Genomic DNA, 72,089 nt, shown 5'->3' with positions numbered 1-72,089 from the left:
AAACAAAAAACAAACAACATATATTGATAATGTGCCAAGAAGCAGAAGCAAGAATTCAAAAGTGAGCAGGAGTACAAAAATAATTTGTGTTTTTTCTTATTTTTTTTTGTCTGCGCTGGCCTTGTAGCGTCTGCCAGATGGGAGACGTTTGAAAAGTGTGTTGCCTCTGATAATGTTCTGTGACCTATTTGTGGCACCCCAATAATAAGCTGTGTAGTAGTGCTAAGGCCACTCCACATATGTGTTGTGCAGTAGTAATAACACACTGGCGAGCCTTCCTCTCCTGTATGTTACGGTTTACGTAAGACTCCGCCTAACTGTTCATAAAAAAGTAAAAAACCTTGGGAAAATATTTTGTAAATCATTCCTCAAATGCAGACTATGTAGATTTATTAAAGCACATTATTTTAATGAACACACTATATGCTCTCGTATCTATCTACCTCTGTCCATGGTTCTGGTTCTGTGGTTTCGCGCTTAGACTCTTTGACAGTGGTACTGCAGATTCAGGCGCCTGGCTGTCCAATTAAACTCATTGGAAGCAGCAATTATTATGCAAATTAGCGTACTGTGACAGAGCTGTGAGCTGGATGTGCTCACCAATCCAGATACACAACTGTCTGTACTCAAGCAATTAAAGTCCATTTTCATAATATGCCCCTTGTTCTAAATTGCAGGGAGAAAAAAAAAAAACGCACTTTCAGCACGAAGCAAAAATTCTGTCAAATACTTTTAATGTGACCTATCAAAGCACTTTTCTGTTAGTAATCATCGAGCACTTAGATATTCCATATGGCCTAGTAAAAAGATAGAGAGGCGGAAGGATTCCCTGACTTGTGCTTTTGCTAGCTAATCACCCTTGTGCAACATTCTGGATATTAGTTGCAAGTTATTGGCTGCAAGTGACAGTGGCAGCTTGCTACTTTTCAAAGTTGCCTTAAGGTTGCTGTTTACTATGCTTGGACTCACTAATTACAGCCTTCTTACTCTAATGATGTGGCCTTCAGACTCGTATGAGCTGAGGAAGAGCACACATACACGCACACACTCAAAACCCAGACTGGCCCAACGTGAATGAATCTTAGGAGCTGCGAGCAAACCAGCGTGTTAGAGGAAATAGGAGATGTTGGCGCGTGGGTTGGCGGTGCATATGTGTCACCCCGCATGAAATCCATCAAGCTCTTTGCAGGCTCCGGTGAAAATATTAGTGAGGTGGGAACTTGCGTCGGAGGCACAATTGTGACTCGTAACATCAGTGAAATGCGCAGATATTGGAAGCGGGCGAAAAGAAAATGGATAATTTATGGAGCTTTTATGAACAAATACTGCTCATTTGCATGTTGCTCATGAAACACATTTTTATACAAATAGATGACTCTCATGAGGATTTATTTTTAATAGTGTCTATGGTAATTAGTCTTGAATTTTTATCCCACGCTGCTACTATTTCCAGACATTTGGAATAATCTAAAAAACAAAATATCATTACTTACCCTATGGTGACACAAGAACGGGGTGCCAGTAGGATTTTAAAAGTTTTAAATAAAAATGAAGGCCATTAAAAGGTATTTAATGACTTGTGAGTGTCTGGGTGTGAGCTGTGGCCGACAGCAGCTCCTGTGTGAGTTTGCTGAATGTGTTTAGTTGCTTTCACAGCATTCAATCGTACGATTGTGGCTCCTCCTTTCCACATGCGAGGGCATGACAGTAAATTACTGTGCATTATATAATCGCATGTAACCAATTATTTTTGTGATATTAGGAAACAGGGATTTCTGCGACGGAAAAATCCTGTAGATGTATTCCACATGATATAGTGAGGGAAGACACTTCAAATGTTCTTTTATTGATTTTTCATAATCTGGTGTTGATCAATCAATACATAAATAAAATAAAAATAAAAAGCAAAATAAATAAATAAATAAATAAAAATCAATCAAGTAAATAAATTAATTAATTAAAATAAATTAAAATAAATAAATAAACCCAAATTTTAACATGGCTCATCTGTGCACTGCTGTCGTTTGTATGCAACAACAACAAGCAACAGTTCAACATACCCGGAACAAATTTTTAACTGACCGGTTTTTATGATTTGTTGAGTGGAAAAGCTTGCCGCTTGAAAGGACACAAGACGGTGTCAAAAAAATTTGATGATTTTGTGCTTCAGATTTGAATAAAAAAACATTTTACCCCTTGGTCTTATTCAATTCAATCCAATCCAGCCTTATTTATGGAGCACTTTTAAACCAACACAGCGCTGTAGTGATGTTAAAAATGCGGAAAAAATAGGAAGAATGGGGAAAACAAACAAAAAAAAACACTTAGAAATATAAAATGATAAAAAAAGGGGGCGCTACCTCAAACAGTGTGAAAAGCCAAAGAGAAAAAAAATGTTTAGTACAGTACTAAGAGTACCGCAGAGTGGGTTCATTCATAATTTTCATGTAACCACAAAATATGGAATTTTAAAATCAACACAGAGGCAGTTCCCCAACTTTAAAACTGATATAAATTGATTTCATTTTTATTTTTTTTGTGCCAGCTGCAGTTGACATCTTCATGTTCTCCTCCCAAGATGCTCAGAATGATCCCAAGTGCAACCTGGTTAGTAGATCTACTTCCACATTTGTTTGCGTGAGCAATCAAATCACGAACTAATTGTCTTGTGTCTCTTTCGGATTAACTATTGACCACAAAAGGCTGCAGAAATGTCTGTTGCTCCAGAAGGATCCTGAGTACATTTTGGGGCGTGAATATGTATATTACATCCTGCCAACTCTTGGGATGTAATCAGCTTGCATAAATCTCTTTGATGATAGCCATTGAAACATCTGCCGGGCCAATGAAGCACATTCGGCGAGGCAATAAAATGTCTGGGCCAACATATGCTAATGGCCTTGCAAGTTGCTGGGAAAAAGTTTGCCGCAAAATAATAGTGACGGTGTGACAACGCCATTTATGGATTCCCAGGCTTGTATGGAATGGTGCCGAGCTGGTTTTCTTATTGCTCTTTCTAATGTGGGATGATTCTCCCTCGGAGTCTAATCAGGTCACCGAGATGAGCCCTATAAGGCTAATTTCTGCACAACTTTTACAGTGGTGTAAAATGTAATGGACAAAGTGTATCTCCTGAGCTTTTCCAACAGTTTATATTTATAGTTGATATACTGTATGTGTGACAATATTGAGGTGAATCCTGTCAGGGCCTGTGAAAGGCTCACATTACATCACCGCTCATTGCGGATAATGAATGCTGGGAAGTAACACCAAACTCTCCCCTCCTGTGCTGTATTAATGTCCATACTAGTTAGTGGCTGGTGGACATTCAAGCCAGGTGGTTGCCACGGTAACACACGTGTTTCCAATGGTAGTTTCTACTGACAAATGAAATTGCATTTTTGACATACATGATCTCTGCCGGCTGATGTTTGGCTTCTATCGATCGTTGCCTCTCTTCCTACCTTTTGGATGGGTTTCGATTTGATCGCTCCTTCAAGGAAGTTGGAATTTCAACCCATGTGCTGGAGGATACAGTGGACTGGGTTTTCTTTTTTTTTCCCCCTCATGCCACCATTAATAGTTCCATTGTAAAGAAGTAACATTTGATGAGAAAAGGATGTTACTCCAAAAAGCCATCCAAATAAAAACTCGTTTGCACACCTAAATTAATCGTACCTGTCGTTTGCTGTCAAAATCAAATTATGTTTTAAAAAGAGGTCCAGCAATACATACAGTAAATATTCTACAACGTGAATGAGTAAAATTAGAGACACATTCAAATTAAATTACATTGGAAAAACAAGTTTACTAGTATGACTAGAGCCTTTAGATATAAGCAAACTGTTTTGTAATTAGATCTAAAAAAAAACCTCTTCAATTGGGTCAATGCATAAGTAGGCAAGATTGCATCGGTGTTTGAACTTTATTGTGTCTAATTAAATGCAAACTGTGCGCCTATGTGTTAAGGGTTGCCAATGAAAACAATGGAGCGTTTGAAAAGTGATTTTATTTATTTATTTATTTATTTTTTTTCAGAAAAACTTGGGAGAGGGATGCAGTTAGATCAATTTATTGAGCGAGGAAGTGCTTCCCGAATGGTCCAGTGTTCTCGCCATGTGTCCCACTGAGTTAGGAGCCTGTGAGCGGTGTGGACTAGTGTGATAATTGATCCATTCTTTCGGTGTAAAGGCGCCCGCAGAGCACGGGGAAAATACAGCTTCAGAAAACTTCCACAATGCAGCAATCCGCCTGCTCACGGCCGTGGTGTTCCACAGAGCCGTGTCATTTCTTGTGTGTTATTTGTGGATGCAGACATCCTGCTGAGGTATAATATGGACTGTCTCGAAGGAATTGTTCGTGTATGTGCAAGAGCTGCCACCCAAAAATGACATCTACAGTTGATTACAAAAGAAGAAGCCATGTGCCGTATCTTTTTTTTCTTTAAATAATGGTATAATAGGAGAGAAAACACATAATCCAGTTTTACCGTAATAAATTGCCCGTTAATTATTTTGACCAAACAGATAAAAAAAAAATAAAAAAATCAGACAAAATTAGCAGAAGGTAAGTAAACGTAAAACTACTAAATGGGTCAATCGTGAAGCAAATATCAACGACACAGAACTATCTTCAGCCATGTCCGGTGTCAACCGTTATTAAGATCAGTTCCGCTTGAGTGCTGAGGAGATTGATTCGATTACCAGAAGTATGTCTTGTAGCAAAATTAAAATGATTGATTTCCTAATGGATGGGTGGAAGAGATATCTGTCCTCATTGATTGTTTGTCTCTTCCAATTTGTTGATTATTCCAATTGATTTGAACACGCGGTGAAAAGAGCTAAGAGGACATCCATCACGACGAAGAGGGTGCACACGTAAAATAATCATTGTATGAAAATACTCGTAGAATATTTTACGGCACTTCATAAAAGACTTCAAATGATATCCAAATAGAGAGCTGATTTAAGAATTCTCACAAAATGTCATAACGGTACCTGCAACAGCCTCTTGTTGCTCAATCTTGACATTCCATTGTAAGAATTACACTGTTGAACAGCAAATTGTAATCCCAGATGGCTTTAATTATCCCGAAAGACACATAAAACTTTTTTAAAAATGCCTTTATTTTTTTGAGCACGTCAGATTTTTTGTTTTATTTTCATTTTTACTTTTGAAATTTAGCCGATAAAAGCTTGCCCGTTATGGATTTGACCATGCATTTTATTTTATAGCTATGACATTTCAGAATAAAATTCCACCTGTTGCTGAACCTAATCCTCAATTGTTGAATATTGCCCAAAAATATATTACTATATTATGTATCATATTATTATTAATAATATTATTATTATGATTATTATAAAAACATCCTTATTTTTGTAATTTTTTTTCTAACCACGCAGGCAGTGTGCATGAGTAGGCCTATGCAAACGCGCACACACACCAGTTAAATTTAAGTTGGTCCGGGTCGCTGAAAAGCCTTCTACTCCCTGCGGTCCACTGCTGGCTAAGCCTCCGTTAATTCCACTAACCACCTTGGCCATCTTTTCTCCAGTCATCATTAATCATCTCTCTGCTCTCCTCCACCCTTCCCCCCCGTCCTCTCCTTCATTTTCTTCCTCGTCAGTACATTTGCTCATCTCTGCCGCCGCGCTGTTCCAGCATTCCTGGCAGATCCTGCAAGGAGGAGATAACACCAACATGCTTGATGGCCATAAAGTTGACAAAGAAGCCACCACAGAAGAATTATACAGAAACGTCAGCGGCTATATTTTTGTTCTCACTGTAAAACTACAAAGCACTACAAGTCATATATGTCACATTAAAGTTATTAACCTGATTCTTCTGTAAATGGTCTCACTTTTAAAAGCACACAAGGAGTTGTTCTCGTGAACATTTATGGTCAATTTAAGCTTTTTAGGCCGGAACCTCCTAACCTAATTGTTCCAAACTACCATTCAATCTATCCTGCTTATGCTCATAAGGATGTGCCGGAGCCCGACCCAGTCGACTTAAGTCGAGAGGCGCCAGCCAGTCGCGTAGAGAGAAACAACCATTCACACTCAAGACTCTAAAGATAATTTAAGGTTTTCAATTCATCTAATATGCTCTTTTGGGGAATGTGGAAGCAAACCAAAGTACCGGGAAGGCCCGAACCCAGATACGAACTTGTGACCTCTGACCTCTGTGAGGGGACAATGCCATCCGCATTTTGCTCTAATCAGCTATTATTTGCACTGAGTGAATATGTGGTACAGTGATGTGGAAAGGAAATTGAAGCATTCAGATAATAGTAAAAAAAATAGATGGTACACGGTGTTTATGGTATAAGGGGAAGGCAATATGTCAGGGGCCATCTGTGAGATGAATTATTTAATTAAGTGCCATATTGCAACACTTGGACTGGCTCGCGTTTCTGCTCTAAATCAATATGGCACGTTGTTCTTGTTCCGTGTTGTTTGATTTCAAATATTTGTAAACTTATAAGGAAATTCTGGGAAAATATGCCTTGGTTATTGCAAACAAACAAATGTAATGCTTTCTGACTTATTTTTGTTTTTGCTTAATATCAAAAATATAACATTTGGTAATCAAAGAATTAATGATTGAGGTGTAGCGTATACATGTGTGGAGGTTTGTATTTTTCTCAATTTACAATTTAAAATTTAGACCATATTTGGGAAATAATTTCATATTGGACATTTAACACTGAGAATTAACACGAACCTTAACAATTTTTTTTTCCCTTTGATGACATTGCAGCGGTTTTGTTGTAACTTAATTGTACATTTATTTTTGTGAGTTTAACTTTAATAAATTTACTTGTAACTTGACAGGGTTGAGAGTGAATATTTTTTCTCATGTTACATTTTACACTTTACAATTTTATCATTTTTAATATTATTGTTGCACTATTCTAACATTTGTCTTTCCCGTTTACGATTTCATGATTGCAAATTTTCATTTAGCCTTACTGTAAGTCATTTGTGCAGGCTTTCTTTTGATACTCCAGCTTCCTCTCTCAAATCCAAAAACTGCTAAGTTAGTTGAAGTCTCGATGTTATGTAAATGTGAGTTCGAATTGTCGACGGTTAGGGTTGGATCTCACGCGAGAAGTCAGTACCGTTAAAAGTCAACTGGACTACAAAGCCAACCTGTCATTTTACCTAATTTACTTTTTCCGGGCTTATTCAAAGCAAGACAATAAAAAGGAAATTCCACTCACGCTGTTTTAAAATGTTCTTTGCGACATTTTCATGCATGATGAAGAAGGCGGACCTCTTAAATTTGTTGGCTTCGCTTTCTCAGCTCTTGTCCAAACAAAACTGGGACTCAGTGGCAACTCCAATGCCCCATCAGCGATGTCGTGTCATTCCACAGTGACTGCTCGACCCACTGCCAAGTAGCTAATGAGGTCAAATCACCAATTACACAGTCAGTTTAACCCAAGAGTGTAGGACATGGATCAGAACACAGAGGTCACGCCATCCTAAATCCCAAAACACCCATGAAGTGACATATCACGTCCTCGGTCCATTCAGAGCAAGCTTGGAAATGTGAAAAATGTGGAACAACAGAGCAAAGCCCAGCAGACATGTCGGTTCACAGATAGGGCAGCCGGCCCTCCTGGGCTCCGATTAATTGCTGAGTGGATCAAGATGTGACTGACACACGAGATGTGGCACTAAGATGAATATGAAGCAAACAACATTTAGTCACCTTAAATTAAAGAAGCATCAACTTTTTTTACACGGGGTACAACTAGGAGTACTTTGAGTATTAAACGATAGCAAGTGCTGATACTTGATAATGCCATTATATCTCGGAATTGTGGGATTTTTTTTTTTATTCTGATCAAATCTTGCAATCAAACGCAGACTGACATAATTTGACAGCAGAGAATTGTACGTAATATTTTGCATGGATGTGCCAAAGCCTTTGAAGAAGAGAGAAACAGTGTTTTTTGATGTGCACAAGCAACACATTGATGTATAAATTTTAAGAAATTAAATTCTGACCTGAGAAATGTACCAAAGCAAATGAGAAATAGTTTAAAACCGGACTTAAGAACTGCATTTAAATTTCACTAAATAAATATTTTACAAATACAGTTCTTAAATGCAAATGTAGTATCCTTTACTTACATAAAATTAAACACTACAGTATTTTAAAAGTATAATGTTTATGAATAGTAAAAACAATAATCGTTAGCCGTGGCCATTTTTCAAATTAAAACTAATGGAAATAGAAATAACCTAATATCTCCTCATATTTGTATAATTTTCCAATATTCATCGATTACAGCATTCCACACCTTGAGAATCACTGCTTCAGAGGTATGCTTTCATTTTTTTCCCCCCTCACTCAGCCCAAATCTGAGGACACCTGAGCACAAGAGTTCAAATTGCTTCTCGCCCATTAGATCCAGGTGCAGAGCCAGGACAAAGCCTGCGTGCTGCCAAAATACTTTACCAGCTCATGTTGCATATCAAAAAACTCAGATTGCAATCGAGCCCATGGTCACATTGACCCCTTGTTGCAACAGTAATGATCTATAAAATACTGTGAATGAACCAACAGCTTTATACACGAGACTCATTGGACCTGCATCATGACTATTTACTGACAGTCGTAAAACTTACACGGAGGAAAAATAAACAAAAGTGAAAGGTGTAGTTTAGTGATTTTGTTTGAGCAATAAGTAACATCATCAGCCTTCTTACTTTTTTCTGTGTAAGTTGTATATATATATATATATATATATATATAATAAATAAAACTAAAAGTAAATAAATTAAATTAATAAATAATTAAATAAGTAAGTTAGTTAGCTGGTAGCTTGCTAGCTAGATAGCTAACTAGATAGATAAAAAGATATATAGAGATAGAGCGCCATCTTTACTATGGACGCTACTCATCATTAAATGTTTTTGTATTGTAAACTGGCAGATTCTTCATGAATGCAACCAAAAATTGGGCTCGGACATGCATTGCTGACTGTATAAATTTCAGAAGCTCCGTCCCATTGCAGTTAATTGCAAAGCTGAAAGGGGAGGGTTGCGGGTGGACTAAATCCCAAATCCATTAAATCAGTCTTTGCAAAAGATTAGCCAGAGCCTCATATATTAGTGGAAAATAGTTCTGAGATTTCCCACTCCCTCATGTGTTCTCAAAGCGACCATGGCACATGTGCAGTCTCCCGCAAGCCAGAAAATTGTGTGTGAGTTAACAGGTCAACCTCAGGGATGGCATGTAATTATGATAATGCTTTTAGAAAATAATAGGAGGTGTTCATTGACAGCAATGTTGTTATTGTAAAGTTAAAATTGTATGCTTTTTACTCCTTTTTGTGCCCAGCCAAACAAAAAAAAATAACATCTCTGAATCTTTTATATGTTACATGGAAGAGAGAGAGAGAGAGAGCGAATGAGAGAGAGAGAGAGAGAGAGAGCGAATGAGAGAGAGAGAGAGAGAGAGACCTCAGGTTTTTTTAAGCAGTCAGGTTTTCAAAGGAGGGCTTGACTTTCACGCAGGCTCCTGATTTTTAACAGTGGTTACAAAATTGAGTTAAAAATGGAACAGGCAGGATGTATGGCCTCTGGGTTTAAAACAGTCAGCGTTTCAAAGGAGAGTTTGACTTCCAAGTCAGATTTTTAATAGTGGTTACAGAATTTAGTTAAACACTACAGGTCTCTGAACAGGATTTGATCCCCACACCTGCAGGACCAAGTCAGGTCTGCAACCCACTGAGCCATGTAGACCGGAAGTATGCCCGATTTTTAACTGGTTAAAAAAAATGGTCACAATGTACGAACTCAAGTTTTAAAGCATTCAGTTTCCAAAAAGTGTTTGGATTTTTAACGATAGCTAGAAAAAATTGTTCAAAACTTGAGGTTCCCTTCAAAAGTATCAATTGACAGAATATATGAACCCTTGTTTTAAAAGCTTGTTTTCAAGCTTTCAAAGGAGATTATGGTCATTTTGGTATTCTGCCTTTTTTTTTAAATGACTTTCTTTGATTGGTTAAAAGTTTATAGTGGCACCTGTTGCCTTGGCATGCACTCCAGGGCCTAGAAATGTTGTTTTCACTGAGCTGATGTGCTGATAGGCGTGGACAGATTGCTTTTTGGTTGTTACTTCCTATTTATTTTCATTCCAAAAAGTGGAAAACATTTCTTTAAAAAAACATACATGTGCTTCTAGCTGGAGGCTATTTCATTTAATGGTGTTATTTTAAGCAAATAAAGTGCTCTGTGAATGCTAACCAGTAACATTAGCATACAGGAAGAGGGATGGAGATTGAGAGCAAGTCCCTGCAGTCCTTGTTAATATATCTGAAGATGGATATTGTCTGCTGGTTGCCAAGACTATTTTTGGAGCCCCTGACTCCCTCTGCCCCTCTGATAAGCTTTGTCATCTGGTGGGAGAGCCACTGCACTCAACTGCATAGTCAGGCAGACATCCCAAAATTAACACAATAAATACGGCGTGCCTGCTTGCTTTATTTTAACTCACTAAAGAAAGTGTCAACGGGAAGATTTGAGGCTACTGCCTTTGATGTGATCGATTAGTTGATGATGTGGATGGTCAAATGTCCAAAGGAACGCTTTGATATTTTCTAGGTAAATTTAAACAAGATGCCTTACTGGGGAGATATGTTGTCGTGGATACGGAAACATCATGTTCATTACAACATTGACTTTAAAGTAATGTTAATTTTCTTGAATTTTCCATTATACATACTCCAGGTGTGGGCAAACTAAGGCACAGGGGCCACATGCGGCCCGTTAAATGTTTTAATCCGGCCCGCCAAACTTGAAAAAAATTAAATGAATAAACCTCGTTGATGTTTTATTTTCTAAATATTGTGGTTTTTCAAAGACATGTATTTTGTTGTAATGCTTTTGTTCACTTTCATTTAAAATTAAATGTATTTTTTTTTTGTCCGATGAGGTGAGGTTACCAAAACACTCCATCCATCTGCTCTTGGTCCGGCCCCTCTGTTAAATTTTAGATCGACTGATTGTACAAAATTAAGTTGTTAATTGTGGATGTAACTATAATTCCTCCAGTTGAATTCACGTTGCCAACTTCTTTAAACTACAAAGTCGATGAAAAAGGCAATGGTACACTGTGTTGTTTTAAGTCTTTAAGCATTATTTCTTGTCATAATTTGAGGATTACGTAAAATGAGTAAATATACGTCACATGAGCGTTCGGCTTCAAATCAGAGCTCCGGACTTCCAGTGTGAAGCTTGCATCTTTGCTCAATGTGTGCGTCCTCCCATATTCCAAAACGTACATCTTAATTTTATTTGAAACTGGTGTGAATGTTAATGCTGATGGCTTGTCGATAAAATATGTGCCCTGCGATTGCTTGCAACCACCCAGATGGGGGCAGAGCAGCGTGAAAGAAATCAAATTTCTGACACATTCTAATAAAAAACAATACAAGAATATCAATAGTTATGATTTTACAAATACATTGAGCATTGCTATTGATGAGTAAAAAATGTGTAAAACTGCGCTCAGGACTGTTTCTTGTATTTTGGATTGTTTATTTCCATAATGGGTAAAATAAAATGAACATTATATTGGTCCAAGCATATTTTATGTCATATTTTAAATTTGCAAGTGTACCCAAAGGTATATCTTGTCTAAAGTTAATTTATTCTTTCTGTTAGAGCCACCTGATAAGCTTTCATAGTTTTGCTTTTTTTTTTTTTTTTTTTTTGCTTGTTTATTCACTTTCTTCCATCGCCTTGGGTCATTTTCTGCTTACCTCTTCATTCTGCGACTTCTGCAGTTTACACGGATATACGCACACACGCACGCGCAAGCCCACCTACCTCAGCTCTTCACGTGCACAATCGTGTTTAACGTATACGATTTGTTTCGCGGTTTGCAATTTCTTTTTTTTTTTTTTTTTTTTTTTTGCTGCGCGTGTGTGAGGATTGTGGCGCATTGGCTGTGAATGAACGCACGCTGGAGGAGGAGGAATTAGAATATGGGAAGGAGGGAGGGGTGCGGGGTTGGAGGGGTCTACGAGAACTCCGCTTGGCTGCGGAGACTCACACTTGACACAGTGCACAGCAGCAGACTGATGCCCACACTGAAAATCGTCGGATTTTCTGCAGCAGCACCAAATCCACCAAGAAAAAAACAACTTGTTTCCCCCCCTGCAGGATCTTTACGCACAGCGGCGCCGACATGCTGAGGATGCGGAGATGAGCCTTGCGCGGTTCTCCATGCTGCTGAAGCCTCTCCTCCTCCTCTTCCTCCTCCTCTCTTCCTCCTGATGAGGGGAGCAAAGAGGACGAAAACAAGGCTGACTCATGTGTTGTTTTCCAAAAAGAAGATCGCAAAGGTGGAGCGATTAGAGCTGGGCTCATGACGGAACTATTAATCCTTTCGGTGCACCAAAGAGGTTTGGAAACGTTTGGATGGAATTTGGGCGAGTGTCTGCGACTAGAACAGTTGTTGGTCTTGTATGAAACCGGCGATTAGTTGTTGCCACGCATTCTTCCTTAATGACTGCAATAAGGAGATTTTTTTTTAATTATTTTTCAAAGGATGAGTGGCTTCTCTACGTGAATTTCCTCTAAAACTCACCTCTTGTTTTCTCTCCTAAAGTACTCCACATCTAAATGGAATTAGTTGAGCCTGCAGCCGTTTGTGAAAGGAACAGACATGGTACATGGACACAGATTCCATTACGGTGAGCAAACCTCTTTCCTTTCTTGATTTAAACTGCTTTTAATTGTTTCAAATTGGCCAAATAAAAGCAGTGAATGTAAAAATAGTTATTCGCTTTTTCCACCTGAAATACAAATTAGTTCCACAGATTTATGGACCATATATATATATATATATATATATATATGTGTGTTAAAAATATGTGCTAAATATATGTTAAAATATGATCCTCCCGGTATTTCACTGATTTAAATTTCCTTGTGTGCTGAATCAACACTTCAATAAATGAGAAATTAATCATAACAATACATAAAGGTGACATTGTTCCATCCAAGGTGTATTTCTCATTCCAGTTGTTGCAAGTCTTCTCCTACTTGGCTTGTCTGGTGCAACAAAGAAAGATACATCAGGTAAGCATTATAAATGTTTCATTTGAGCAGTAGAGCATCAAAATGAATTGATGGCCCAAGTTATTTTTGAGGTTCACGGTTCGTGATGAGGAGAAAATATTGTCTATTGTCCTCATGGCCAGCCCATATCACCTCCTAAGTGGTGTCTTTAACATTGGTGGTGGACCAACCAGGACACCTGGCACCTTGTGTTCATTTTATTTAATTATGTGTGGTCCAAAATAATGAGTGGTGTTTGAAATTTGTGTTTCAGTAAAAAACAATTCTGGGGTGAAACCAGCTGGTCAATGTGGAACGTGGGTGAAAGAACCAGAAGGTGGTCTCTTCACTTCTCCAAACTACCCAAACAAATACCCACCAGATACAGAGTGTGTGTACATCCTTGAAGGTAAAACTCCTCTTTACTGTTCTGGAGATGACTAACCGCCAAGGTGTTATGGATCCCCAAAAAAGTTTACGCTCTTAATTTCCACCTTGTCTTTCAGCCCCCCCAAGACAATGCATCGAGCTCCACTTCGAGGATCACTATTCGATCGAGTCCTCTTGGGAATGTAAATTTGACAACATCGAGGTTCGCGATGGACCATTCGGGTTCTCCCCCATGCTCGGACGCTATTGCGGTCAGCACAGCCCGCCGGATATCAGGAGTAGCGGCCGGTACCTGTGGATAAAATTTGTTACAGATGGCGAATTGGAGGCAGTGGGATTTTCAGCCAGTTACAACTTCACTGCAGGTACTGTAAGTCCACTTGTTTCTGTTACTACACGCCTCAAAGCTGAATAACAAATATCCAGGGACTCTGCCTGGTGTAGAATTATCGATTGCCTGTCTCTTTCCATTGACTATATTGGCTGAGCGCCTGGGACTGGTCAGGCTGTTCTCTCTCGGTCTTTCTGGATCTGGAGCCATGTGGAGAAGTGCCAGTTCATAGAAAAATGGGGGGAAAAATTGGGCAACGTTATCACCAAGCAGTGAACCCCGTTGTGTTTGAGAAAATGTGTTTCCAATGTCACAGAGAAATTAATGTCTGCCAACAAATCATCATCATTAGGGTTGTGTTTCAAAACATTCCAAGAGAGCGTTTATTGATGACAAGAGCATATCTGTGATTTATTCACGTCACAACTTGAATCCAGTCAGGACATACAGAAGTGCACAACCAGGGGTATTTTTATTATGGGAAAAAAATAAAGTGCAAAAATTGCATTCATGATAAATAACAAGGCAGTAACCTTACATGCCAAAACAACCTAGAAGCATGCCAGCGGGAACAAAGCTACCCAGGAGGAATGAGCGAGAGCTTTATCTTGAAGGTCTCTGTCAGGATTGGTGGTGATTCCTCTCTAATGGTGACATTAACCCAGTGGGTACGGATGATGGATGTCACATTATACATTTGGAAACAGTAGGCCATATGTAATAAGTACAATGCCGTTTTTAGTTTGCATATGATTCAAACGGCAAGAAGCGCAGTTTCGCTAAAGGGTGATGGTGTCGTGCTGACAGGCCACCAAAGTCAGATCATCAGCAGGGAATACATAAATGCTGTTTTGATAATGACTTGCGAAAGGAGACTTAAGCCAATAAGAGACTTAGGAGACTTGTCATTTGGTAGCTTTGGCGCAGAGACGACGTGAAAAGTGACTACAAAGCTACTGTAGACAGTTAGCCTAGCATTGATTGGACTAACTAGCAGCTAGCTTGAATGCTGACATTTTATATTCATTTCAAGAAATCTTTTAACAACGGGTAGAAGAAAAAAAGACGAGCATTGCGACTAGATGGGCTAATATATCGGAGCAGTGTGCTTGAAGTAATCTCTTCACCGTGTTATTGTCTGACATCTCAAGCTGCTTTGTTCACCATTCTAATTCACGCAGCTTGCCTGCGCTGAATGAATGAGAAGGAAAAAGGCTGTAAAGTCGTCAGAAATCAACCGCTTTTATTATTCTAAACTTCTTTTTCCGACTGCTCTCAACTTCCTCCTGCAAGTCTACTTACACAGCACTGTCCTCCTGCTCTAACAACCAGGGGTGGGCCAACTTTTTGATTGGCGGGCCACAATGGGTTCTAAAATTTGACAGGAGCAGATGGATGGAGTGTTTTGGTAAGCTTACTTCATCGGTGAGAAAAAAATGCATTTAATTTTAAATTAAAGTGATACAAAAGCATTACAACAATATAAATATATATATATATGTGTGTGTGTGTGTCTTTGAAAAACCACAGTATTTAGAAAATTAAACAATAACAAGGTTCATTTATTTATGACTTATTTATTTATTTTTTAAGTTCGGCGGGCCAAAGTATAACGTTTAACGGGCCGCATATGGCCCCCGGGCCGTGGTTTGCCCACGCCTGCTCTAAACTCTATTCACATCTGCGATATGGAGAGAGAGATCATCAAATTGTCCATCGAGATACTTATTTCAAATAACTCAGTTTTCTCTTTGTTTCTAATTTCTTTCATGAAATATTGTCACTTTGAAGAATTTGCTCCATGCATCATTTAGTAGTCGTGTATTTTCTTCTTTTACATCCTATTAACTTTGCTTGGTGGTTTACCCTACTGTGGTATGTACACACACACATCTAGCACGTAGTTTCCAGTAGTTTGATGATACAAGAGAAAAAAAACGTTGCTCACTTAACGGAAACCTGGCTCAATTGTGTCGACATTTGGCATTGGTCGCTAAGCTACTACACATGATTTCCCCATGTTTATTGTTCAACTCCGCCAAAAGCTCTTGCTGTGTCAAATCACTCCGCTATCCGACTGTCGCCACAGCGACACTGCTTCTCAATAGAACATTTTTCCATTCGATAAGCCTCATCTCGCTGAGGCCAATAATCTCAACAGGCAGCTATGGCTGAAATAGTGAGTCGAGGCGATGGATCGTTCATATAATCCATCAATTGTCCGTACTACTCTTCCAGGATAATGTCACACGTAAGTAACATTGGTTCAAAGATAACCTTGGGTGGTGGCCTGCCAATCAAAAGAATTACAACTACAGTCATATCACCACCTACAGGCGACGTGGGATCTTCACCTAATCTATTCTGCTCAGATTTCTATGAAGGGGCCGTCAGGGACATAATTCAGGATTAAATCTCATCCACACTCCTGAAATGAAAACACTCCCAGTACTGAAATGCTCGGAGACTTCAAATCCTCTGCAGAGGAATATTTTAAAAATGAAAAAAGGTGAAAAAAATCAAGATAAACCGCAATATAAAAACAAGAATGTGAAATGATTTGTTTTGTTTTTGAAAAAGCAGCAGTGAACATGAAAGGCCGGATTTGAAGGTTTAAGAAGTTAGTTCAACAGTAGAGACACAGAAATAAACCGCTGCTTGACTTGGTTTAGTTCTTATTCTGGAAACCCTCAACGAGCCTTCTTTGAAGAGGAAAAACAAAGGTAGAAAGTAAATCCTGCCTTTTGAAGCAGGTGAAAAGTCCATCCAATCCCAAACTAAAAGATCCCTAATATTTTAGTATAACGTTTGTCGGCTTGCTCTCCAATGTGGGATACGTGAATCGAAAAACCACAAATAAAAAGGCTGAAGCTACTTATTTAACGACCTGCATTGTAAAACCCTGCAAGTGAGGCCGATTTAAAATCACGGTCATGTGACTACCTGCCTGGAGTTTGCATGTTGTCTCTCCTTGCATGACGTTTCTCTCGGTAATCTGGCATCCTGCCACATTCCAACATGTTTGACTCCAAGGTGTGAGTATGAACGGTTGCTTAACGACATATGCATGTGCCCTGTGATCAACCGGCGACCAGAGGGTGTACCCCATCTCTCGCCTGAAGCTCGCGGTGATCAGCTCCAGCTAAAAAAAAGCACACGAGATATAGAAAATGGACGTGTGGATGGATCATGTGAAGTAATACTATTCAGTTTATTGGTGTCCAAGCAAGCTCCGTCTGGACTGGGAATCATTACGGCATAAAATGAATGGAATTACAGTTAGGATTACAGATGGATGAGACTATCATAAAGAGGCTAGGACCATAAGATTGGACCTTGATAGGCTCAAGCTGGAAAATTGAAAAGTGAATCGAAAAAAAATTGACTCTTCGCTCTGCGGAGGTTGCTGACCACTGCAGCACCACTCCAAAGAAAGTAAAGTTACTGCTCTCTTTTGCTTTAATTCCCATCGTATATAGATATAGATATGTGTGCATCTAAATAGAGTCCATATGCTTTTGGCTTAATGGACGGAGATTTATATTGTTCATTTTTGTTAAGACAAACAACTGTGTAATGCAGTACATTTACAGCAAACTTTGATTTTCTCATTCAAGGTCCAGTAGAAATTAATCTAGTTCTGCGACCAAGTTCAGTAATTTTCCAAATAAAAAACGTATTTCTTTGCAAACTGGATTTTCTACTTCTCCCCTTAACATTGTCCTACATATAATGCAGCACAATTCCATTTACCCTGCCCCAAGGCTGGTCGAGTACAGCTTCGCAGAAATGACTTGGATTAAATTCATGAGTGAAAATGGAGACACAAGTTAACTCCCCAGCCACACAATCTTTCGGAGGTTGATTCTGTCCAAATCTCACTAAAGCTTGGCTTGCTGTTTCTACGTGAGATAAATGGTTGTCAACAAACCTATTAGGTAGGCCACTTACGAGGAACACTTTTTGGGAATATTTAATGGTCATGTTATAAATAACTCCGGGAACAAGATAATTAAAATAATCACCGTGACTCAGTCACAATCATTCCCTTGACTTGTTGCTAGGCAGAATTCACAACCATTTTTGAAAATACAAAAAAAAATAAAAATGAATAAGCCATTTATGTCCAACATGCCATTTGAATGATAACCCAAGTCAGAGAGTTAACGGTAACTGAAACAGGAAAAGAACGCCGATATTTGTAAAACTGAATCACAACTCTGTATTACATAAAATACTGTACACATTGGGAAGATAAAAAAACATTCTCATGTCTCTTATGCAGTCACTACGGATGACAAAACTCCCTCCCTTTGCTCCAATGTTTTTTTTTTGTTATTACCCCTCTTTACAATTGCAGACACATTCTCTGCAAGTTGTTTCCTTATTGTTGTGAGCTGCCTACCATTTGTTTCATTGTCTTCCCTCTACGGGGGAAATGTGTAGTACTTCATTACGAGCAATTTATGCATGCTCCTCGTGTGTGGTACAATTTCCCCAAAGTAACGCTATCAGCTTGAATGGCTTGGCGTTGAAAAAAAAAAAAAAACGATTTCACTTTTTCACCCAACTTTTGGAATTACTGGCAACTGGGAGAGTGTTGCTGGCTCGCTTGATCAACGGGATATTACACAGAAAAGATGAATAGTTGCTGGCGAATAGTGAAGTCGCTCAGCTGATCACACCCTTCACTCAGCTCTGATGCTGTTTTTGGCAAATGGAATCCGACGGAGCGAGTTAACATTGCAGGCACACCACCTGCAGCTGTGGAAAAAGGGCTGCCGTCACCCCCAACCAGAAGAGTCGCTAAACACTACCTCTTTTCTTCTCCGCCGGCTCCTGCGTCGTGGACTGCACACCACAATCACGAGAAGACTTGCCTCTGAGTATTTTGATGTTTATTTCTGCGATACACAATCTCTCGTTTCGTTCTCCAAATCAGATACCATCACAGATGCTGGCTCTTGAACTTTTCACTGATATCAGTCCTGACGGTACGTTTCCTTTTTGGCCAGGAGTTCACGACATTATTTCTATACACAATTTGAAATGTGGACTCGTCAGACCACAGCACACACCAGTCCATCTCAGATGAACTTGAACGAACCCTAAGCCAGCATCTCTGGGTGTTGTTGATATATGGCTTTTCCATTCGATGCATTTGTTGATGTAGCCGTGAAGTACGTTAACTGACAATGTGTTCCAGAAAACATGTGGCAATATCCTTTACACAAGGCTGCTGATTCTTATTAAAGTACCGCCTGAGTGAAAAAAAGGTCATGGGCATTTAATGTTGTTTTTCGCAATTCTCTCTTTGATGATATAATGGACTAAGTTAATGAAATCCTTAAATTCCTTGCAATTGTACTATTAGAAACTGTGTTCGCAAACTGTTGGACTATTTTCTCTTCCAGTTGTTCACAAAGTAGTAACCTTCGCCCCATCCTTGCTTGTGAACAACTGAGCTGTGCTTGTGCTGCTTTTATCCCCAATTACTACGCTCACCTGTTTCTAATTAATCTATTAGACTGTGGAATTTTTCGAGCCTTCCTCAACCTTCCCAGCTTTTATTGCCCCCTTGGCTTAAAATTTAAATGAAAGAACATTTTGAAAAAAAAAAAAAAAAAAAACATACAATAACTTTTGAATCGACGTGCACGATAACTGGCAGACAATAACTGGAAATAAAGTAACGTTGCATTCATATATATCCGTCAAGTCCTCCTTTTCTAGTGTTTGTTTGTTACTTTGATCCTTGTACTTTGGCACTTTGATATTTTTGTTTATCCGAGTACCTTGTTTGCCTTTTTTATTTTCTTGAAATTAAATTAAACCGCTCCCTCCCTCGCTTCACTGCAATTGGGTCCTACTCCACCTCAAGCAACAAGCATTCTAAAGTAACCAGGGAACTAAATACAAACAAATTGACGAGGCGACAAGGAGCACCTGGAGAAGACACAAAAGGTTGGAGGGAGCTGATTGGTCAACGCAAGGCATCTGATAAATGAACACAGGTGGACACAATAAGCATGACGAGAGACTCAGAAAGGAACATGAAACTAAAGTCCAAAAAGAAAACACATACCATGACGGACGTCCCTCGTAATTCTTTTGAATATACATCTTACATCATATTAATGTCATCCAAAATACTACACTGTAATAGTCAGTTATAAATTAAAGTTGTTGTATGATTTATTTATTTTTTTTGTCCAATCCGTGAAGCACATTTCAGATTTAGGCTTGCCTGCGAGGTTTTGAGACAGTTTCGAGACAGCAACTCACAACTGTGAGTCCGCCTTACAAATATATGTATTTATTTATTTATTTATTTTTACTCAGCCCCACTTTGACTACATCTGACTCCAATCCCATCATGCTCCCATATCACACCTCACTCCCTCGCTCTCGGCCGTTAAAACGCAGCCTCGAATGTTCACCACCTTTTATCAGATGACGAGCCTTCACTCTGGCGACAACCAGTCAGAGTTTATCACCCTCGTGGAACTTAACTCACCGTCCAGCATTAGAAGGCTAATATTTATTTCCTTTGGCTCTTTGGGTTGCTCCCCGCCAATTACCGTGCAGATATATCAGAGGCTTAGCCCGCCACCTTCCTCTGTGGTGGTTTGTTAGCCAGGCCTGCTGTTCAGCCACAGATGTTGTGTGTTTGCATTTTTTTTTTTTTTTTTTTGGCTGCTGTTGTAGCTTCAGGTAATGTAAATCAATATGGCTGCTGGGGTTTATTTGTGCTCTTGTTTGGTTGTATCTTTGGGAAAAAAATATGTGTATCTGCCTCATGCACACATGGAATGTACCGGTTCATGTGTTTGTGTTTGCGTGTGTGTCAAATGTGTGCACCTCCACAATCTGTCCCAGATTTTTGGCTGCCATCCTTTGCTGACCCACACGGCCACAATAGAGCCACCTACTATGTATTCATGGAGCGTTTTCGACAATGTACACACCACACGTTTGCGACTGCATTGGAAATGAGCTCGTTGATGTGTTTAACGTTTTTTTTTTGTTTTATAACAGCTTTGAGCACAGTCTTTGTGTGTTTTCATTAACCTATCAGCATGGTGGATCTTCGCACTGTCATGCTGCGATGCCTCACACTTGCTACATTGTGCCTCATTAGTCAGCAGTAAGACTCAGACTTTTTTTTTTTTTTTTGTAAATTCTCAAATATCGGACTTAAATGGATAAATGTTTCTTCTTTTCCGCTGTGGCATGATTCCCCTTCCAAGATAAATAACTTCCAGGAAACGTAGCAGAGTTGACAAATGTTTCGTTTTCATTATCCACACTTAGCTCCCCCCGTTTTCTTACATCTTAGGTTTTGGCAGCGACACGGACTCTGCATTGCCAGCTTATCATCTAAGAGCAAATGTCCGTTTCCTAAGGGACCTTAATCACATTTGGCACCCAGCTAATTAAATAGGTAATGGCCGTTTTTTTTTTTTTCCTGCGGCAGGGAGAACGATGCCAGTGTTTGTGGCCACACCATGATGGGATTATTATTAAATGTGAGTCATTTACTACATTTGAGATAAAAATCAGGAAGTGGGAGCCAAAATACTGATCCAAACTTCACAGGCCACTTCATTCAGAACTAAGCATCTGTCTTGGATGAAATTGCAACTAAATATTTAATTGGGTGGAAATTAACAATAAATTAATCTGCTACTTGCTGATTTATTCCAATATGAGGAACTGGAAAATCTCTTTCTAAATGTTCCAAACTCCTGATTATGCAATAGAGTTGCTTTGCTCACGACAAAGCCGTCCATAGTAGTTGCAATAAAAGTAATAAATATAAAAATGACAATAATTTGCAGTAGCACAGATCTGTACTGCATCATGCTGACTGAGAGCTGGTTTGAATACTTTGGTTGCATTATTCAGATGTAAATGAAAGTGTGCAATACAGTTGGAAGTGCACAAGAATACATTTTGAGTCAGAGTGAAATCAAGAGAAGTGATTTAAATGTCACGTTTGACTGTAGTGATGTGAGCTTTGTCAGTCGAATAGGCTCGTTATAGATTCAATTCTCAGGCCCTCCTTGGGTTCAATAAAGACTTCAAATTGTTCCTAGATGTGAAAATATTCTCTTCGAACCACGGACAACCAATCCATCCTGCACTCTGCCTCTCAACTAAAGTTAGGAATAGCCTATGGTGACCTCCGACCCAAACAAGTATAAACTACAAAAAAATGGATGGAAGTCTACATCGAATCATTTTCTTTGATCATTGCTAAACATGATGGTAGAGTTGCCAAGAAAAAAAAAGTCACGGTCACTATTAAACCGTCCTAACAGGAGCAGCCGTATCTTTGTAAATGTTTACTGTTGGTTGTCGGAACGCTGCATGTCACATTTGCTCCCCCCCCCCCTCCCGGTGGCGTCAAACAGATGTGTGTGCAATGTTTTTGTTTTGGCGCGTTTCAGCTTGAAAGTGTCGTGGTGAGACCGTGACCTTGGTTTCCTCGTTAAAGTTCATCCATTTGTGATTATTGAGGCACAGAAGCACATTTATGATTTAACCGGCTCCAATGAGTCAATTAAGAGTGTCTCCCTCTGTCGGGTGACTGACGTCTTTTTGGCAGATTGCCGAGTGTGCGTACCGGTACCAGCAAAGTCAATCACATGACCTGTTTTTTTTTTATTGTTTGTTTTTTTTTCCCGCCAACAGCCGGGCCGAGCAGTACCGCCTTGCTGGCTTTTCATTTTCCATTTGGCAAGCACGATTAATCACAGCGGCGCTATACAATGCACGTGGCCACACAGCGACTGCTGCTGCCTCTTATTATTCCCCCACGTTGGAAAATGTACATCGAGGAACACAGCTGAAGGAAACTAACCGAAAGCAGGCACAGCACTGCAATATGCTCATGCTACAGGGAATTATCTGCTTGGCATGAGAGATCAAAATGAAAGAAAGAAATGACTGGTGGAATAGCAGGATTGCTGTTGATAGCTGAAAAAAAAAGGATGTTGGGCTGTTCCATATCCCCCCTCAAGGCTTTTATTTGAATATTCATCGAGCTGACATGGGTTTTTCTCTCCATCTATAAAACACCAATCGGCTGATTAGCTTCTGTCCTCTAATTGGCTTTTCTGTCCATAACAGGCAACACAGAGCAGCCGTTCTGAGCAAGCGAACAGCCTCGAACGGTGTGTGGTGTGTTCAAAACAAGCCTGCATGAAAGGCACATTCCCGGAAAGCACTTTACGCTCCCTCTGCGTGCTTTTTAAAGGGAGTCTTGATGACTTGATTTTATTTTGCGATTTATATATAATATATAGAAAAAAAATTGAAATGGTCATCCATTTCTCGTGCCTTCATTGAGTCATGGCTCAACCTAACCAGTCTTTCTTTGGCTGTAAACTAACCTTACATGATGGAGGGGTTTGTGTATCCCACTGGTCCTTGGAAGTACGTTCGCAGAACATTTATACCCCTTGTGGGGTCACCCAGAGTAAAGTGGTCTCTGGACTCAGGCCTGATGAGCTGGCAAGGCACAGCTCAAAGAGGCAATGTCGGTCAGATGCATTGTGAGCTGGGCGGCAGTTGGCGGCCAGATCCCGGTGACAGAATTAAGATGTTGGGACGTCGAATTTCACTTCCTGAGCTGGTGTGTGAGGTCAAGAAGTTCTAACTAGACACACTGGATTTACTCCCAGCGAGGGGTGCTGAAAAGATTCCGGCTTTGGGACGAGGGTTGAGTTGGGGTTCACCCTGGTGGATGGAAGGACGAAACCTGCAATTTATAATAACCACACTTTTTGTCGTCAGGAGGGGTTGCTATATGACCAATGGGAATTCCTCCGAGGGCTTAAATGCTCCTGTGGGCGATGACAATAAGGCATGAAAGGGAACCTGGCTTCAAATAAAATACAACCAAACTCAGGCATTCAAATCCATCACAAACCATCTGAAAAGAAGGCCATCCTCTCAGCTTCAACCCACCTCGGTGAATTAATCTCCTCAACCACGGAAATGACTTGGAGGGTCATCATTCACTGAAATAAAGACCGCACAAATGAATCAAGGGTTTAAGCCGCCCCGAAAAAACCTCTTTGTCTGTTTGCAGCTTAAATTCGACGTTGTCTGCGATGTGGAAACCAGTCAAAGTCCCCCTTTTCTATCGTGCCCTGCGACGAGGCTTTGTGAAAACTTGCTCATACGAGAAAATGCTTTAGAAGAGAGCGTGTGAAGAAAGAGGGCAGCTTTGGTCCTGCTTAAATATTAATTTACAGTGAATCCAAGTTCTTTCTCTTGACACGTTATTTGTCAAGCATCTGTGCTTTTGCTTGGTTTCAAAATGTTGGGAATGCCATTGAGCAGAATTCTTTATATATAACACATCTGCCACGCAATTCTTAGGTTCGGCGTTTGAATCTCAGCGCTGAACTTTTTGTGTGGTGTGTTGTGTGCCCCCCCCCATGCTTGCATTTTCTCGGCTTACTCACAAGCTGCGTTTTTAAGAGTCAATTGCTCTTTGTCCGTACAGCTCTTGCTCACGACTCTAATGAAGGCAATCAATGTAGAAAATGGATGGATGCCTCTTTATAATATATTAAAATAAAAATAATTGTTGAAATATGATCCTGGGTGAATGCTAGTCTATCGACAGTTTTCCGTTATTATTTTTCCCATTATTTTATGCTTACGCTGTGTTGTTATGACGCGACTTGCGTTCTTCCTTTTTGGCCAGATGAGTAAACTTAATATGAAGGCAATATTTTCATAATGCTCAGATATGAAACTTATATAATCGTGTGGAGAATAGATTATTACTCCTAATTGATCATTCAATGAATTATTTTTGTTCTCAATATAACATCGCCCGGTGTTTGTTTTCTTTTAACACAGCAACATTGACTGGGTGTTGTTTTTTTCCCCCCCATTTCATTTAATGTTGGAGGTTTTCCATCAAGCAACTGAACCGCTCGTATTCCCGCCATATAAACTGATAGAAGTCATGATAAAAGAGGGATTGAGAGGCTAAAGACGGAATTTGACGAGCGCTGGAAAGTCCTTGTATGGTATATAGTTCGTGATATCTTTATTTCCTCTTCACATTTGTGGTTGTTTGTGCTTTTTTTTTCCGTCTTTCTTTCATTATCCCGCACTAACCAAAGTGCAGGGTTTCATTACCTCAAACTGAATCGACCTCTTTTTCTACTAATACCCCTTCTGATATCTGATTAAAACTCTTACAGCAATGTCGCCGAGGCACATTCACACCGTCGACCAGACCCGAAAATCCAATTTGAGAAAATTAAAAATCTCTTTAAAGGGTGTGCTTATCTCCCTCCTTTTCCAGCAGACATCTTTATGTAACCCAACTGATGCATGACTGCTTCAATTAAGGGCCGATCCCTAAGATGGTATAAATACTCTTTTCAATTTAGATAGTAGCGATCGTTGAACGCTCCCCTTGTGTTGGAGTAGCGACATCTCAGGGAATCGCTCATTTGATTAGGGCGATGCTCGCTTTCTGCAGCTCTGACTGCACATTTTCCAAGAGTCACCTGCTCCCGCGTATGCCAAGATACATATCACTCCATTTTAACGGTGTCTAAAATTGGAACGTGTGTTAATCTTTTTGCCAAAAAATCCGGGATGTTTCATTATATCTGCTCCATCTACTTCTTTGCTTGTTTACCCAAGGCAATCGTTTAATTTGGCCGTCACACTCATCCATCTGATTGTAGGTTAAAAGTGCATGTGAGAAAGACCACTATTTTGAACACATCAAATAAAATTTCTTACTCTAAAAATCTGATTCATTTTTCTGTTGTCCGTCTATTTCTGCCAATTCCTCCTTTCCTTTCTCTGCTGTCCGGTTCAGTCAAGATCTCTACGGCGAGTTGCCGAGGAATCCAAATTGTTAACGTCACTGTCAGGCGGAAACGTTCAAATTTGGGCAAATTTATATTTCTTCACAACTTGCTCCCGGTCCTCATATGAGTCGGTTATTTTTTTACGCATGACTGCAAATAAAGGTAGAAATGGCTTCTTCCGATCAAATGTTTAATTACACCTTTATTATAATATTTGCAGTTGTGCAAGGATTCCCATTCCGGCTTTCTGATTTTAATCAATCAAATGTTTGAAGAAACCAATCACTCTGCCTGGGAAAATTCCAATAATATTGATATAATGTCTGATAATATGGAGAACAGAATGTCAGTCATTGCCATGGCAACACCTCATCACCTACTTCAACTGCGCATAATTTCCCTTGACCAGTCTGGCCTTCTCTGTGTTGTCACTCGCATGTACATTTGCCATACTTTGCAAATAAATTCACCACATCAGCTTGGATTCACAACAGTGGCTTGAAAGAAAAATAGCATCGCTTCGCTGCAGGGGGTCTTGGAAGTGGAGTATTATTATTATTCCTTACTGCTTTCTTTCCATCTTACATGCCCAACGCATGTTTACAAGGATAAATCTGTTGAAAAGCATTATTCTTCCTCCCCATTCCATTCCAAAGCAATTCATTTTGTGTAGTATATTCATGCTTTTGATAGCGGTGGGCAAACTTCAATCCATCACAAAGCATGTTTTTATGCATGTGTCCATTTGAATGCAGTGCCGTTTTTTTTTAGTTTTTTTTTTATGGACCCTTCCTGTCAGCAGCAAATGACAATCTATAAAAATAAAAATCCATTATGTGAATCGCACTCCACATTCTCCGCGGGTCACGGAAAGAGTGATTTGCATAAAGTTGATCCCGTCTCAATTTGATTGGCACGGTGAACGTTCGCCTTCACACCTTTGGACGCTAAGTTATTTGTGGTATGATGAGATCGCCACCATTGTGGGTGACTTGAACTAACCATCTCACGCTATTATGTAAAATAATATACAACACAAGCTCTCATGTACCTTATGCATTAAACCATTGTAATATACTGTATATTTTGGCCAAGTTACAATACATAACACATACACATTATATTTTGTGCTGAATCACAGAGATGGGATGTATCTGTCTCTATGGGATTGATTGACGTCACTATTTTTATTGTTGTGGATATAGTTTGCAGTAGTGTTGAAAAGTCTTCCCCATCCTTTTTCTCGCCGCGGATCGGTTCATACAAGTCCATAACTTTTGTGGACCAGCATACGCAGAGGGTGATGGGGGTTGATAATGGTTGACTTATAAAATGCAACAAAACAAACGCAAATCCACTGTGTATTTTTTATGTATCTTAATATGGTCACTATGGTAACGCAACTGACGGCACAGAACAACTATAACGTGCGTGAATGAGCAACACAAATAAATGGGGTATTTTTTCAGATATTCCAACAAACTTGGAGACATATTTTTATGGAACCATATTAGCAGTGGCCTACTGAAAAGTGCCAACATAAGTCACCTCAGAACAAGTGTATGAACATGTATAACTCACTATAACGCTTTATTAAGAGCCACTCGCAGCTTATTACCCACAGTGGGCTTCGTACGCAGTCGTTTTTTTTCTCTTTTTGCTAGCTTGTGGGATTACTATTAGCATAATGCGATCAAGGTAATTAGCATCTTGACATGTGCCAAAAGTCCATCATAAAATAATGTATGTATAATTAGCATGTAATAGCGCTGGTCACTTTTCATAGTAAAAAAATTTTCTGACTCGAGTAATAAATAAACTATTATTATAAAATATTTTTCTTTTCTTTCATGTGTGCTGCCCGTTCCAAAGTGGCCCGCGGTACGAGAGTTAGAGACCACTGATGTAGGACATCATTGCATCATATTAAGCATGGTTTCGTAAAGAGATTTGGTTGCCTTACGTAGCTGAAAACACGTATGCATACCTTGATAGCATGTCCTCAGATGAACTTTTTTTTTTTTTTTGTCCCTATGTCTCAAATCTGATCATCTCATTAGCCACTCGGAATGCTGTTTGTGTCACGTTACGTGAATGACCATGCAGGGAGCAGCATTCCCTTGTGCTCCAGCTCCTTTCTGCTTTGTCACACAAATGCTAAAACCAAATGAATTCCTTAACACATTACGACCTACATGCCGTACGAGAGTTTGTGCTGAATCAAGACTCCTTTTTGCAGCTGACAGTTTAATACACACAGTTTATGAGGTTATAAAAATAAGAAGAATAGCTAATCTAGTAAAAGTGCGCAAACAACCAACATGCACTGATATCGTAGTAATTACACAGTTATTAACTGACAATGCAATGTGTTACTAGACTCATTTATTTTGTCGTGTTTCGGAGGAAAAAAAGTAAATGTCCAAGATTAAAAGAGTCATGAACACAATATGGTGAAACCTTTCAAGTCGAAGCCCCCAAATGTCGTACAGAAAATATGAAGTTGGGGCAACACTGTGCTCATTTTGCTTTTACTTTGGCTTTTGTTATGGGGTGACATTATTGCATTTACTACATTTTCTAGACTGTCTTATGAGGACATTCATTTTTTTCATTAATTAATTGCAATTGAAAAATATTTCATATTGATTTAAGATGGCACAATATACTTAAAGGTTATTCAAATCAGCTGTGCACTCCAGACATGATTTATCATAAATCATATTCAGTCAAGCGGCAGGATTTCCGTAAGAATGATTCATCAATAGAATATTTATTGGAGATTAAAGTGCTTGTTTGAAAAGAAATAGGTGCTCGTAAGGTAAGAACGGAATGTAAAGGAGGAACACGAGCTCATAATAATTTTGACATTTTTGCCCCTAGAAGTTGTTCTTGTTTCCTAGCAAGTGGTGCGACCTGTTGCGTAATGTGCTAGCTGAGAGCTTAACCAGCATTGATCTCGTCATTTGGCGGCGTGTGACGTGTCAAGCATAAATGGTATTTGTTACACTTATTTCCGCAGAAGTGTTTTAATTAACCTGTGAACGAACGTGTTCCGTGAAAGGATAATGAATGACCGTAAGAATTGTTAACATCCATTGGGGGGAGTTTGAGGTCACATCTTGCAGTTTTTTTTTATATATTAATGCTCAACCCGTACAGCCTTGTTGTGTAAAATAAAGTATGTTGCAGCACCCTTGAGGAGAAATGCCAAGGGCTAGCGTTTGGCGAGCATCCGTTTTGTGTTAGTGGCAGGCGAACGTCCTCCTGCCAAGTAGGTCTGATCCATGCTTAAAGCTGCAAAGGCAAAAGGCCTCCACTTGATTTAGCATAAATGAGGACACTAACACTTTTGCTCTCACGTGTACTCTTCGTGTTGCACTCTTTTTGTTTAAGTCAATGCCAAGAGGTTGCGGCTCATTTCAAAGAGGAATGATCTGAATATACGCTGCTAGTCAGTGCTTATTCTAAAACTATTTATACATATATATTTGTTTTCTACAGTGCTGTACCGTATTAGCATCCTATGAACTAATTTTGATTAGCAAATCAAATTAAAAATGTGCTGATGAGTTATTTCAGTCACTGGAAGTCATTTTTTGCAGGTGTTGTTTGAAATGGACGACAGACAACTACAAAGATGTCAAACATGCGTGTTAGATAGATTGTATTCCTGAAAATGCTGACAATAAATCAAACCAAGTCGGACCATTTGACATGTTGAAGTGATGGATACAGGCAGCGAGATGAAGCAGGAGAGTCAAATAGAAGCTGTCCTGCTTTGGCATGAAACGGTGAAAGGATGACAGAACATGAGGTGCGTCGGCACTTTGACAGAGTCTCTCTCGCTCATGAACATGATCAAAACATATCTACGTTAAGATAGGATACAAACAAGACCCTGCTTTGTTGTTATTACTTGACCAAAAAAAAATTGTCACCATGACAACGCTTGACAAATGAAGTCCTGTTTCGGGATATAAAGGTTGGCTGCATGTCACTATAATACAAAAACATCAAAATCAAGTGAGCTCATACAGGAGATTTGGCAGATAAGACTAGGTTTGTATTGTTTTGAGGGGATTTAAGCAACCAAATCTTTTGCTGTAATCATCCGGATTATAAAGATGAATCAATTGCGTGTTGTTGTGAGAATACATGAGAAGAATACATGCATTTACTTTATATATTTTGCATTTTATATATATATATATATATATATATATATATATATATATATATATATATATATATTTATTTTTTTGCATTATATATATATATATATATATATATATATATATATATATATATATATATATATATATAGATATATATATGTAGATATATGTAGATATAATATGTCAATTTTATTCAGTATCATTACTCACCGGATTTTGTCTCAAATGTGGGTTCAAAATAATCACAAAGAAGACATGAAATAAAATGAAAAATGTATCATTAAAACATGTCTTTCAAATCAAATTCTATATAGCGAGTGCTGTTTTTGTATTTAACACTTAAGTATTATTTGGCGGAGGTCTGGTGAAACATCTATTTTAAAACACACGGTAGCATCCATGCACGCTAAAACGTATGCTAGCATCCATGTTAGCGTATGTTTTTAAAAAGGCAGCCGGAGCTAAACTGAATTTGGTTGTACTTTATCGAAGCATGTAACAGGCCAGGTTCCCTCTCGTCATTCTCAGAGTTAGTCTCGTTGCCGTGCGGTTTCTCAGAGATTATTTGGCGAAAACTCAAACAAGAGTGCAAGCAGACACGTTAGCCCAAGCTTCCACAATTGATTCACAAATTCTGGTGTACCTCACCCGGCCTCTCGTAACTTCACCCATTCGGATCATCACCGTTCACAAACATTTAGGCAGCGACAGGTTTTTGTTTTCCATTTCTCATCATGTAGGAACAATTTGCCTTTCTGCACAATGAGATTATAATCTCAGTTTTATTAAAAAAAAAAAAAAAAGAAAAGAGTGAAAACACTCACAGTCAGTGGCATAGAGGGGTTTGATAGATTATAGTTTAGCAGTTTTCCAATAAAGATAAACTAAAGTTGATAGAAGATAAATTCAGTGGAAACTACAGGATATGAATGAGTTCCAAAATGAGCTTTCCCCGACACCTCCAAGAATCCTGGCTTTGCTGTATTTCCTGGACATCCTAAACACAAGGTTCACATCGTTCAGCCCTCAAGGACACTCTCACAGTCAGCCCATTGCTTGAGATTGATTATAGATTCAGTTTAGTGGTTGCTTCTACTTGAAGTCAGGGCACCAACAGAAGGGGGGGCAAAAAAAGCTTTAGTTGTGCTTTTATGGGAGCAGTCACGAGGAGGCGTGCCAAAATGGAACATCTGGAAATGGCCTAGCATGCATGCAAATTTTGTCTCTTCACAATGCGCATAGGGTCACATTTCACATTTTTCGACCCCTTGCCAGGCAGGATTTTAATAAGCGTCAATGCACAATATTGATCTGTATTTAGCGTATGTGTCGCCACTAAATCGGTCTGTTAAAGGAAGACCACAGATTCGACCTCATGTTTGATCGTGCTCGGGCAACGGAAACTGGCTTTTTAATGGTAGCTTGATTATTTAAAGCAGGCGTGGGCAAACTACGGCCCGGGGGCCAGATGTGGCCCGTTAGACGTTTTAATCCGGCCCGCCGAACTTGAAAAAAATGATATGTAAAACCTTGTTAATGGTTTTTTTTTTCTAAATATTGTGGTTTTTCAAAGACATATTGTTGCAATGCTTTTGTTCGCTTTCATTTAAAATTCAAATTTTTTTCTCAGATGAGGTGAGGTTACCAAAACACTCCATCCAGCCGCTCCTGGTCCGGCCCCTCTGGCAAATTTTAGAACACATTGTGGCCCGCCAATCAAAAAGTTTTCCACACCCCTGATTTAAAGGAATACATTTGCACTGACATTAATTCACTGACTGTGCTGTTGCTTCTGTGTAATTGATTGTAGATTAATTGTGTCTTGAAGCAGTTGAGGCAAATCTGATTACACAACTATGCGAAGGCGCGTATTTTCATTTTATTGCAAACATTTTTTTTTTTTTTATTGACTTCCCCTTTAAAGACCAGAAACTGCATGTTGAATATGCAATATTGTATGTTGCAAGAGTGCACGTTGGTGCACGCTGGCTTTCGAGTGGCTGCTGTGATCTTGATACCATGCTATTGATTGTTAGCCGCTGGTGCTTCAGTTCAGTGAGATATCAATCCAGGTAGATGAAAGCAGAGTAATGATGCCTCTAAAAGCAATAGATCTGCTCAGAATCTTGACTTGGATATTGAACACACAGTACATTTCTTTGGGAACCCATTCTGCACTTTTGATATGGATTATAGAAGAAATTTATTTTGATGTCTGTTTTAATGCATGCTCATTAAGTCACATGGCATAAATGAATTCACCGAAACAATGAAATGTTTAACGGTTCAAATTTGGTTGCTATGGAAACAAAGTGTATCAATGTTGGTAAGTTTTGATCATCTTGCTGCAAGTTAAGTCATTCTAGAACAATGAAAATCGAGCTATTATTACAGTACGACAGATAATGGAAATGATTCATCAGGTCGTGGTAATATATATGACTGTGATTTAAGATATGGTTCAAATTTATTTTCCTGTTATTCATCCTTCTGCCATGATTACATAAGCGTATTTATGGTGGAATCCATTTATAACATAATGCTTAACTAAGTGAACTGCCAGTTTCATCTTTTTTTTTTTCTTGACACGACATGAATGATGAACTCACTTTCCAGCTTCACTTGGGACTGTTCTCACAATCACACTCACTCCAAAAATAATTTGCCGACTGGCGCCCAATTCCTCAGTCTGCCAATCAAGATAATTTGGTTAAATTAAGATGGCTAACTGTTTGGAAATAGACTGCAGACCTGGAAACAGCACTGTTTACTCATTAAAATAAAAAATGATTAAAAGTAATGCCGTCTCCTGTCGGTGCTGTTTCTGTTATTAGTTGACACGCAACCTTTTATTTTTTTATTTTTGCGATGAACTTGTTTGCATGTTCCCTCCGTGCTTGCATTTGCGTTTGTGTGTTAGTTTTTTTCTTGTTGTTGTTTTGTTTTTTAATGGAAAAGCTTGTTCTCCGAATGTTACGTACTTGTTGCCAGAGTTGTATTCAGCAGAAGAATTTTGCCTGTAGAGGTTGTGCTATAATTCTCTTCTTTACACAGCAAACTACTGGTAGCTGAATTTATAGCACCTCTAGTGGTGAAAGACAAGATTGCATTCAATTTTCTCCTATTTTCCCTTTCAGCATTTAAAGTAATTTAAAATCACATTGTTTTCACTTGAAATCAATTCAGCCTTATGTGTCGAATTACCGTATCGTAGCAATCAACAAATTTGGCTTTCCTGAAATCCAAACATGATTATATTGGCTGCTGGATTTGGCTGCAGTTTATCACACCAGCTGGCCACATGGAACCAGATTGTTGACGACTTGACACAGACATGTTTGAGCCCCCTGGTCCTCGAAAATTGAAAAGCGGAGTCTGTTCCCCCTCTTCTCTTGGTGACAGTGAGATGAAACACAATCTAGAGGAAGCAATCAAGAGTCTCCGACTTTTGTTTGCGGAAATGTCCCTTTATGTCGCTTTGTCTTCCTCGGTTACGCTGCCGCGCACTTGTGCGCTGTAATAAGTGGCTGAGCGGTGATGTTGTGTTGATTTATTGCATGGTTGCCCAAATGGAAGTCGGATGGGATGTGTCTGTCACTAAGAAGCACCTGTGATGCCGGCGACCCACTAAGTGCTCCTCGAGGAGGTCGGTCCCTAGACACCTTTTCCCGTCTCGGCTGAAAAACCTGTCATTCCGACTTACTTTACTTATGAACCAATCCAGTGTAACAATGTTTACAAAGAGATTGCGCATTGTGGGGATTGGTGGCCTGCTTCCTGCTCTTCGTATTGTTTCCCATGAGCTTTCAAGGAGGCATAGGAGGTGGTGTCCATTTAAGGACTTGATCAATGGACTTAGACGGAGAAACACACGTGCACACGCTAACGCACACACATAAACCTGTACTCAAATCCATCACCATAAAGACATTACGCGCACTATAGTCCTTAACTTCTGCAAACAGAGCACATTATTTGTCACGTCTAGATTAGTATGGTAATCAGGGTTAGGTTTAACATTAAAACTCTTTAACTGACATCCCTGGTTGAATGAATGTACTTTTTGATGTCTATATACGTCAATGGGAGTGAATTTAACTGGAACTCCAAGAGAATTATTCATCAATTATTCCTTAGAGTTTGTATTCACACTCGCAGCTTTAAGTCCATTTTTTGTTTTGGTGAGAAAGAGGGGTCAAGCTTGTTCATAAAGCAGTCAGTTTTGTCCCTACGTGTCAAAATGTGAGCCGTCTTTTATTAAAGTGCACAGGGCTGTTTTGTTAGTATGTTGCAGCCTCATAGAATTATTTTGCTTGTTGCAGAATTTACAGTTACTAATAGGCCAGTTAGCACGTCTGGCTCACAGTTCTGAATTTCGGGAAGGTCTGCAAAAAACATACTCGCTAGGTTGATTGAAGACTCAAAATCAGTAGTTCTCGAACATTTTATACACTCAAGTAACACCTAAAAAAATATTTCTCATATATTTAAATATATATATATTTGTCACTTCATACATAATGTGTCTCACATAATTAAAAATACAATCCTTAAAAAACATTTGAAAATAAATTCAAGACACTTAAAAGTACAGTCATGAAATAAAATTAGTTTGCTAGGAGTGCAAGTTTTTGAACCTGATTTTGGGCAGCATGATTTTCAAAATGCTTCGATATACCTTAATGATAGGTGTGGAGTAGAAAGAAGCAAAGTTTTCAACCTGGATTAAAACACACTTCCACTTGGGACTGACTTCACTTCCGCTCACAGTTTATTTCAGTTGCATGCGGCATAACAGTCAAATGGTGCTTCACCGGGTTTGTTTTAAACTCTGGGTTCCACTAAATAACCTGAGTCTGCAGTCCTGCACGTTTATCTTCCATGAGTTAAAACATTCAGCGATTTATAGACCAGCGGCTGAATACTAAAATATATTCTACAGATGACTTGTGTAAAGTCTTTAGTCGAGGAGTAATATGTTCTTTGTTCTGGTCGGAACTCAAATCCTGCATGGATAAACCTCTCCTAGTCTGCTTGGATCATGCGATCATTCAATGCGGATATCCTTTTTAAATGGCAAAATGATGTTTTCGGAATCTATTTCACATGCCTACTGGGTTATAGTTGAGTGGCGACAGTATGAGGATATGTAAGATAAGATAAGATAAGATGTCCTTTATTAGTCCCACAATGGGGAAATTTGAGGTGTTACAGCAGCAAAGATATAGATCACACAGAGTCGGCGGCGTAATGTAGCCGTTAATGTATAACATTAGCAGCAGACATTCATAAAAAGCATGCAAATATACACAGTATGAACGTATCTAAGTGTAAGGAGACACTCCTAATGTTTGTCCATTATACGGAGGGGGAAACGCTGTAATGATAAAAACTACTGAATGATTGAAAATACTGCAATGATAAAAATATTGCAATGATAAAAGTACTGTAATGGTAAGAGTACTGAAATGATAGAAAAGTACTGCATGATAGAAAATACTGCAATGATAAAAGTACTGTAATGGTAAAAAGTACTGCAATGATAAAATATACTGCAATGGTAAAAGTACTGTAATAGTAAAAGTACTGCAACGATAGAAAAATACTGCAATGATGAAAGTACTGCAATGGTAAAAGTACTGTAATAGTAAAAGTACCGCAATGATAGGAAATACTGCAATGATAAAAGTACTGTAATAGTGAACGTCCTGCAATGGTAGAAATACTGCAGTGATAGAAGTACTGTTATAAGAATACTGTAATGGTAAACAAAATACTTCATTGGTCAATATTTAAGTACACCATTGGCTGAAAGTACAGTAGTAGTATATATTGCATCGTAGGACTGCACAATTGCACTAATGCCCTCCCGTTTGTAGGCCTGACCCAATGTTCTTGTTAAAAAGTCTGACAGCAGTTGGCAGGAAGGAGTGGCGAAATCTCTCTTTGGTACAGCGAGGGTGTAACAGTCTGTCACTGAAGGAGCTGTGGAGTGTTCTCAGAATGTCATTGAGTGGGTGGGCTGGTTTGTCCAGCATTGATGACAGTTTTGCCGTCATCCTCCTGCCCCCCACTGAGTCCACAGAGTCCAGGGAGCAGCCCAGGACAGAGCTGGACCTCCTCACTAGTTTGTCCAGTCTCTTTTTGTCCCGGCCCGAGATGCCTCCTGCCCAGGAGACCACTCCATAGAAGATAACCGGTGAAACCACCGAGTCATAGAAGTTCCTGAGGAGTGTTCCCCGAACGCCAAAGGACCTCAGTCTCCTGAGTAGGAAGAGTCTGCTCTGACCCTTCCTATAGAGAGCGTCTGTGTTGTCGCTCCAGTCCAGTTTATTGTTCAGATGAACACCCAGGTACTTGTAAGTTGAGACCCTCTCAACGTCTGTTCCCTGGATATTCACTGGTGCAGGTGGAGAGTGCCGACGCTTGCGGAAATCCACCACCAGCTCTTTGGATTTCACAGCGTTGATTTGGAAGCAGGTGAATTAAACACTTAACCAAATATTTAAAGTTCAGTTCAAATCAAGATAATAATTTACTCTGACATGACGACATAATGTTTGTCATTATAGGTTAGGTATGAATGTCATCACAAGGCAGCTCGTTTTTAGTGTGGAAAAATGACTTCCTGTGGTGGGAGCACTGTACATATAGATGCATCTCTTGAGATTTCCCAGTGTTAATTAAAGTAATACAGAAAACATCTCAAAATAGATGATAGAATATGTTTTTGGCCCTGCAAAATGCTATGCATTGACAACCATTCACCTCTATCATAGCAGGGATCAATAATGCATCACCGAAAGGATGAGTTCACACACAAGGGCAGTGATCAAATTCTAGCACACTCCCCCATCCAAGCTGATATTTCTGTCGACTCAGAACCCCCACCAGTGCATTTGGGGCTCAAGGGCGTGCTAGTGTTCTGATCCTTTCAATACAAGCCAAGGTCAAGCTTTGCATCCAGGGAAGTGTGAAGAACAATGGCTTTAGCTCCCCATGGTGAATACAAAAAAAACAGTGTAGCCAATATCTCCAGCCTTGTTTTATCTTCTGTTTTCACGTGTTTCGTTGTATAATTGGTAGTCATTGGCAACTTTTAGGAACAAACAATGCGGTTATTTATTTATTGTTACAAGCAAGGGGATTCAAGGCATAAAATATTGAGTAAAATGTCAAGCGAACAAAAACTCAGAAAATCCTGCCTTTGCACAAAAATGGACCTCAGTGTCCTTAAAAATTCTACGTTGACGCATGCTTATTGTAACGTTTTTTGTGTATGGTGGAGTGCGGATCGTGTAAACTACAACTTTCAAGACATAGTGCGGATGTTCTGAATGAATGACGTGTGCATTTTGGGTGTTTAAGAGCTTTCCGTACGCCGCCTTTTCCCTCCTCACTGTTCCCCTGTTGAAATTCACTCGCGGTTCTACCTGCCGATTAATGACATCACTTCATTAGCCTAATCAACCACTTAAGCAGACATTATTAATCAGATGCTTATTTAAATGCCACAGCGGAGCCGCAGAGAGGAAATGAGGCCACTGGGAAATCGAGTTGTGGGTGTGTATGAGAGAGATTGCCGGGATATTACGACACACCGCCAACCCTGAGACTCATTCACATTTTTTATTTTGTGCTTTCATTCATTCAGATGTGGAGCATTGGCGCTTACTTTTCAATTCCCAGTTTGAGTGCCTCATTAATAAAACATTGTGTTTTGCCTGTGATACCGCAACACCTCTGGGCGGTCGTGCTTATTAGGAATTTACTTTGCTGCCTGCTTACTTAAAAATATGAACACGTCGCAAAAGCGAGTTAATCAGGGCCTAATAATAATTTGAATGTCAGGCTGCTAACGTGCATAAACTCCGGAGCGCTCTGAGCGTTGTAAACATGATGTCGAGCTGCAAGCTATTTGTTTTCATCTGGAAGCTTTGCACGATGCCTTTGAATATTTCTGCGCTTGTTGTATTTTCCCGCAAAAGCATGTTCGTCTCGACTCAAATGTGCATGTCGGAACAGTGCTTGTATGGCGACATGGCAATCTGTGTCCCTGGCTTTAAAGAGAGCATTTCCACTGTTGCAAAGGGTAAATACAGTAAGCTCCAGAAGATTACACTCTTAGCTGAGCTTTATGAAGAGCGCGGAGGGTGTGGCAATATGTGGATGTGCTCGGAATTCCGCACAAGCGGAAGGGGAGGGCGATGCGTGCAGGGGAGCATGAATCGAATGGTTGGGGACACTCAGCCACACCCACGCGCTCACACACACACAATCCACATGTCAGCATATGGAGTAGACTAAAAGAGAAACATCTTGTGGAAATGATTTTGAATCATATCTTGCAGTGCGGTGAATTAAGGGTCAAATGGGTATCATTGCGCAATATTGTATTTTCGGACTCATTGACGCCTCGTCACATCACTCGCATGTCGGAATCTGCCACTGCGCGCGTCTTCCATAAACTATCAATCTATAGAATTCATTCAATCAATGAATCAACGTGGGACGTGCGGCCGCCTAATTGAAATTCAGCAGCCATCGTCTTCAAAGGTCATAGGTCGCACGAGAAACATTTCCAAGCACGGTCGCCTCTTTAGGCCGACCTCCGTTGCCGTGTCAGAATGGAAGTGCGTTGGTTCGCCTGCATGTATTCCACCGAGGTGGCTCGGCCTTGTGACGGCGCGAGGTTAAGTGATGCGAGCAACCCAATCATAAATCTTTGGCGCAAGCAACACACATGACCTGAAGGTCGCTGTTTCATTAACTGTCTTCCTCTTTGATTTCCTCATCCTTCAAGCGTGTCTTCCTCCCTGCTTGCACGCACCCGCATATCTTGGAGGAGGCTAATAGACTTGGGGAAGAGCATCCTCGCAAATAACAAACACGACAAGGGCTTTGAGCACGTCGTTTTGCAAATAACTGCGCAGGTGACTTGATTAAGTGCGCGTAGATGATTGAAAGAAGCATTTCTCAAACCTTTTTTTGAACATCTAAAACTGGTCAGGATGTCAGTCACATGGCAGATAGAGACGATAATGTCGCAGAGGGCGAACTAAAGCCTCACTGACTGGACAAAAGTCGGGCAAGTGATCCACTTTACGAACTTCCATCCTTCCATTTTCTGTCGCGCTCGTCCTTATTCAGATTAGCAAACCACTCGATGCATGATGCCCATCATTTTAAACTCTAAAAATGAATAAAACCATTACTTCTGTTACTAATACCTCAGGAATCTTCCGACTAACAGTCCAATTTGGTGCCGTTTTTAACGCCTTTACAAACATATCACATGACACTGGCCTGTTGTGTCAATTCGTTTTCTACATCCCGGGGATAGGAGGAGGTTCAGGCACCCCGGGATGGAAGTCAGGCCAAGAATATCTACTCTTTGATTACAGCTTTTTGCCAGCTCTACTCACAGTGTCACCATTTTTTTTGTAACTAGGTCCCCATGTTTCACACACACACACGCACACACACGCAGTGACTCATGTCTTTGGAAAAAAAAAAGTCCACATACACAGACAAAGCCCATGACATTTAGGCAAGTTGTTCCTTGCTGCGCAATCAATGCTTTCTTCCGCAGTGGCCTCAGTTGGTCGTTCGAAGTGTCTCATGACTTCACACGGGCACGTGCGCCGATCTCGTAGCACGGCCGCTCCGTTAATGGACCGCGATACTGTGGATTTGTTCTTATTTCTCCTAATGGAAGGTTACAGTGTGATAAAATACCTCTGTTATGGAGTTAAATATTCATAACAGGGATCATTTGCCTGATATGTAATTCCCAGATAGAAGACAAGTGAGGACCCGAGTGGATGCGAGCAGCATAGGGATGACATCAGAGGATTCCGGGATTGGCTGCAACTCATCCGGAGCCTTAATGAGGAAAGGAGCTGTAGAAAATAGATGCATTGATGGATATGCACAGTGGTGGCATTAGTTCAAAGGTCAAAGTTGTGTCAGGTGAAAACTTGTTGGGAAATCAGGCGCTAATGATCAAGAGCAGCCAAGGTTCTTGATTTAATTTATTGCAATGTTAGGAATTATATATAAAATGTGGCGTCCAAACTTCTACATCAAGGTGACTTTCAAAACTTTACCGGATATTTGTCTTATCTCACGAGGCTGATAAAACGTACTGTAAGGGTTTGGCGCACTCCCAATGTGAGAAACTTCATCATGGATTAAATGTATCCTTTTTAAACGACCTCTATATTTTTCTATAATAATTCAAACACTTTACCCATTTTTTTTCCCTTTTATTAACCTAGAATGTCGTGGTATGAATTTGCAATGAGGAGCAGTTTGTCATTCTGCAGTAGAACAGAGATTGTGAGCCGGGCCCTTTCTCGAATCCAATATCGGTTCTGGATTAATGGGAAAAAAATGGCCATGCATCAAAATCTTGTAGAAGACCTTCCCTAAAGAGTGGAAGCTTTTATGGCTGCAATGCGAGAACCGACTCCATATTTGTGTAACGAGTATAAACCGATGGCTCAAAAATGGATGATTTATATAATTTTGTTTATATGTTATTATTGTTCCTTATTTCGTTGGGAAAACATCACATTAACATGATATTTTATCCGCATCATTTTTCTTTCGGGTCACTTTTTTTCCCGTAGCAAACGGCTGGTTTTAATCGGCCCTGTGACGACAGAGGAAATTATTCATTGCATTCTTGTATCTAGTTACCTTGTGTGTGTTTTTTTTTCATAAGCTCCTACTTTTTGTGATCATGCATTCCAGTTGAATCCCTTATCTGTTCTCTCCTCAGATCCAGACTTTGCCGACTTGGGAGTACCACCACCTCTACCATGTAGGTAGTCTCTCTCTCTCTCTCACTCTCTCTCTTTTTCGCTGCCTTTTGCTTTTGTGCTTGCTCTCTCTTCCTCCTTTTTTCATTCATTATTCGACTCCCTTTCATGATGACCAGTGATGCTAATAATACAATCGAAAGCGACACATTGGCCTAGGTAATAATCGTACATGATCAGAAATGAAATCAAATTTATCTTAACCGAAGTTACTGTGCATTCTTAATTTGTGAGTCACAAGACACTTTAACTTGTCTATACTGAAGAATCGGTAATTACAGACAATCGCCAGAAGATTACAGATATGTGAGTCAGGTCAATAGACATTCACTCAAAGTACATTATCATCAAATAAAGAAAGTTAATGAAGCACACACATTTATTCTTAACTAAAGGCACTCAAACAACGACATATTATGGAGCATATATAATCAAGAGGAAGTTTTTTGACATCTTGAGGCATTCTGCGGTGCCGTCAATTTTGTGTGTGTGCGTGTGTTTCAGCATGTCAGTACGACATGGTCGGTCCAGAAGGCATCGTTGAGTCTCATCAGATCGCCCGAGACGGGAAGGCTGGCGCCAACGAGGCCGTCGACTGCAAATGGTACATCCAGGCGCCACCACGCTCCAAGGTGAGTCAGCTGCCCTCCATACGAGCTTAACTTTACAGGCATAAGTACAATTTGTGGAATAAAAGTGGAAACAAATTCATTCAGAACCAGATTTAAATTTAGAATATTCATCAAAATTGTTTCTGAAGAGTTTTGCGCAATCCTGCTCGCTAAACAAACTTTATCCATGTGGCTGCAGTTTGCAGCGCTGCTCTACATCATATTAATTTCCTCTGAAGGTCATTTATTAAAAATCAGCTTCATGAAGCGCATTTCTACTCAAACATAAACCAAAATGATGAACATTTGTTATGCCTACTTTTCAAAAGTTAATTTGAATAATCCTATCCTCTGTGGTATTCATCAGGAAAGGGTGTTCGTCACGATTCTACAAAGCTTTTTTTTTTTTTTTTTTTCATCCTTGTTCATTCCCATTCAGCCTCCCACCACATGCACTAAGAAGCGGGTCCGAGGGTTGCATCAGCAAACCTTGATATTACACGAGGCCTGTCTGCAGCTGTCAGCAGTATCCCGAAGTGGGTATTCATGGCTGCAGAGGGGCCTTGCCTCATTTAGGGTCACACAGTTCGGTCGAAGGGGTTCGTGTAGGGTCAGTTCCTCATTTTTAGTCGTCAGGAAGAACAGACGGAGTGAAGAAGATGCGTTAGGGCTTATGAAATAGCGTTGCTGCGTTGTGCCCCCCCGGAAGAGGACACAAGGCCTGTTGCCTCCTTGCTTCCCTCTGGCCCATCGCATCTCGGGATCACATTTGTTTTTAATGCAGCGCACACATACATGCAGGTGTCACTCTCAACACACACGGGGATCACTGCTTAGTTTGCTGCTTTTATAATAAATATCAATTACTACTTTATTACAGGAGTAGAAGTAGTGGTCTTAAATAAAACAAATACAAGAAGAAATCAGAAACAAAAAAGTAATGATTCAAGTTTTCAGTGGTGTAGACGGACCCAGCGAATATGTTCTCCTCTTGTGTTGCTAATATTGTACTGATATACAACCTCAGTGTGCCAGAAAGAACAGCTCCGCTAGATAATGACATCCAATACCACAGGCTGTAATTAACTGCACCGAAGCGTTTTAGAGGGAGCAAGGCGAGCCCCCAGAATCAATGTGCGAATAGAAGTGATGCGTAAAATGTTTAAGATTTATGAAGCTTTTTTTTTTTTTTTTTTTTCAAAAAGGAACACAAGGGCGAGGCATAGGGAAAGGGATTTATTGGAGTCGTCCTTTAAAAACATGTAAAATAGAGTTGTCAAATAAATTCAGCTTTTATTAAATTCTTGCATTTTGTTAAATATAAATAAATAAATTTCCCCATAGGATTGATGAAATGTAAGAATGTGAGACTTTAGTGATTACCTTCTGTGAATTTCAATAATTATTTATCAGCCATAACGTGGATAAGCAATATAAAAAATGTTGCCTCGTTAGCCAACAATTCTTGTCGCATGGCTGACACTTACATGCATTCATCAGAAATATAGATGTTGGTTGTGACGGCAATGCACAGCGGGAACTCACCATTACTGGGGCCTTTTAGCAAAAAGTGTGAACATATTCTTCCACCAGCCGGTGATGGATTCTGCTTCATTACTGGCTGCAGCGGAATCAATAAGCAGGCAGCCTATTTTCCTGCTTGAACCAATCTCTCGCCTTACAAATTGGTGATTGTATCTATATGATCCATTGTCGTCATTTGGGTTTGTGATGCAATCACAAACTAATTTTTCCTCATCCATGGTGCTTTTTGTCCACTGGCATTTGCCTGCTTGAAAATGAAGAGGTTTATTGTTTTTTTCTGTTTAGTATGTACAGAAATGATCTGTCCATCTATTTTTTATTATTAAGAACAGCTTCAGATGATTGTTCTAATTAATATTTAAGTAGGTGAAAAGTAAACCTCACAATTATATTTAAAAAAAAAAAAAATCTGGATCTGTAGTGATGCTTTATCGACTTTAACAATTCCTAGTGTTGTCATTTTTTTTAACATCTTTTTTTTTCCCCATTTCCATCATTTTACTGCGGGGCTCGGCCACCCTGCTGAGAAAGCAACGTGCTCAGACTCTTACATCCATAATGCTGAAAATTCAACAACATTAAAATGTGTTATCCTTAAAAATCCCCGCTGCATCCTTCCCGAAGGGGAGAGAAAATGTCTTTTGAAGCTCTTCCATCATCCACTCCTGCCTTCAAGGACTAATAGCGATTTAATTCCCTATACTCAGTGCCGTTGTTTTAGGAATGTACATGCCATGGGCAAGACATATGGATGGATGCAACTTTGCATTGAAAACCAGCTGCCTTGTAGAAACTAACGACGTCCAGAATAAGGATAATAATAACATAGTAATAACATTTACCAACATGCAGGCGGAATTTTGAATCACGAGATATGGTGATGTGTCGTTTTTACTGAAGCATATTATCCATCGCCATCTGCAGCTTTCGTCTTTGTCCGTTTAAAGTGTCACATTCTCCTGTCACACTTTATGGGCGGCCCCACTCATTAACCGTAATGATGGCGAGTTGGGCGCGCAGCCAAGTGGAACCGCAGACGTGATTGGGCGATCTTGCCTCGATGATCGACTCATAAAGGCTGATGTAAGGAGGTGGTGACGGGGGAGGAGGGGGGTTGTTTTCACTTTCGAAATCAGAATTTAGATTTTAAGTCTTTGCATTATTAATGAGAAGGTGAGAGACATTGTTTTTACCTATTAGCCGAACTGATTGCCATTCTTGATTTTGGGTTGACTGCTTTCGGTTAATAGTGTGTCAGTTTTCTCATCATGTGTGTCTGTTCCCCCTCGGCCTTCCTTTCCGAATCTAGATCTACCTACGTTTCCTCGACTATGAGATGGCCAATTCCAACGAGTGCAAGCGAAACTTTGTGGCCGTGTACGATGGCGGCAGGTATGACACAGCGTTTCAATATGGCCTGTGTAATTGCTGTGTAATAACATTGTTATCTTCCTACAAAAGCTCAGTGTGTGTGCGCTACGTATTGAGATGTAATATTATCTGATGTCAAGATAAGATAAATTGCTCTTATCTTTTACTTGGACCAACGGATAAAACTTAATTTTATTGTTCAAAGACTTTGAGAACACTGCGCCACCCGGCTTTAATTGCCATCGGGCTGGTTATTTATTATGTACTGCACTTTTAGTTTGTCCTAAGGGCAGGATTGAAGTCAATTTTTCCTGTAAAAATAATTGAAATACAATGCGCTCTAAATTTACGCATGGTAATAAAGGCAACCTAATTTGTCAGTGACAATTATGTGATGTCATCTTTTTCAGAAATAACAGAGCTAGCATTGTCTTTAACACTTTTTTTTTCCACAGCCAAGCTTTTTCTTACATCTTCAATCAGCTTTACTTGCAAATCAATAACCCCTTTTCAAGATAATATATGTTGAAATCAGATAAAGAATGATTAAAGTGTGGGCTTGAAAAAAAAATAATGAGTTGTGTTTCATCTGGAGCGCCGCAATATTCAGCCACGATCATGAGATAACAAATGAGATTGGCACTCACAGTGTAAACCTCCACCAAGGCTGAATTTTGTCATTGACATTTACACATTATTCACTGAGCAAGTGTGGAATTTTTTTTTTTTAACCAAATCCTGAACTTCTTATCTCACCCAAGTTCGGTGGAGGACCTGAAGAGCAAGTTTTGTTCTACGGTGGCCAATGACCTCATGTTGGTGTCGACACTGGGTGTCATCCGGATGTGGGCGGATGAGGCCAGCCGGAAAAGTCGCTTCCGCATCCTTTTCACGACTTACCAAGAACGTAAGAGTCTCTTACATCACATGATATACACATATATGAGAGAGAGAGAGAGAGAGAGACATTCGGGTCCATCAAGGGTGTGAGATGGATAATGTATGAAGACATATTTAAGTCACCAGCTGTTATCTCCAGGTTATTTAATGAGAGTATACATTTATGTTGTTACCACACCGGGCAAGGACGTTGATAATTGCTCTGGTCACGCACATATCGCAGCGTCATTTTCTGCAAAGTGATTTCCACGCGAGATGTGAGAGTGACACTTTCAAAGGGAATGAGAGGAGCCGCTTTGAATGGAGCTGTTCATGCACACGGCGGCGCAAACTGCCCTTTTTTTTTTTTTTTTTTTTAATGTGCCTGCTTTTGCAGGCAATTACCAACACTCGGTCTAACGCGTCACTGCATGGATTTGCGCCCGCCACGAGAATAGAGCTCGACTCAGACTTAACGTGGACATCGGCAGTCTTCTGCTGTGACGCATGAAGTCATTTCAAAATCTTTGTCCAACTTTCACTTGAAGTGGCCCAACTCCACATGGACATGCTCATGAGATCATTTCGGGACATTGTTGCGTGGTGAAGCCGCCATTTTTTGTGACCTTTACACCAAGTAGAAGCCGGATGCACCGTTGCCACGGCAACACCTCTGCCTAAAGGCCTCAGTCTTTAGAGTACCAAATACTGAGTGGCGGATGGACAGCTGCACCCAAAAGTGACTCAATTTGGTCTTGTGCTTGTTTCACAGCTTTTAAAGCAACAAAACAGTGCCGTCGGGCCAGCTCATCGCAATATGCATTAAGATGTGTCAAATTGACATGTGTTGCAGGCTTGTGTACGTGTAATATGATGTAGGTGTGACTATGTTCATACAGATAGGAACATGATTCATGAATAATAAGTGGATATATTTAGATAAGTTGATAAAATAATTGACAAAAAAAAAAATCAACTGAATAGTGTGATTTATTGAGAATATAAGGGAGACGAGTACCATTTTTTCCGAACTATAAGCCGCTACTTTTTTCATAGATTTTGAACCATGCGGCTAATACAACGGTGCGGCTTTTCTGTGGATTTTTCTTTCACCACTAGGGGCGCTCTATAGGTCACTCGATTTTTTTTTCTCTTGGGTCTGTTCTGTTTTAATTAGCAAAGTTGTTGCCATGTAAAAAGGCACTGTTTTAAGAATCTGTTTATGTACTTTTATGTGCATTCACAGTACAGAGTTTTTCTGTGCATGCAGCAAACAACTAATTTTTTTCAACATAGAAAACGGCAGCTTATAGCTTATATGTCGTTGTTTTTTTTTTTGTTGTTGTTGTTTTTTTTTCCCAAAAAGAGAGCTGCTGCAATTTATTTCAGCTGCGCCTGTATATAGTCCGTAAAATACTGTGCATAAAATATTACTTGAGCCAACCTTATGTTTTTCCAATTTGCTTACACAGTAAAACTAAAAGTGACAACATGTAGTTTTTTTTCTCTTTTTTTTAGAAAAAGTTCTGTCATGCCTTTATAAATTTTCGCTGCACTTCCCCAAAGGGACCGTCAGCTTTTAGAAAGCTGCTGACTCCCGTGAGATGCTTCTGTGGGATTCACACTATTCCCACATGTGAACATTAAACCATTATCATCTGTGCATGCTCCCAACTGCCAGCGCGTCTGATGCTGGTGATGTCTTTCAGGTTGAGACACACGCACACGCACACGCGCACACGCACACACACACACCCCGACGCAGTCAGTAGCGCTTCTGCATCTCCTCAATTTCTTGCATGAAAGCAAAACACGCTTGAAACATCTTGCATACGACTTCTTTCAACGCTATAGGTATAGTTGAACTCTCTCGTCACAAAAGTGACAACGATAGTAGTAGTGGTTATACATATCGAAATATTGCCTACCACAAAAGCAACGTCAATTTGCTTTGCTGCATACATATTTTTTTTCTGTTCCCTCAAGCTCCTTCCTCAGACACTCTCTAATTATTTTCACCAGCAACTAATTTGGTCATTAATTTGTGCCTCTGGTATCGACTGGGACACATCAACCTGTGGGCAAAAGGGCACTTTTATTACCGAACGTGTTGGTGTTCATTTTGTAGAAGATATATGAGAAATACTCGGTGGTGCCTTTTGTGGTGAGAAGCAAAGAGACTGGGCCCCCTCTACTGGTTATTAACTATTTTATTTGACGATTGGATATTTGGAATATGCATATTTACATAGATTGATTCGTGAGAAACGTTCACAAATTGTGACAATGGAAATATGTGACTTATATTATTCAAATGTGATATTGTTGCCGATTTATTCATTGGTTGGTTTATTCGTTAGGATAAACTATGCAGTTGATTTTTATTCAGACGCCATAGACGAGAGGCCCGTATATCAATTGATAGCCCATTAAATGTTGGTTAGAATCCAGAAAAAAATCCGCACAAGAGGAATTTATTTTACATCTTTGCCGTTTAGGATATGAATGGACAAAATGAGAACGAGGTCACCTTGGCTTTGTATTAATTCATGATGATGTCGTCTGTAACGTTAGCGCTCTGATTTTATGAGCATGTCCACTTGACGGGTTGTTCCGCCCTTGCGCTGACATCATAGATAGGCAAAGTCGTGGGATGGCGGCAAGGCCATGCTAAAGGGGAGGCAAGGGTGAGAGATTTGTTGAGAATATGACGAGCGAGTGTCGTGGACACAATACACACACATCGAGTAACAGTGATATTGAAGATGAGGGTGACGGGGAAAAACAACAAACAACAGATGGGTTTTGGGGGAGCAGACTTATTTTGAAAATCTAAATGACTTCCCTTCAACTGATTTTTAAGCGGCTTACAGATTCGGTGCTGTTCATAATGATGTGACTGAAGTGGGAAAAAAAAATCTTTTGGGATTGACTAAGCAATTGATTGACATTGTTTCATTTGAGCTTTTTAATCTCTTTGATTTCCGGACAAAAAGTGCTTCAAAGTGTCCCTTTCTATTTGCAGCTCCATGTGATCCAGATGCCTTCTTCTGTCACAGTAACATGTGCATAAACAACACGCTGGTGTGCAACGGCCAACAGAACTGTGTGTACCCCTGGGATGAAAATCAGTGTAAAGGTGAGATGTGTTACGACAAAATCTTTCAATTTTCACCTCATGTGCTGGTATTAAATGATGCATCTTTTTATATTTAATCTTTTTGATCTGGGCTTAGAAAATGCATTTTGCACAAATAATTTTAATTATTTCTATCCAGTGGTTGGCACCAAAACTCAAAGAAAATATATTTCATGTCATGTTGGACTTCAAATTTGTAAAGTAGTGCAGAAGGACCCCCATTTTTCAATGAGTAATGATTAATATGTAACGGTTTTGTCGACCAAATACCAGTTTATTGTTTTTGACTATAGTGTAGGGTGGCCGATGACTATTTATTGATGCTTATTGACTAAGACTGACCAATCAAAATTGAGTTCCATTACCAATGAAGACATCACAGACAAGAGCAGGCCGGAGGAGGGCTGCGGCGTTGTGGGAGTGAGCACAGCCGGCTTCCAACCTGACTATTCAAAACACGACTCCCAACAGTGCGGAAGCATATCTGTACTGTGAAGTACCCCAATTATTTGTGTGCCCCCTCAGAGCTGTGTTACCAAGTAGGATTATTTAGAAAATATAATACAATGATTCCGATGATTTGATACCCGCTGCTCACATATTTCTAAATGAAATATGTCACGTTGGACCAGCTGTCTATACTGGGGCGTCCAGACGTTTATGTCTGGTTTCTGCCACCAAAATCGCAACTCTGCCTGACGCAACTTCAATGCGCTCCTTCTGCTGAGCTGTGTGCAGAAAAAAAAAGCCCTGAGTGCCATAATCTAGCAATCATTGCTACAGTGTGAAATTATTGACAAAATGAACTAAACCATGATTTTAAAACAGGTGCCTGCATTTCGATGTTGAATAACTATATATATTGGTGTTCTAATATTTTTTCATATATTTTCCATTATAGTCAACCAAACAAAAATCGGACAAAAGGTTTTTGGCATACAAACATAATTGTCTCTTGTTCTGTTAAATTAATGTGTACAGGTTGATACGGGTTAATTGTATTTTCTTCCATCAATTGAAAGAGCTTTTAATTGCTCTGCCTTCCACTATATTTCAATGTCATAGATAAATGAACATTAATTATGTCATAAATAGATCGTTTTTCTGATTAAGTGAATTTGGATAACTTCCCGGCATACCGGGCTCACGAATAGTAGGAGTCACTCTTATAAACAATGTCTCTGCCCGTGCACAGAGAAGACGAAAGCCAACATCCTGGACAACCTGAACAACACAAACGGCACCATCATTGGCGTCACCTGCTGCATCGTCCTTCTCCTCCTCATAATCTCCGTCATCGTCCAAATCAAGCAGCCTCGCAAAAAGTACATCCTACGGCGTGAGGACTTTGACCCCACCATGTTTCAAGAGGTCTTCGAGCCGCCTCACTACGAGCTGTGCACTTTACGCAGCGCCGCCACCGCCGCTGCCTCAGCAGACCTAGTGGACCTAGCGGAAGACTTTGAGAACTACCACGCCCTCCGTCGTGCCTCCTCACGTTGCATCCACGACCACCACTGTGGCTCGTCCTCCAACCCGGGCTCGGCCCACATATCCCAGCTGTCCCTCAGCGGGCGAGGGAGCCGCGGCAATCTGAGCGCGCGGGACGCAGCGGCCGCCGGCCTCCTCGCGGACCTCCCGCAGCCGCCCATGTCCGTGCGGCCCCTCCTGCCGAGCGCGGCGAACCGCAGGAGCATCTTGGTCATGAAGCACAGCTACTCGCAAGAAGGCGCGGACAATGGATGCGACCTGGATGACGACCTGGATGAAGTTCCAACCACCAGCCATCGGCTTTCACGCCACGAAAAGGCAGTACAGCGGTCAGTATCCATCGATTTTTGATGAGGGAAGAGCACCAAGCTTAATTTTACTGTGGAATATTCCCGTTTTCATTTCGATTCACTTCTTGAGTTCATCTTTGTTCTTCCATTTCGCTCTTTGTTTTATGTTTTAACCCCTCTATACGATATTTGAAACAGTTTTCTTACTCTTGCATGCTTGTCCTACACTACTCACAAAAATGTGGGAAATTTTGGGAATAAGGTTGAAATTTCAGGATGGACCTACAATGCACTATAACAGGCGTGGGCAAACTACAGCCCGGGGGCCACATGCGGCCAGTTAAACGTTTTAATGCGGCCCGCCAAACTTGAAAAAAATTTAAATGAATAAACCTTGTTAATATTTTATTTTCGATATACTCTGGGTTTTCAAAGATATATATATTGTTGTAGTGCTTTTGTTAACTTCCATTTAAAATTAAATGTATTTTTTTTTCTCTGACGAGGTGACGTTACCAAAACACTCCATCCATCTGCTCCTGGTCCGGCCCCTCTGTCAAATTTCAGAACCCATTGTGGCTCGCCAATCAAAAAGTTTGCCCACCACTGCTCTATAACTTGACAGCTTAGTTGGTCGTCTCCGTTTATGCATAGATACAAGCAGGTAGGACATTCTGACCATTGAATTTACCAATTTAGAATAAATCTAAACATAGATATAAGATTACAAACACCACTTTTACTAGCGATATCAAACGAGCGTGGTATACATACATGGTGTGAGTAATGTGGTCAACAGAAACACACGCCAAGTATGTTGAGGCATTAAAAAAGTCAAATAAGATTATTTGGTAAAAAATATTAAGTACTCACAGCTTTTAACAGAACAAACGACACTTAGGACAAAAATTACTTCCCACAAAACCTCTTTCAGCGTTGTGCGCATGCATGCAAAAGCGCACTAGATATTGGTGGGACATCTGGACGGGTAGGACGGAATTTCAGAACAATGCGCGAGAGGTCACACTACAAGTCCGTCACGTGAATCCGGCAAGATCCTGTCCATTGGCGGAGAAAAGCACCTCTTGTGAATTTTGAGAGTGGTGCTTTTCAGCTTCTTCTTAAAGAACAGAAATCGGTACACACATTTCAGAAATCTTCAACAGTTGGCCAAGCAAATTCAAAAGTTTAGAGAAGGTCAAATTACAATCTGCATTGTCACTTCATCCTGAATTTTTTTACGGAACTTTTAATTCACTTATCAGTTTAAAATTGACTGTTAAAAGAATCAGTGCCTGATATGAAATTATTTTTTTATATGAAATTCAATATTTTTGTGAAAGCAACTTCTTATATTATTTATTCCTGCATGCACTTGTCCTCACATTCCTTTTTACTACTCGATAATATTGCATGCGGAGTTTGAGCACAACAGCACATGTTGCATTGTGACTATCTGTATGCAAATTGACATTAAAGTAGAGAGGCGTGACATTTCAGGTTCTGCCTCATTGGCTCTTTGAGCAAACACGAATCAGAATACAACACAACTAGGGTCTAAGAGACAATCTCAAGGTAAGACCTCTTAATCCAACAGTTATTATCATGTATATTGTTGTGGTGACGTTTGCTTTGGTGAATCTTTTTCCCTGTTATGTCAGTGTGTGTGTTTTTATTTTTTTACAATTCATTTTTCTTTTTACTAAGATGGTTTTCTTGCTTGCAGCCATCTTGCCCTTTGAGTGTGATGTGATGCTCAATTGTACTGCATGTATGTTTTTCTTCTTCTGTTGGACAGAACTTTAGACTATGTGGATGTTTAACCTGCTTGGAATATTTTCTTGTTTTTGGTACTGGTCATTATGTGTGAATGTTTTTGTTTTTAAAATGATTTTTTTTTAAATGGGGCAGAGGTTTTCTTTCTGAAACGTATTAGTATTGCACTTAAATGTAAGAAATAAAATGATATAATGTATTGCACATAAAAATATTCATTACCCCTAACTAAATGTTTGAAAACAATTTGTCAGGTTTTGAGTGGGAAGAGGACCCAAACGCAGGGAAGTGAAGCAGGGGTAACTTAAATTGTATTTAATTGAAAATAAAAAGGCAAACAAAGGACTGGGAAAATCAAAAATACAAAAGTAGAAAATAATAGGGAACAGCAAAACAAGGACTGGATTTGACATGGGGAAAGAAGACAGGAACACAACATGAACAACGACAATGGACCAACAAGAACTGAAAGCAAACAAAGAACTAAATAGGAACAAAGTAACGAGACAACGAGGAACACCTGGACAAAACAGAAAACATTTGAGGGAGCTGATGGGTTCACACTAGAGAGTGAGACAAGCACAGGTGAACACAATCAGATTTAACATGAGCCACACACCGAACAACAAAAAACATGAAACTAAATACTAAACCACAAGCGACAAACACGGACCATGACACAATTAGAAAAGATTATAAGCATATATATATATCGTAATCAAAAGTGAAATACTTGTCAAAAGTATTCTAGTTTAAGCCGCTGTAACATTATGGTGTAGTTGTTTTGCATACCACTAGAGAGCGCTAACGCACCACACTTTGAGGCTCGCAGTTCTGGTAATTCTCAAAGCATTCCTTTGGAATGTTACAAAATGTTTTCTGCAAAATGTAAAAACGCCGTGCAAACGCCAAATACTTTTTACAACAGTCTTTTGTATTTTTTTATTTTTTGCTGGGTGTGTCATTTCCAACCAGACTATTATTAGACTTAAGTTAATATACACACAATTATAGTGTAGCTTTGCATGTGTTTAGTTGTGTCATGAAGTATTTTACTTTTGTAACGTTTAATGAGTTTGCTCCCAGTGCATTTTACACTCACTGAACACTTCATAAAGTACACCAGCACAATCTTATGAGAGCCAATGCAAAAGCAATGAGCATGAAAACAATGTTATGTTTAAAATATATGTGTACTGTGTGTGTGTGTGTGTCTGTGTATGTGCGGACTTATGTTCTACATTGTGTCGCATTGTTTCCATCATGTAGACTTCTTGAGAGTAGTGCAATCCGGGATGAGTGCGAGCAGGCATCACTGACATGTGACAAAGCGGAGCGGACATTTACACCAGCACGATGCTGAGGCTGAAGAGACACTTTGACGCAAAGCTATCCAAATGATGTGTGCAAAGATGAGCACAAAGGACTAGAAAAAAAAATACTTCATGTTGTAATTCTGTGGAGGAAGTCTGATGTCCATCCCATTTTTTTTATTGTCTCCATAGAAAACAATTGCCATCTGCGTATCTTATGTAGCTTCTCATTAAATTTAGAATGATATTTCTTTAAAGGACACTGAGGACAAACCTTTTATATTCCAAAGATAAGCATGTATTATCCAAAAAAGTAGATTTATAGATTTCTAGTTTTCTTAATAAAAATTGGAATATTACTAACATTATTGTAATAGTTTTGACAAAAAGTATACATCAAAGCAAGGCCGCACTTTTGCATGCTTCTTTAATCAATATTCATTGAAATATCCTGTAACTAGAACATGAAATTATTGGAAACCATCCCCCTGCTCCACCTACGTTCAAACTTTCGACAGACAGCCCAAAATGAAGAAATGAAATGCATTGCATGCTATTAGTTGAACATATTTAAAGAAAAAAATAAGAGAAAAAGAAAAAATAAATACATTAAGTTTGGCTTTTTTTTATTTGCCTCTTACAAGTTTGTTTGTCTCCTAACGATCGCCATAGGAAGCTTAATATCTTTGTATCAAACCAGACTTTTCTACACGAGCAAAATCATGTTTTTTAACATTATTCTAACGATCCTTCAGGGCTGGTTTTATTGATGCTTTGTAAAAGTATTAATAATAAATAACAATAAAGCACCTACTTTTTGTTGTTTTGTTCAACTTGTCTCATTCGTAAATCTGTCATGCATGCCTCCCATGTCTCACAAACATTATTATTAGTTTGAAATATGTGTTTAAATGTGAGATTAAGAGCCACATAAACGACTTACATAGTTTATTTTCTGCCATGTTTTATAGATATTTTTTTCCTACGCATATGTATTACACTTACTAAATTAAATTACACATTCACTGTAGTCCCTTAAAAGTGGCCTTGACTCTGGTCCAGGGGGCACTCCACTCTTGCCCAAAGTTACCTTCAGCTCACTCATGACCCTAATGAGGACTAGTGGTCAATAAAATGAATGGTGACCTCCACAAGAACAGAATCCGTGTCCCACTTACTTGCTAGAAAGGTCCATTAAGTTGACGCCTCAGTTTATTCCCCCACTACCGACTGACTGAAGGCATAATATATCACAAGAAACAACAACTACCGAGCAGACACGGCATCTGTAAAGCTGATGTTTTGCAGGAAGAAAATGCTACTAGCTGGTATTAGGCAGTGGGCACTGCAAAAGAAAAATGGAAGAAATAGAAAGCTACGTCAAATTACGTCAAGTAGTGGCGTCTATTTGAATAATAATGTTGTTTAAATGGGAAAAAATGTATGTCAACTCAGGGGAAAAAAATATACCGTCCTAGAATAGCGACGTATCCTATCCTATGATGTAGTGCTCTGTATGCTGTACTTTTTCCTGTCTTTTGACTTTTTGGAAATTGTATGCCCACACTTACTCTCCCTTCCACTCTGTTTCCCGTTTTGTCTTGGCCGCTCAAACACACAAAGTCAAACACTGGTTCGTCTGCCAGTAAATAGATGGAAGCAGACATCTCGGTTTAAAGAAGTAAGTCCGGATCAATTTATCACAAGCAGAGCCGGCAGCAGATTAAACAAAAAAAAAAAGGGAAAAGGGAAAAATCATGCTAGGCTTAGAATAAGAAAGGAGTTGAAGTAATGGTGTTTTCATTTCTCTGCAGATACATCAGACCGATGCATCATTCGACTGCATCTTGCCAAGTTTGACAGCATTTGGAGGTCTCGCTCCCTTGTGAATCTTCAGTGAACTAATATGCGAGAGTGATGTGACGAAGGGCCATTGGGGGGGGGGGGGGTTGTGATGTATGCATCGAGTGTTTTCTTTGCTTCAGACCACACAGGTGGATTGTTGTACCTGTGGATCACATCGGGCAAGGATGAACTAGCCATGGAACGTTGATAAAAGACTGAAACCAGAGAATACCTTTAATGTAAAGTTGTTCATCGAAGAAAAAAAACATAAGAATCAGGTTTTTTTTTCAATCATTTTCAGGCTTCAGTGAAGCATTTCATGTTTATTTAAGGGCGGGTGCTGTGTGATGTACTTACATGTCTTGAGGTTGATGTGTGAAAATGAAGTGATGAATTTGATTAATGACCCTTTAATTTACCTAGCATATGTCTGAGCATTTTAATTTCTTAGTTTGTCACTGTTTACATTGTGTTTTTAATTTCAGAAAGTCATTTGCATTTTGATTTGATAATATAAAGAAAATGCTGGACAGAATATTTCAATAAACAAATGTTTACTGATTTATTGTGAAGAGTCATCAATTCAAGTCAATTTGCAATGTAGCCTTTTATAGTGTTCTTCTAATTTATTGTCCATAGAATCAACAATTCAATACACATTGGCCCTCGAGGAAAAGGATTAACTGAAATAAAGCATGCACACATACAGATAGATAGATAGATAGATAGATAGATAGACTCTCCAGCCGACCTATGCTGCATACAATTCTTATAATTATAATGATACGTCACAGTAGGAATACATAATTATTATTAATGTCATGGATTTGTTTTTTTTTAATGTTTGGTTTCATTCATTTATATAAAAAAATATTTTGGGAGGGCAAAAGAATTAATACCAGCAAGAATTTTGCACCAGATAGCATTTGAAACCGCCTGGGGAGGTCGCGAGAACCATTTTTCTTATTAGGACTCAACTTCCCATGAGGTCTAGCGCCTGACGTGTATTGTATGGGACTGGGTTGGTTTTGACACACTTTCCATGGCGCACCATTTGCCCAAATACAAGTAGGGTAACGATAGTTTGTTTTTACGTTCATTTGATATAATAAAGTTAATGCATATCGTTTGGGATACAAAATTATAATAATGGCGTATATGCAAATATTAAAAGTCCTGTATCGAAATTCCAAGCCAACAGCGACGCAAACGTGTAGATTGACAGCGCGGAATTTGTTCATCCACACACAGAGAGCGGAATATGCTGTTTCAAGACTGACCTTCCGAGGGAGGATCGATCCTCCTGCGTGGAATTGTCACGCTCTGTACTGTTTACTGCAATCACGCAGATGTATTACTCTTGATTCCAGAGCACGAAATAAAAGCGATGAGCGCGACGGTGGACAGAAATCAGTATATAAATACCAGAGTGGGAGTCCAAAGCCATCAGCTACACGCAAAGGTAAACACATTTTGACACTCTTGAGTAACTGGGAAGTGAAGTAAATATGTTGTTACAGCTCTAGATTACCTATTTTAAATACGTTTGTTTTTTTAAATGTTTTACAGTAAAAGAAGCTGGCCGAGATTTTACCTACTTGATTATTGTACTCATCGGACTTGGAGTGACAGGTAAGTAGAACGGACAATACAACAAATATGCAAGAGATTCTGTCCCAAACAGATGCTTAGCATCTCTTTTTTTTTGTAATTTAGTCATATTTTATGAAGAGATTTTTTTTTTTTTGCTTGCATTTGCAGGTGGTCTTCTGTATGTGGTCTTCCAGGAACTGTTTTCTTCCTCCAGTCCAAATAAACTGTATGGGAAAGCTTTCAACAAAGTCAGGTTAGACCCAGAGGTACGTAACACTTTATGGTTATTTACCTGTGAATATTTGTTTCACTGCCTGTTGAAAGATTTCAATAGGTTGAAATTGTCGCTGTTTCGAAATACAGGTAATTGGCGCATTTGGAGAACCAATCAAATGTTATGGTGAGACGACTCGTCGGGGTAGAAGACAGCAAATCAGGTTGGTAATATGATAACAGGATTGATTGTATTCACTAAGCATAGGCGTGTTTTTAGTGTGTGTAGTCAATTCAGGACATGATAGAGTCATTTGTTTTGCTGCACTTTTGACTAAGTGTTGCAGAAATTCTCATACTTCTTACTACTTATTTTCAGTCATTTTATTTTTTGATGTCGAATAAATGCTTGTTTGTGTTTCCACTGTAGTCATATTGAATATCAAAAGGATGGACTAAAGCACATGAGACTGAAGTTTTACATTGAGGGATCCGAACCGGGCCTTAAAGGCACTGTGCACTCTGAGTCAAAAGCGGTTTGTATTACTCCTCTGGGGTTCAAGAATATAATCAATAAATTTGAATAGCAAACAAAAATGTATTTACTTTAGAAATTCAATTAAATAAAGTGATACTCATTTGGAAAATACTTTCAGAAGGCCGAATACCACTTAAATATTTTCCGTTTCAATTGACTATAAGCATCAAAATTACATTTGAAAAAAATCTCAACTATTTCACTCAGTTAATCTAAAATTAGTTTCATTTTTTTCCATGTGAATTGCTGACATGGAAGTTTTCCGTTATACAGATTGCATTTGAATTTTATAATCAATTTTGTCATTAAGAAAAATGTCTTCTCTTACAGAACCCTGAATCTGGAAAATATGAATTCCGCTACATATTTGTGGACGTAGACACTTACCCAAGACGGACCATCATTGTAGAAGATAACCGATAAAATAAACATGAAACAGCACATGAGAGGACTGCGTAGTGAAGATATTTCAATGGCTTATGATTGGTAGTGTATGTGTGTAATTTGTTTGTTGAGAACGTGAAAACAGTTGAAGATACAAATCTAGCAATACTTTGTGATTAAAAATGTTTGAATTGAACATAAAAATGCATTCAAACTTGAAAAGGATTCGGTAATATCTCTCTTTAATGTTAGTTTGTATTGTTATATTTTAGGGTTTTTTTGGTCCACTGATTCAATTCAATGAGATTGTTGCTTTTCCAATAATGGCCACTTGATGGCGACAAAGCGTCAGCTGATATTAAAACCTCATGGTCTCCTGAAATTGTCAACGTTTGTCGGTGTTTGAAATCGATTACTGTTGTGCAATAGCTTCAATATTGTTGTTGTAAATTAATCAAAAACGTCTGATACAAACTGTAGACATTTTTTCTTTGTCCAGCGACCCTATGTAGCATTCGGAGAACCTCGTGAATGTGAAAGGTCCTCTTCAGATCATTCTCGAGAGCGTCGAAGCTCCCACCCACCCAACGCGATTCTATGTGCGTGATTTTGTGTCATTAATACGAACATAAATGAACGAATCGAAATAAAATAGCTGAGTTGTTTTCATTCTAAAACGTAGTTCTTCACGCGCATTCCTGTGGTTAAATCGAGCAATTTCTGATTATCCCTGAAGGCAACTGTTGAAACTCCGCCCACTCGAGTGGGCGTTGTTGCAAGTAAGCACAAGGATGTGCTGGGTTAACAATGCAAAGCAAAACTACCAGACAAGTTAGTTTTTTCCTGCTAATCTAAACCATACGCATTTCGACCAGTTAGTGGGAAGTGCTCTGCGTTGAAAATGCTTGCACATTAGATCATTTCCAGGCACTTCTTGACTGAATCGTTGCGTGAACGGAGGGGACTGTAAGTGTTTGTGGCCTGCTTTCATAGCGTCAGCTGCTCCCTGGAGCTTTCCTGGCATCACATCGGCGCACAAGACACAAGCAATGGCCCACCTCGGCGGCTAACTACCCGTGTCGTGTGCTTTGATGGCATGGCGATGCATTAAAGTAAGTCCATCCTATTTGTTGTGCGCAAAGTTTGGTGGTCAGCTAGCTTAGTCTTCTAGCTTGTCGTTCCCAAACAGCTGGTTTTGATTGTTACTGCTTAGAATCAAACTGCATTATTTATTGTTGTTTAGAAGTCATCAATATGTTGAGTAGAATTTCCATTTGAGGATGCGCAGTGACTTTTTTTTTCCCAGCTGGTCTACAAAATGCGCGGTGTGTTCGAGAAGGATTGGCTATGATTCAGTTTTTTTGTTGTTGAATCAGGCAATGGTGTCCAAACTGAAGTCCGACGTAAACATTTCAAATTGATCTCCTCCATTGTGCTGCTTACTTTTTACATTGGTGTGGCAAGCAGAGGAAGAGAAGATGAAAAAAAAATATTATAATCTGAAAGTGATCCTAGTGCTGCTGAGTGCAGGGGCGCACATCGTCTAGTGGGATAAAGGGCCCCCCACCCCCACCCCACCCCCCAAACCTGAAATTCCTTCACTTATTTACTTAATCAAATACACATATCAATATAATATATGTAAACACGTATAATTGCTGAGTAAATTCTTACTTACACTGGCAGATTGTATATGGAGTGTAAATAAAGTCAAGGTGATGGTTGTCAAAGTAGTTCTTAAAAGCTGTATAGCAGGTACAGGTACAGAATATTAAAGGATTTAACTTTTTTGTGTGCTCCCAAAGCTTTCATATAACATAAACAATGTGGTAAAACCTTTGTGCTCAAGGGCAACATTTAATTTAAGATGAGGTCGAAAATGTTGCGAATGTAATTTCTCTAATGATAAAATAGTTCATTTTTAAATGTTGTAAAGCAAATTAATTTACATATACTTCATTAAATGCTTGTATTTCACGAAGGTTTTTAAAATGTACTTATCGACAGTTTATGAGAAGAATATTTAATGAGATATTGACTGAACAAAGAAATACATTTTGAAGCACATGATCGGTCTGCCTAATTTTTCTTTGACACCTGTAAAATGTGAAGAAAAAACATGCTTATGATGAAGAGCTTATGTTGTAATGTTAGTGGGATATTTTTTTTAATGCTTATATGGAACAGGCTTTTGCAATATTACAAGTATAATTTTCTTTAATAACTGTCGGACCCCTTTAAAAATATATTCTCAGCTTTAATGATCACAATTTTTTGTGAGGCAAGTGTAAAAAGTAAATGTACACTCTACCATAACATTTCTGATTAGTTAGCATATGACGATACTGGGTCCTTAATGCTTTGTTTATGACTCCACTCCTATTGTATGTTCTATTCTATGTTTTTTTTCTTGTCACAGCATTGGGTGAAAAATTTCCATTTTTGTGCTTTGCGCTTTGGTTTTGCACGGTCACTTTAACCCGACATCATATCTTATTTATCTCTTGCATTCATCGTTTAAATTACTATTTGTTGTTCGGTTTTTTCAAAACTGTCCAACCAGAATGTTTTTGATGTTTCATTTACTAAACTAATTATATTTCCATTTAGGAATTGACTACATTGTTGTCAGCTATGAAAACCACTTCCCAGTGATTGAAGTCCCACCAAAATGGAGCTGTACTGGTATATGTGCGTATGCTAATTAATATCAACACAGATAATTATGGAGCATGATCGACCAATGGGGTGACCGTTTGTCCGCTTCCTCATTACAGAGTGGTCATAGTGTTCATCATCATCAAGATCTTCTTCTACGTGTGCTGGTACCGCTCAAGACAGAGACAGCTCGCCGCGTACTTGAGCAACCCCCGCAATGCCCAGATAGTCATCGTTGGCGGGAGGGCATACCTCCATCAAATGTGCGAGAGACAGAGTGTAAGTCACACTTCAAAACCATCCCATTGAGTTGGCCTGCACGAGTGCTTTTGCACCTCCTGGCTATGTTTTTTATTTTTTTTATTTATTTATTTATTTTTTTAATCACAGTAGATGTCCGGAACAGATGACTTAAGTGGCTTTCACAATCTAATCGGTCGGAGGAAGTCAAACAAGGTGGCTTAGCCAGGATCTGTTTTTGTAGAGGGCTCGTTTGCCTTGCAACTCCAGTAAAGTGAATTTAGCTTTTTTGTGATAGTGACAGTGATAATGACAGGGCTCCGAATTGGCTCTGTACCAGTATGTAGCCAAACTGAACGCCCACACTTAAACTAGTACCGACGCAGTACTCGTAAGTGTCAATATTTGTCTGGTTAATATTTGTTAGAAGCATATGGAACTTCCCTTTATTCCAGTCTTCTATTTTTAATCACATTTCCAATTGGATTTTTTTAAGTGGGTTTATATGGAGTCATGTGTTCTGATGAGAATAAATCTGATTGAGCAAACTGAATGCTCCTTATAACACGCTTTAAAATGGCAACACGTCTGCAACAGGAGAACTTGTTTTAAAGTATTCATTACTTATTTTAATTAAGCTGCTTGACTAAAAGTCTTAAAACCATCATGATAACAGAGGTCAACAGACGAATAAACTCCACATCACTCTCCACAAATCACGCTGCTGATCTGATTAACGTAGTGGCGCATGTGAACGGCCGATAGCAATAGATCACGTCACATGCAAACAGATGACCCGAGATCTTCATTTGGAATGATTTCAATCAGAATGACCAAAAAAAAACAAAAAAAAAATTGTTCAAGTAAACCTGGCTGTGTCTGAGAAATGCCGGAAAGCAGCAACACTGACGCCATGATGTGTGTGACTCATTAAAGGCATTTCCTGTTTGTCTTAACCTTCACCCACATCTTTAGTTATGACTAACCGTTCGAGTCAGTGAGGTTGTTCTGCTGTATTTTGTCAATGCAAATGGAATCAAATATTCTCAACTAAATTCTGCTACCTGTCAAGTTTCCAGCGTGCAGCATTGCTGAGTACAATCATCTTAATTAACCGCAAGAAATATATGCTGGCTTGTCAAATTTGCAAATGTGTGACCTGAAGCAAAATGTTAGAAGTACGTTCGGTAGTATAACCCTCAGAAAAAGAACAATGTGTGCAGTAAAACCAGCTTAGCAAATCACCTAATAGTATTCACATTGTACACACATACGTGTAGCGGTCTTTAAAACTCATGTATAGACACGCCCATGTGGATCTGGAATTGGCTTTTCAATTTGTTTCCCCTCCACTCCGTCCGCAGCAAACTTCACTTTGGCCAAGCTGGTACGGCGTACCTGATGACCTGTCACAAGAAGAGCCCTCCACGGCGCTGCCACCTGCTGCATCCATGTCCCACCTGGACATGCCACCGCCATATGATGCAGTCTCTGGAGGTAGCACACCCGCTGTCGCCTTGAAACAAGAAATGTTCAAATCTTAATAGCCGAAAGTAGGTCATTGTCATCCCAATACACACAAAAATGTAATGAGACATTCACACGAGTACAAAAAAATTGCTACCAGATCGGGTTTCTCAGAAATCAAATTGTTTAAGAATGTCGAATTTAATGCCATGTCTGTTTTGGATCCAAATGAAAAGAATCCATTAGCATTCGTCACATTGATCATGTCTTAGTTGTTGTCATGTGTGGAGTCCCGCCAAAATAGAACGAGAAACTGATTTACACGCCATGTTGATGTGTCAAAAGCTGTCAAGAGGATGTTGTCCAGGTAAATGGAAAACTGAACCAGAATATAGACATATAATTATTATTAAGAATTATTTTCAAAAGATGGAGGATGACTTGTCCAAGAATTTGTTTCGGATCTAGATTCTAAAAAAAAAAAAAAAAACTCAACATGGACTTAAAAAAAACTCCTTCACCTTCTATTTTGACTTAATCATGTCAATTCTCTGTTAATGTTTAAAAAAAATAATAACAATACAAAATGGCAACATTATAGAAATATACTTGAGGCGTTTATGATTTTCACGTTATTTACTTTGAATAATAAATAAAGAAGAAAACAACAAGCTTATTAAATTGCACTGTTGCTGATCTTGCATCAGGCCATGTCCATATTTCATAAAATTTGAAATGATGTCCAATAGGATGCATTGTGACTCTTGCGTTCCCAGTTGTCACGCGTGAGCCATCGAGCAACGTTTGAAGAATCCCACAATCTCTTTTAAGTGTTTACACTCATGGCGACAGCCTGCAGTCACGTTTAGTCAAATTGATTAGAGTCGCACAAGTCAGATTCTTGGTTTAGCCGTACTGACGAAGAAAAAGAAATCTATTCTTTATCCACTCGACAAACATTCCATCTGTACTTGCCACAATCATGCCCATGTGTAAATGTCACCAGAGCCCTCCGAGTATTTGTCGGTTTTCACAACACACTCACTGCTCCTTTTTCCTTTTCAGAGGACGATCTGAAGCCCCCTCCCTACAGCGAGTGCGCCCACGACGCCGAGGCCGACGCGCCTCGGCCCTCCAATCGCACGCCTCTCATCTCTGAGGGAGGGGACTCCAATGAGGCTCCGCCTCCTTATACGCAGTCTGCCCCGCCCCAGGCCCGCCAACAAGACGGCCCAGAGTCGCGCTCTCAGAACACGCCAGTTTAGTTTGTTACCGATACCAGTTTGCCTTCCCCCCCCCCCGCCCCCCCCCCTCCGCGCAAATACTGCCTTCCAACAGACAAACCTCAGCCGTGCTCTTCGTTGCACCACAGTGGACACAAGCTTATATGTGTGATGAGTGGTTTATGGAGCCCAGTGTGGTTCGTCCTCTTTTTTCTTTTTTTTTTTTTTTTTCTATTTTTGTCGGCATGTGATTTTTTTGGGGGTCATAACAGATGACATCAGCAAGCCCGTGTGCCTCCAAACCTGACCTGTAGCAACCATGAGCGTGACAACTCGGATGTCCAAACTCCAGCAGAGTCAAGACACATGAAGAGAGCTGATGTTCGCGTTTTCAACCTAAGCAAAGCCTGAGCGGAGCGCATTTCACGCCTATTTGTACCTCGTTCTGGGAAATTAGCAAACACAAGACCATTCTTTAGTTCCATTTTTGGCTGAGAATTTTTTTTTTGTCACAGTGGTTTCTTACAAAGCATGTCAACAAAAAATCCATAAAGAAGACCAAATTGCATTTTAGGGAAAATAACTACCAAAGTGCATTCAAATTATTATTATTTTTTGCCTTTACACTAAACTACAATGTTCCAGTATTCTAATTCAACCTGTTTGGCCAAATACTTCTCGGCCTAATTATGTACATTCAACATTTAAGATGTCATCTTGAAAAGTGCTTTCAAAAAGGTTTTTTTTTTTTCCCCGCCAAGATTTTTTTTAAATGTGGATTCTGGTGTTCATTGTGCCAAGGTGGTCCCTGGAGGGGCTACTGGGAAGCAATTTGTCAATTTATTAGTACAGCTAACTCGAACCAACATTGTGCCACCACAATTAATCCGCTTTTTGAGTGTTATTAGCTGGCTGTGATTTGTGGTGATGGCTGTTTCTAATATTTTGTTCATCCGCGCCCAAAGTGAAGATTTTGTGCCTACGGTGAAACAATGAATTTTGGAATGACTCCTCAATATATTCAAAATCCTGCAGCAACATACTCGGACACCTGATATTTGATGAAAAAACATTTGAGCGTGTGTATGTGGGTTCTTAGGGTTTGAGTGGTCAAGGGCTTTTACTACTTTTTTTTCTGAAATATTGCGAAATGAAAACCAACCAAAAAATATTTTAGCAGCTTCTTATATTCTTGAGTCTACCACAGGTTGGTCAGCTCAATTACTGTTACGTTGTCATTACCGTGCGATTTGGATTTGGTTTTAGTGCATTTAAAAGTCAACTTTGCTTGAAGTTCTGCCTCTTACTTTTTTTTTCCATGTTGACAAATTCACAGTTTAATGTATTCGAAGGTGTTGAAATTGTGGTTGACTTTTTTGTTGTATTGTGATGACAAATCAATCTTGTGGTCCTTTTAAAATGTGAGGGAGGCAATGTGCAAAATGTAGCTTCGAATGCAGCCACGTGACGACCGATTTATATCCAAGCGTCCGTGTTGCTGTCTTCTCATGCCTCGTCGTCCACTTTAACTTTCTGCTCATTCCCAACACAGCTCAATTGAATTGAATCTCATCAGGTTGTGACTTTTTGATGGGGTGGCTTTTTATTTTATTTTATTTTTTCTTGTGGGTTGGGTGCATTTACTGCATTAAACTTCTTGATAATACTATGTGTTATTTATTTTGGTTGACAATTTTTAAAGTAGATTGTGGTAATTTTAACAGTTACATCAGGTACACACTCTTCTTCGTTGATTATCAGTCATCCAGGTCATAGTAATCTAAATGCAAATTGGATTTTTTTCCCAAAATTTTAAAGTCTGCAGATGGAAATTTCAAGTCATCAAATTGTTGGAGAATAATTTGAATGGCTTTAAACAAACCTCAGAATCATTAGCTGCTATTTGTGTAAAATGAGAGGGAAAAACTAAGTGTGTCCCCATCCTCTCTTGACTTCAACCCTGTTCAGAACTTTGCATCTTGTGAGCATACATTTACATTTCAAATACATTTCAATGGATATAAGACATGTAACGTGTCTTATATTAAAATGTGACTTGACCTGTTAAGATGTTTTTTTTAAATTCAGTTTTCATGGAAGCAAATAGCCAGCAGGGTCCCAATGCTAAGAAATGCAACAAATGACTATTTTTGGGTCTTTACAATCAGGTGTCGAAACACCTGTAATGGAAAGGTTTTTAAAACGCAAAAATTATTACATTACTTGTAAATCATACAGAGTTCCATTTGCATTGACAATAAAAATTTGAGAAAAAACATTGCGTGATAAATTGGTACGAGGTGTATGAAATTGAATATGTTCTTGTTTTAAGACGTTTTCAGTTTTGATCCAGGTTGATTCAATTCTCAAACTTAAACTGTTTACGCGTCCCCAGACTCTTTTTGTTGGGGCACGTGACCCGGTATTAATGAGCCGTGCGCTTGTCAGCTGCGCACGGCCTCCGGACTGAACAGTTCGCTGGAGTTGGCGAAAAAAAATCGCTACACGTTTGTTAATATGTCACACGCCCGTAGTGTCTTCCTACATTTATCAGTTTGCGACCGTCTCACCTCCGATATACGGCTGAAATCGCAACGAAACAATTCTAAAAAGTCATTGCAATGACACGTACGTTAGGTGACGAAAAATACATAAAACCTAAGCTAACTTAAAGTAAGTAAAAAAAAAAAACAAGAGGATGAAGAAAAGAATAAAAAGCCGGTGGTAAGTTTTGTATTTTTTTTTACATGAGAAAGGTATCTGTGCTGCCAATTTGACAATATATAGTTTCAGTTTGAATTTGTTTGTATAGAGCTGTTATTAGCCATGCTGCGAGATGTTAGTCCTGTTCTGACAGTGTCAATTTCTCCCATTATTAATAAATGCATTTTCTGTCAAAATATTACAATTTATAGTAATCTGTCAGTTTAGTCTGTCCAAACTGGTAGCTAATTTCTTTTTGGGACAGACATTGTGGAATATTGTATGTAATGTATCGCTTGAAAATCTATTGGAGGCTTTAAACAAAATATGAATTAACAATTAACATGGAGTTAATTGTTACTGTAAATTGTTGTTCACTCAATAGTCTGTACAGAGCTCATTTCTTTAATTGTAAAACGAAGCTGTTCGTTTTTAAGCAATTTGAGTAAATATAGCAAACTTCACGACGCTGAAGTCGTCTGACAAGAAGCCATCAACTTTGGTCATTCCATTTCTGACGTTGTCGTATTTATTCACCCTTGTTGCTTTTACGCACGTATTCCACTAGAGGGCAGTGTTGCTCTGCTAGCTGTTATTAGATAGATGTCTGGAACCTGTAGCTTTGCTCGCATGCTGTCTGCATAGCGACTGAACGAATCTCCTAATTTGATTTATAGCCGTCATGTGAAAAAAATAAATAAATCAAAAATTGATAACAGGACAGCGATACGTCTTGAGAATTGCGAACTAATCATAACATCCCGCCAGGCGAAGCAGATGCATAATGGATAAAGCTCACAAGTCCATTTATTGAACGCCTTGCAACATTGTTGAGGTCTCCACATCCTCATACAAAATAGAATATTTGAGGGTTGGTGTGGCAGTGGCTATTAAGTAAGGCCACACCGTGTGATCTGAGCTTGAAACTCATTCATGGGTGATAAGAATGTGCGCATTAATGTTTGAATATCATGCTGCCTATTACTATTTAAATCCACACCCTTGCATTTGCGGGATAGTACCTGGATAATAAAACCATCTTGAGTGAGATGATTTTTGTGAAAAGATGCACAAAATAAGTTCTTGCACGGAAAGTTGTTTTGCTGTTTGACGGTTGTGTGCCGTCCTTGAAGGAGAACTTTGATATCTTGAGCTACCTTTGTTGATTTTGGTTTTGATTTAGAATTTAGTTGCATGTTTTCCTTGTGTTCTGTTGTTTTTCTCATTGGGTGATTGGGTACACCTGTGCACTTGAGTTAAACAATGAGCTCCCTCCGACCCTTTGTGTCTTGTCCAGGTGTTCTTCGGTGTCTCGTCAATTGGTTTGCATTTAGTTCCCTGCTTTCTTTCTGTCCTTGTCACTTTTTTGTCTTCTTCTTTTTTAGTTGCTGTTAGTCTAGTTGTGTATCTCGGCTGCCATCTGTTTTGTTACCTTGAACCTGATGAAGGTGGACTTTTGTTGATTTAGTATTTTTTGGCTTTTTGCCTCCTTTAAATCACTCCTGTAAGGCTTTCCTCCTGCATTTGGGTTCTCAATTATCATACAACATGACGTTTTATCCACGCGAGCCTTTTGTGCTGAGGAAAAATAAAATAAAAGAAGATGGTGGACTGAAGTGTCCGGCCAAGTTGAGTTATGTATGTAGTCCGTTGCAATTGCAATGCTTTTGCTGTTTTCCATTGCATCAGTTGCCAGATTCATTTTGATTGAGACAAATCAAAATAGACTTTGCGTTTGCATGATAAACAGCAAGCGGCATTATTTCCACTGCAAACTAGCTGATTAGCTCATGCTTCTATGGCAGCTGACAGCTGGTGTCTACTGCCTGTTACTTTTCTGTCTTGATTGATTTCGTCGTCCGTGGCTTGGTTTACTGATAAAACTTCCACTTTATGTTTGTCGATAAACTGCTATCCAAAGATCAGGAAGTCTGGGAGCATAATGTTTTTTTTTTCTTCTTTTGCTTTGTGATTCAATGTTACATTGAAAATTGCCGTCTTTCAAAGTGTCAGAACGATTTCATTGGCTGTGGTTTTCTTGAGTGCTTTGACTATCAAGCTGTCCAAAAAATATGAGGGCTCGTAGTTTATTGTTATTCACCACTGAGGGTTTTTGCATTGGTGGCTTAAAGAATAAAGCATATGGGCATTTATTGTTATAATGTATCGTTATAATGTGCAGTTTGACTTTTAAATTGTGTTACGCCTGCTTATTTTTCCTCCCTTCATCCCTCACCAACTGATGGCATCTTTCAGTACAAGAAGTGCGCTTTCTCAGTCCTCGGAGTCTATTTGTTTTTGCTCCAAATAGAAAATTGCAATTTTTTTACTTTTATCCTCTGGTGGCTTCTTCTGGAGAATGAAAGGTGAAAATGAGAAATTATCTCATTTGGGAACACCTGTCAGCTGTCACCACAGTGGCCTGTTTTGCAAAACCATCCATCTATGCCAATACCCCTCTGTCAGCCTTTTGGCTCCAAACACTGTTTGGAAATACATGTGACTAGAAAGACAAATTTTTTTTACAGGACAGCCTATTGGAATTTATTTGCAATGCGTCATTTTATGCTATCCAGTTGCACTAGACACTAACTTCTTAATATGATATGGAACCTCAAAAGCAAAAAAAAAAAATATTCTATAGTATTGAAAGGTGAAAGATATAATGGAAATGGAGAATGTCTGTTCCGGCATCACAAGTACGCACTTACTGATGTATAACATTCATTTTTTAGAATCTTCGAGAGTCCATGCATGAGAAGAAAAAAAAATCGGTTTGGAATGCTTACTGCTTATTTATGCTTGTGATGACCAACACACCACACACACACACACGTCTGGAAATCTCAACCACATATCAGTTGTCATATTTTACATGTGGGAGGCGGCATGTATGTTGCTGAAAAGATACTGAGAACAATTCCCGTTTCTCAGTCACAGTAGGTGTTCATTGTATCGAGTCCTGGTGTTTGTGTCAAGTTGCCAGGGAGGTTCTGGAGCTTCTTCAGACAGACCTTCACAGTCTTGACGGGGGCATTTACAAGCGATGACAGCCAGTCTGACCAATTCACATTGTCCATGCAGAATTCCACTTCATGTGCCAACACTGCCATCGCAGCTATCACCAGGACAACATGTGGATCGTGTTAGAGGGAATGAATGCTCACTTGACAGATATACAGCTGGACCGTGTGTATGGCCGCAAATCTACACATTGGCTTCGATGGCTCTTAATCAACTTGACGGCGCTGTGATTCCCGCTTCCATTGCCAGGGTTCACTTTCGGAACGTTTGCAAGCAGACAGCCAGGAATTAGATTAGGGATTAAGGTGCCTGTGTGTGTGTGTGTGTTTTCACATCAGCTCTCCATCACAGTAATCGGAATGGATGAGTCAACTCCTACGTCGTCTCTGTTTCCGTTCATCAACAGGCAGATGGGAGGAATTGCGTCTAACAACACATGAGATGAAATAACCCCTGCCTTTGATCACTCGACCTTTCACACCTGTTTACAAGAGTCAACAACTGCTGTTTCGCTTATTGTACTGCATGTGTCGTGCATGCGATGGGCTTGGGGTTGATTTAGGTTTAATTGGATGCAGACTCGGTTCATCCCTTCGCACAATCCACCAAATGCCATCTCCCATTCAGTGTGAGCAAAGCCAGATCATACACGCGCACACACACACACACACACGCACACACACGTCAAGTCTTCCTCAGGTGAAGGACACCTTAAATTTCAGAGCCACTTTCTTGAGTAGAATGCTAGGACAATGCATAAAAGGCATAGAGGTTGATAATAATAACATAATAATTACCTAAACATAATCACAATAACATAACAGAGACAGATATTAACATATTAAAGAGAGTGCTTTTTGTGTAGGCAACCTTGTACACTTACAATGAAAAGGCTCATGGAGACATCTTTAAGTACAAAACTGCATCTGCAATACTCCATGCAGAGAAAACAAAAATGGTTTTCCCCGCAGTGTTTGCAGTAACTAAAACAGCTGTCCTTCTGCAGTCTTTCCACTCTACCGGGAACACTTCCCATAAGATGTTTGTGTGCGTCTGTGGGAATTTTTGTTCAGTTACCTTGAAGGACAATTTTTTTCCATGGACCTTGCTTCGTGCCCTTGGTGAAGAAAATGTTGTTCTCCTAATTGCAATATTAGAAGCATAGAAATATCCAAAATGTCATTTATATAGGAATACAAATAGGCTTGTTCTACACCGATATTTTAGTAGATTCAAAATTTAACACTGTGTCCTATTGGAGTTGAGTTAAGATCCGTGTTTTAATTGCCTAAGGGACTCAATTTAGAAAGGCGGGTACATGGCCGTAATGCCGTCATATTTATTTTTCTTTTTTAATGAAGTGGTTACAAATGGAAAAACGACTTAATTCGGTGATATATTCGGACTAAAAATAAATAGCGACTATATTTCAATGGCTGTGTGTCCGCTGAACCCGCCACTTGCATGGATCCGCTTCAGGTGTCAAACTGAATCACAAATCCCAAACCACACTTTGACACGCAAGCTGAACAGGATAAACAATGAGCGGACAATAACTCGGTGTGAGTTAAAAGAGACAGAATACAATAGTTTTCTAAACTAAATCAACATAGAGTCAATTAAACAATTTAAAATATGTTGCACTTCATAAATATATCTGTGTAAAAATCTATATATGAATAGGCTGGGAAAAAAAAACAATAATAAATGTAAAGATAAATTTTGCTTTTCAGTAAAAACCTAAAATAATGGAAAAAATGTTTGAACTTACAATTTTCTTCGCACAGCTGTATCTTTGGCATATTTTTTTTGGCTTATCTATATTTGGGGTAAAGTTGTGTTTTATAGAGATTCTACTGCAGGTGTTCATCAGTCAGATGACTCCTATGTGACGTTGTGTTCATTAGCATTATAGAGACCAGCTGCGCACACAGGTATGTGCAATCAAAGATGCACAGCAATTGAGCTGCAGCTATGGAACCACTTAAGATTTACATCACGCCGTGAAAAAGATTGCAGCGCGTTTAGGAACCGAAAGATTAGCATTGTTTAAGGTTATTATCCATTAAGGAGCTGATTTGTCCATTATAGCTGCCCTTTTTTCAAGACAAACGTGATATAAATATACGTAAACAACTGCAGCTTTTTTTGCGCTTGATACACGACCACAATTTAAAGGATGCGATACAAGAGCAACATTGAAATATTTTGTCTTTTTGATAATTGCACCTAGTTTCGTTGGTAAACTACATATGACGTCAGCAATATTTTAATATTTGGCAGCGGTGTGCTGTTGCGTAAGAAGCGTTGCTAAAAAAGCGAAGCAAAATGGTAAATGAATAATAACCCTCAGTATGATGAAGTGCAGGTCTGTGTATGAAAGCAGGTGAAACGTGGACGTGGTCAGGCTGTGAATTAGTCTTCAGAAAGTCTTTCATCAGATCTCATTCACATGTAAATTAATAATGAATTCTTTTTTTCAAACATTGAATATTTGATAATTCTCCGTATATGTAGCAGTATGCCATGTTTACGGCTGTCTGCTTCTTAAGGTGTTACAATGACTTTTCGGAGTCATAAATACCACAAAAGCATTGTTACCGTGAACAAAATATAAAATGTACACTAAAGCCTTTGTTTGGTTTTTAATACATGAGTAAGTCTTTGGTTTAAAAAAAAACTCAAAATTATTTCCTGACCGCAGGCATCAAATATTTATTTCTGCCTGCACATTATCAATCCAAATAACTCTATTATTTAACAATAATATTTTTAGAAATATGTCAAATTAAAATTATGGTTAATCGATAAGGGAGGGAACCCTCTTCACATGCTTTGTGAGTGATACTGTAGCACCAATATGAACAGTGCAAATCTGTTCATTATTTAAGTTATTTTTTATAGTTACCTCCATCAGGATTCTTCATTCTTGTTCCTCACTATTATGGCACCAGCTTGTGGCATGTAAACAAAATATAGTGGATACAAAAGTTACAGGATGTATAAATTCGGTGGTGATGTTCAACTTCAAGTTATTCCTCATCCACTTTCGAGTGCACAGTCGCCAGTGGCTTGGCCGTACTACCAGCCCTCGACATGACATGAACTGACATCCAAG

General features: G+C 39.3%; 3 protein-coding genes across 6 annotated transcripts; all 3 read left to right on the top strand.

Annotated features, from left to right (window-relative positions):
• Positions 1 to 12,060: 12,060 nt before the first annotated feature.
• Positions 12,061 to 55,489, top strand: neto1l (neuropilin (NRP) and tolloid (TLL)-like 1, like). 4 transcript variants are annotated; one of them, XM_088283002.1, is made up of 13 exons: positions 12,061 to 12,430; positions 12,637 to 12,721; positions 13,053 to 13,109; positions 13,363 to 13,497; positions 13,595 to 13,843; positions 40,629 to 40,670; positions 41,173 to 41,300; positions 44,134 to 44,216; positions 44,957 to 45,102; positions 48,100 to 48,213; positions 49,409 to 50,033; positions 51,495 to 51,569; positions 54,898 to 55,489. In XM_088283002.1, the coding sequence occupies exons 2-12, from the start codon at positions 12,694 to 12,696 to the stop codon at positions 51,553 to 51,555; spliced, it is 1,668 nt and encodes a 555-aa protein (XP_088139128.1). In that variant the 5' UTR covers positions 12,061 to 12,430; positions 12,637 to 12,693; the 3' UTR covers positions 51,556 to 51,569; positions 54,898 to 55,489. The 4 variants fall into 4 exon arrangements, with proteins under 4 accessions (XP_088139128.1, XP_088139127.1, XP_088139130.1 ...); XM_088283001.1 differs by lacking the exon at positions 54,898 to 55,489 and adding an exon at positions 53,040 to 53,916; XM_088283004.1 differs by lacking the exon at positions 51,495 to 51,569.
• A 454-nt stretch (positions 55,490 to 55,943) lies between these two features.
• On the top strand, positions 55,944 to 57,718 carry timm21 (translocase of inner mitochondrial membrane 21). The gene is made up of 6 exons (XM_088283241.1): positions 55,944 to 56,390; positions 56,498 to 56,560; positions 56,690 to 56,787; positions 56,885 to 56,958; positions 57,165 to 57,270; positions 57,603 to 57,718. Exons 1-6 carry the CDS (start codon positions 56,078 to 56,080, stop codon positions 57,693 to 57,695), a joined length of 747 nt encoding a protein of 248 aa, XP_088139367.1. The 5' UTR covers positions 55,944 to 56,077; the 3' UTR covers positions 57,696 to 57,718.
• Positions 57,719 to 58,434: 716 nt separating this feature from the next.
• Positions 58,435 to 64,910, top strand: LOC148318225 (uncharacterized). Its single transcript, XM_088282326.1, has 5 exons — positions 58,435 to 58,768; positions 60,267 to 60,347; positions 60,434 to 60,593; positions 61,919 to 62,051; positions 63,087 to 64,910. Exons 2-5 carry the CDS (start codon positions 60,328 to 60,330, stop codon positions 63,284 to 63,286), a joined length of 513 nt encoding a protein of 170 aa, XP_088138452.1. The 5' UTR covers positions 58,435 to 58,768; positions 60,267 to 60,327; the 3' UTR covers positions 63,287 to 64,910.
• Positions 64,911 to 72,089: the final 7,179 nt, after the last annotated feature.

This window comes from Idiotropiscis lumnitzeri, chromosome 19 (genome assembly GCF_059441095.1).
Source record: "Idiotropiscis lumnitzeri isolate Australia: NSW breed Sydney's pygmy pipehorse chromosome 19, RoL_Ilum_1.0, whole genome shotgun sequence".
In the NCBI taxonomy this organism is placed as follows: Eukaryota; Metazoa; Chordata; class Actinopteri; order Syngnathiformes; family Syngnathidae; genus Idiotropiscis; species Idiotropiscis lumnitzeri.
The sequence above is the reverse complement of the archived record's forward strand: the minus strand, read 5'-3'. Positions and strand labels throughout refer to the sequence as shown.

What these genes read in the sequence shown, in the direction of transcription:
- LOC148318225 (XM_088282326.1), top strand. Translation starts at nt 60,328, where the DNA reads ATGGAGCTGTACTGGTATAT. An exon ending in ATGGAGCTGTACTGGTATAT is followed by an intron (nt 60,348 to 60,433) that starts GTGCGTATGCTA and finishes TCCTCATTACAG; the next exon opens with AGTGGTCATAGTGTTCATCA. An exon ending in ATATGATGCAGTCTCTGGAG is followed by an intron (nt 62,052 to 63,086) that starts GTAGCACACCCG and finishes TTTCCTTTTCAG; the next exon opens with AGGACGATCTGAAGCCCCCT.
- timm21 (XM_088283241.1), top strand. Translation starts at nt 56,078, where the DNA reads ATGGCGTATATGCAAATATTAAAAGTCCTGTATCGAAATTCCAAGCCA. An exon ending in CATCGGACTTGGAGTGACAG is followed by an intron (nt 56,561 to 56,689) that starts GTAAGTAGAACG and finishes TTGCATTTGCAG; the next exon opens with GTGGTCTTCTGTATGTGGTC. An exon ending in AAGTCAGGTTAGACCCAGAG is followed by an intron (nt 56,788 to 56,884) that starts GTACGTAACACT and finishes TTCGAAATACAG; the next exon opens with GTAATTGGCGCATTTGGAGA.
- neto1l (XM_088283002.1), top strand. Translation starts at nt 12,694, where the DNA reads ATGGTACATGGACACAGATTCCATTACG. An exon ending in AGTACCACCACCTCTACCAT is followed by an intron (nt 40,671 to 41,172) that starts GTAGGTAGTCTC and finishes CGTGTGTTTCAG; the next exon opens with CATGTCAGTACGACATGGTC. An exon ending in AGGCGCCACCACGCTCCAAG is followed by an intron (nt 41,301 to 44,133) that starts GTGAGTCAGCTG and finishes TTCCGAATCTAG; the next exon opens with ATCTACCTACGTTTCCTCGA.